This window comes from Oncorhynchus kisutch, unplaced genomic scaffold (genome assembly GCF_002021735.2).
Source record: "Oncorhynchus kisutch isolate 150728-3 unplaced genomic scaffold, Okis_V2 scaffold1342, whole genome shotgun sequence".
Lineage (NCBI taxonomy): Eukaryota > Metazoa > Chordata > Actinopteri > Salmoniformes > Salmonidae > Oncorhynchus > Oncorhynchus kisutch.
The window spans coordinates 4,527-66,403 of NW_022263287.1; the positions used below are offsets into that span (position 1 = coordinate 4,527).

A 61,877-nucleotide genomic window follows, 5' to 3' on the forward strand; every position below is an offset into this window, starting at 1 on the left:
CAAACTCTCTCCTGAGAGCTTTCTTTCCCTAACCAGCTCAAGCTGCTCTTGTTGCAGCTTGATTTTAGCACGCTCCATATCCTGTTTAAATTGCAATTCCTTGTCATACTTTAGCTGTAACAGAAGCAGTTATTTCTGCTGTTCAAAAAGAATACTAGGGCTAACAGATGGTGCCGCCATCGTAACGAAATGGGGAGATGGCGAGTCCTCGGCAGAAGCTGCCCCAGTGGTAACTTCAAGAATACCACTCCAGAGTGGCCTTCAATATCAACCTAAGAATTTGACATTTATCACCAATTTCACCCTTGTAGTGTTAAGCAATCTTCAACAGCTGTTCCTTAGGACATAATTCTAACAGTTCCTCTGATGTAAAGCGAATGAACGTGTCTACGTAAGATGCCATAGTCACAAGTAAATACAAAAAAAAGAATCTCACTCTTCCCCTCTGCTGAGAACACCAGACCACAAGAGAAATGAATCACACTGGGCACCACAGAAGAGAGATGATATATGGAGCTTCCCCAAAACCTAGTCTTCGTGCGGATTTGAGGTGGGTAATTACACACTGTAGCTTGCTGTCAAGGGAAAAAAGAAAAGACCCAGCACGCTGGCAGATTCCCTCAAGCCACAGATGTGCCCTGAGACAACTGCTCAGTCCACGGACACCAAACAAAATAATCATGCCCAACATATTACAAAATGAAACATGTCACTAAGCTTAATGGGGGGAAAAGAAAAGCTATAGCTCTGGGTAGCAAGTTTCACTACCCTACCCAAATCTCCCACTGAGGTACACAGCCAATTGTGCTCACCTCAGACCGATGTCCCAACAGCATGTAGGGCAAGAGTCTCCAGCCTGGGTAGGGGCCTGGAAACGAACCAATGTACTTTCTCCAACGCAGCTCACAGCTAACTATCCACTGCAGTGGTATGTTTACCAAACAAAAAAGGCAACCAACACTGGGCACCAAACATTACAACTCAAAAGCTGTAACAAAATATGCAAACAAAGTACCTACGGAGTTCTCAAACCTTAACGCTACTTTCTCCCAAACACAACACACATACTAGTAAGCCCAATGACACGAGTGTTAGTCCTTCATAATGCAGCAAAGTGCTATATGCCAAAATGTCTAGGAACCAACCTTCAGATCCCAGACGAGCCCCCACTTGTCACGAACCAGCTCGAAGTTAACAGAAAAGGGAGACAACATGGAGATAAGGAATAACAAAATATATTTATTAACAGACAGTTAACAATTGTGTGTGTAAGTGATTGATTGGACGCATAAATATGATGAGGGTTGTTGAAAGGTGCCAAATAAAACTGGCACAATCAAAATCTAACTGTGTCTGCATGGAGAGAGAGTCTCAATGAAAGGGGAAGAGATGTATTTATCCCGGGACACACCCGATCCCAGGTGTGTCCCATTTCGCTGACGACCCTCCCGGCTCCGCCCACCGACATCCTATTAAGGAAAACAAGAGCAAAAGAGAGAGAATTTGGCAGCCAGAGTGGGAGGGTCGTCACAATCAACTATTTATCTTTAAGTTGTCATTTGAAATGAACAGCATTACAAAAGTTTAACAGTGGTACATCTTTCAATCTAACAAAAGGTTGAGCAAACACTCGTTTCGATCGGTTTACCTCAGGCAATGCAGTTCCACCCAACATGTGGCATGCCCTGAGTGTTTGTTCATCCTTTTGTTGGATTTCTGTTCATTTCTTGGAAAGACTACGACAGTTAGTGTTTTGTTACAGTATATCAGTAGGGAAGGTCAGGGACAGCAGGAACACATTTTGAAGTTGTTTTAAACATCTTTCTTTAACACTGTTTGATATAAAGATTTCAGAATTTCACATGAACAACTTACAAAAAAAACGAGTTCTCTTTTAGGCTTGTCATATTGACCAGAAAATGAATAGCTGACTATATATAAAACTAAATTTAGTATTAGCGTTAAAAAAAAAAGATATATCGTTTTTTCATTTTTTTCAAAGGTTTTATCATAGTTGCATTGCCAAAGTTGTTGTAAAGAAGTGACATTTGATATAAATATGTTCATGTGTCTAAAAGCTATATCATTTTAGGTAAAGGGGTAAGTTGTAACAATGAGTTACAACAACTAACCCCAGTCATGGGAGTCTTGTGGAAAAATACAATTATTGTCATCAACTATACCAATCAAAAGGCCTCATCTTACTGATAAAACATGTGTCGATACATAGAGAATGTTCCAAAGGTCAATAATGAAAATAGAGAGGCAGCAAAAATATATTTTAAAACATGGCCTCAAAACAAATCTGTCAATGAAACCAAAGATAATTGATGGATACATTTGTTTTAAATTAAACTTCATAGTTATGTAAAGACTAACCAATCATTGGCACATGGAACAGCTTTCTAAGTAGGTTTTAATTTGATATATTTAGCCTGTTACAACTGACCCATGTTACAATGGACTTGTACTCTGCAGAGGAATTTGGATGGCCAGCAAGGAGGCAGTGTTCCCAGACAGATGTTCCAGCAGAGAGTTGGTGGCCAAGCTGTCCGCTCCCCACACCCTGCTCCTCCCCGTGTGGGCATTCGGCTCCCCAACCCCCCACCACCACCACCCACCTCCCAGGGTAGTAGCCCTGTCATCCGCCTCCAAAGCCCTGGGAGCCAGGGCATGAACCAGGGCCTTCTCAGGAGAGACAGGAACCCCAGCCCTCAGCAGGCAGCTCACCAGGAGGCTGGAGGGAGATGCGGGGGAGGGGGTGGTGGAGGTGGGGGTCTCCAGGAGCAGGTCCAGACCCTGGGCTCTGAGATCCACAGCCTGAGCCTGGCGGTGCGCATGCTGGTGGAGCAGCAGTACCGGCTGGAGAGGGAGCAGGTCCAGCAGACCCAGGTCCAGAAGCAGATTCTCAGCACCCTGCAGACCCTGGCCTCAAGACTGGAGGCACCCTGTACCAGCCTCCACCAGCAGCGACAGCATCCCAAAACTCCCCCACCCCCGGTCTTACCTGCCTTAGGCTCTGCCTCCTACAGCCAGGACACATTCCCCTTCAGCCAAGGAGGGTATGCTCAGTGCAGCCAGGCCCAGCCCAGCTACAACGGGATGGACAACTCCAGCCTGGAGACCATAGAGACCTTCAAACTGTCCGGACAGAGCCCCCATGGCATCAACGGCTTCCAGACGGGCAGCAGCAGTAGTACCACCGATAGCCTCTTGCTCACACACACCCCTACATACACGCTGGCGCACACACAGCCTTACTCGTCAGCCTACACACAGCAGCCACACACTCAAACACACATGCCCTCATGCACACAGTCTTACGCCACCACATACACGCAGTCACACACACAGTCCTATAGAGGAACAGAAAGTACAGACTGTCCCAGCACCAGAACAGAGGGAGCTCTCCAGGACTGCATGGCCCCCACCCAGGCCTCTGTTGACCTGGACTCAGACATCACAGTCTCCCCACAGGAAACTCAGCTCAACATCATTAAAGTGGAGGCACTCTAACATGCTGACCAGACTGTGCGTGTGCCATGGTGTCCACCCACACCAGACGCAATCAGGGCACGCAGGTTGAAATATCAAAACGAACTCTGAACCAACTATATTAATTTGGGGATGGGTCGAAAAGCATTAAACATTTATGTCAATTTAGTTAGCTAGCTTGCTATTGCTAGCTAATTTGTCCTGGGATATAAACGCAAGCGGTGTGGTCAGCATGTAAGGCTTTAGTTCACTCGTATCCAGACTTATAGGGACAGTTTTCTAGACACAGATTAAGCCTAGTCCGAGACTTAAAAGCATGTTCGATGTATAATGGAAATTCTGGAAAAGGTGCTTTAGTCCAGAACTATGCTTAAATTGGTGTCTGGGAAACCAACCACATATAGGGTTCAGTTCCATAGTTTCAATCCAAAGTTGCTTCTGCTCTGTTCACATCTGTACATTTAATTATCCACTACCTCTCCTTTAGCCAAATGTTTCAGTACATGTTATGTCTTGGGTTTTTAAGGGATTTCTTATGTTTTTGAAGTATGTGTCATTATTTTTAGAACCGTGAATATCCCCATAGAAATGAATAGCACTTCATTGTCCATTCTGAAAGGAACATTTGTCCTCGAGACGATCTACCATTTTTACATGAAACACTTATTATCAAATCACAAAGAGCAATACAGAAGAAGCATGTCTTATCGTTTTAATAATGCATTTGGATTATGTTGCCATCAATCTTTACAGAGCATAAAACTCTTCACCAATGCAAGGTCTCTGCTGCCTTCTGCTAGATCAGCCTTAAAGTGCAGAATGTCCTGTCTGTACATAACTAAATGTACTTGAATAAAGTGCTACATAATATCCAACAAATTAGGAAGTTATTAATATTTATGGCAGTGTTACAGTGGAACTGATAGCCTTTTAACTACTTCGCAAATATGAAACAAACGGACAATCATATCAGTCAAAAATATCAAATTCCCAGTCGTGCTTCATAACCAACTTTACAATACCTTTTAAAAATAGGTTATATTTGACTAAAAAATACATGACCTAAGGCATTGTTTGCAGAATATATGAATGCAGTTCAATGCATAATTAATATAATTCACCAATACATTTTTTGGTAGTCCAAAATATATTGCTATCAGGTTGTAAATGACAGCTGGTCTGGTACATTGTTTGCTGCCTCCATTCGGGATGCACCGTTTCAGTTTCAATTACTCAATATTTTTTAACAAAAATGGACGACTAACTAAGGCTGGGAATGTCAATACAAGGACAATGATCCCAATTCAGTCATAATGTGGCTAATAGCCTATCGTACATGTGGCAAACACAAGGCCCGCAGGCCAAATAGAACACACAAGCGAGTAAATGAGTCGAGCTGTCATTTACTTTATGAAATTATAGCCCGATGTGCTCACAGTGGTGTGTCCGGTTTACAGTGCGCAGCGTGGGGGGGAAGTGACAGACATGCCACAGTCCAGGCTAGGCTTCTCAAATGTTGCAGTCTGGCTTCGGGTTTTTAAAGCTTGACAATGATTAACTAAAAAACTAAACCTTCAACAAAACACAACATGAAAGAGTTACATGTAGGCCTATTACAGCAACATTTGAGCAGTAACCTGGCTACTCAACTACAATATACAGTATTTTGAGTGCTGCAGTCAACTGCACCGGTGATCCATGCAGTGCAAAAAAAGGAATAACATGTTTTAAGTTTAGATGTTACAACAATCCAAAGCTAAGTTGTCATTTGGAGTTAATACTTGTTGATATTGGTTGCAGCATATTGTGCACATCTCTGCAATCATAGTATCAAATCAAATTTTATTTGTCACATACACATGGTTAGCAGATGTTAATGCGAGTGTAGCGAAATGCTTGTGCTTCTAGTTCCGACAATGCAGTAATAACCAACAAGTAATCTAGCTAACAATTCCAAAACTACTACCTTATAGACACAAGTGTAAGTGGATAAAGAATATGTACATAAAGATATATGAATGAGTGATGGTACAGAGCGGCATAGGCAAGATACAGTAGATGGTATTGAGTGCAGTATATACATATGAGATGAGTATGTAAACAAAATGGCAAAGTTAAAGTGGCTAGTGATACATGTATTACATAAAGATGCAGTAGATGATATAGAGTACAGTATATACGTATACATATGAGATGAATAATGTAGGGTATGTAAACATTATATTAGGTAGCATTGTTTAAAGTGGCTAGTGATATATTTGACATCATTTCCCATCTGTTCCCATTATTAAAGTGGCTGGAGTTGAGTCAGTGTGTTGGCAGCAGCCACTCAATGTTAGTGGTGGCTGTTTCAGTCTCTCGGGCCCAGCTTTGATGCACCTGTACTGACCTCGACTTCTGGATGATAGCGGGGTGAACAGGCAGTGGCTCGGGTGGTTGTTGTCCTTGATGATCTTTATGGCCTTCCTGTGACATCGGGTGGTGTAGGTGTCCTGGAGGGCAGGTAGTTTGCCCCCAGTGATGCGTTGTGCAGACCTCACTACCCTCTGGAGAGCCTTACGGTTGTGGGCGGAGCAGTTGCCGTACCAGGCGGTGATACAGCCCGACAGGATGCTCTCGATTGTGCATCTGTAGAAGTTTGTGAGTGCTTTTGGTGACAAGCCGAATTTCTTCAGCCTCCTGAGGTTGAAGAGGCGCTGCTGCGCCTTCTTCACGATGCTGGCTGTGTTGGTGGACCAATTCAGTTTGTCTGTGATGTGTACGCCGAGGAACTTAAAACTTACTACCCTCTCCACTACTGTTCCATCAATGTGGATAGGGGGGTGTTCCCTCTGCTGTTTCCTGAAGTCCACAATCATCTCCTTAGTTTTGTTGACGTTGAGTGTGAGGTTAATTTCCTGACACCACACTTCGAGGGCCCTCACCTCCTCCCTGTAGGCCGTCTCGTCGTTGTTGGTAATCAAGCCTACCACTGTTGTGTCGTCCGCAAACTTGATGATTGAGTTGGAGGCGTGCGTGGCCACGCAGTCGTGGGTGAACAGGGAGTACAGGAGAGGGCTCAGAACGCACCCTTGTGGGGCCCTCACCACCTGGGGGCAGCCCGTCAGGAAGTCCAGTACCCAGTTGCACAGGGCGGGGTCGAGACCCAGGGTCTCGAGCTTGATGATGAGCTTGGAGGGCACTATGGTGTTAAATGCCGAGCTGTAGTCGATGAACAGCATTCTCACACAGGTATTCCTCTTGTCCAGATGGGTTAGGGCAGTGTGCAGTGTGGTTGAGATTGCATCGTCTGTGGACCTATTTGGGCGGTAAGCAAATTGGAGTGGGTCTAGGGTGTCAGGTAGGGTGGAGGTGATATGGTCCTTGACTAGTCTCTCAAAGCACTTCATGATGACGGAAGTGAGTGCTACGGGGCGATAGTCGTTTAGCTCAGTTACCTTAGCTTTCTTGGGAACAGGAACAATGGTGGCCCTCTTGAAGCATGTGGGAACAACAGACTGGGATAGGGATTGATTGAATATGTCTGTAAACACACCAGCCAGCTGGTCTGCGCATGCTCTGAGGGCGCGGCTGGGGATGCCGTCTGGGCCTGCGGCCTTGCGAGGGTTGACACGTTTAAATGTTTTCCTCACGTCGGCTGCAGTGAAGGAGAGTCCGCATGTTTTAGTTGCGGGCCGTGTCAGTGGCACTGTACTGTCCTCAAAGCGGGCAAAAAGTTATTTAGTCTGCCTGGGAGCAAGACATCCTGGTCCGTGACGGGGCTGGTTTTCTTTTTGTAATCCGTGATTGACTGTAGACCCTGCCACATACCTCTTGTGTCTGAGCTGTTGAATTGAGATTCTACTTTGTCTCTATACTGACGCTTAGCTTGTTTGATTGCCTTGCCCCCCGCCTTGCACCCCCCAGGGTGTGAACAAAAATTCAGCAATGAATCATAACAGTCACAGAGTTTAAAATACCTTCATGTCAAAAGAGAGCAGCTCATTCAAAAACAGACCCAAAAAAATGGTGTGAAATTTAAGTCCCCCTTTTTGACACCCACAAGGGTGTCACTTAGCAAAAACAGGATAAGACTTTATTGTTTATTGTCATGTAAGATACAGGATAAAACTTTGGTCATGGAAAACAGAGTAAAGCAAAGCAAAGCATTATTATAAACCATCTGGTCCTCTCAGCTACTCCTATCCTGCACCAGTTGGGCTTCATGCCACCCAGGGACTCGAAACCTTCACAACAGGGAGAACAAACATACTGGAAAGAAAACCCATCATAAAGATGTATAACAAGGAACTGTGGTGGTGTAAGATTTATTCTACTACCTCGCCCACAGCATACCATGGGTCATCCTCAGTCAGTCTCATCCTCCCCTGAAAGCATGCTTCAGTATCAGCATCTCCAACTGGAGCATCAAGCAAAGGCATCATCATGCCTGAAGCCTTCACCACATCTGTAACAGACTTCTTGAAACACGGTATGATGCAAGCAGCACACTACATCAAATAACAAAAATACAAAAATTAGGGTCAGAAATCCAGTAACCACCATTCTAGTGTACTTACCAAAATCAGGCTCCCACCCAAGAGAACAGGCCAGACTCCTCCACCCCCGCCATGGTCCTCATCTCAGCAGATAGTGCATCAAGCCCACTAAGGGCCTTAGATATACTACCATCTGGACTGGTGTTATTAGGAATATACGTGCAACATTGTTCACCGAACATCTTGCATACGCCCCCCTGACTGGCAAGAAGCATATCCAAAGCAAGTCTATTCTGTCTGGCAACCCTAGATGTGGCCTCAAACTGTTCAGACATACCAGTGAGTGCATCACGGGGGTAATTAACAAAACGCTGTTGATCATAGTAGATGTAATGAATCCATGCAGTCTGTCTTGCATCCACTATGGCTGGACCTATAATCCATCATTCCTGCCCAAGGCCTGAAGCTCATGAGGAACCCCCACTGGCACTCCCAACAGGTTAGTGTGTATGTCAACTACATCCTCTGTCCATGGAGCACTACTTCTATGTCTCCCATGGGATGGAATGTTTTCAGTTCCCCTGGATACAGAACCCAACAGCTGTTCAGCAGTAACATCAACAATGGTCAGTGGAATTATCAAACTGGTCAGAGCACACGTACCTTGCCAGTCTCCTCTAAGAATGGGTCTCAGCACTCTTTTGGGTCCACAGATCCACCACACATCAGCCAGACCACTAGTTTGGTTTAGGCCTGTAACTGGCCAAGTGGAATTAATGGTTGTGTTACTACTGCAATCAGCTTCAGGCAATCTCCCATAATCAATGCCATTACCTGTACCCGTGATGCAACTGTAATTGCCCCCATATGCCTCAACACCCCAAGGGGCCCGATGAGGAGGTACTGTAGGAAACACAAGGCTCAAAGAGGAACAGAGAGTTGAATTGGCCTCAACCAGGTAAAAACCTCTCAGAATACACAACCACCCCTCTCCTTCTCCTATAGCAAATGGGTGTGTAGCCAGAACAGGTCTATCATGACCAATGTTTCATGTAACTCATGCAGTCCTTTCTTTTCAGGGTCTTAACTGTATACCTCATATAAGAAAGCCACAAATTGTCCCTACCAATAACACCAGTCTCAGTGCCTAATTGATCAATAGCTGAATAGTCTCTAACATTAATTACCTGAATGGGATTTTTAACACAGTGGTGGCAGGTTCGGTCCAGGGGTGGTAGAGGAGTGTGTCTGGCCCTGGTTCATCTGGGACCTCTGGTTTTGGCAGCACCTTAATAGAAAACACACCCATCGTGTCTGTCCCGGTCCTTTGTAGTCCGAGGGTGTAAGTGCCTGCATCAGAGAGCTTAATAGTTTTGATGGTTAGCAAGATTTCATCACCTTTACAAAGTTCAACAGTGCTCCCAGGTTTTCCCATATCATGGAAAACCTATCCACCTTTGTGGGATCCCCTATGCTATAAGGATACCCTCTCTTCCAATCCCAGAACTGTCCCAAGTCGGTTATCCTGTAATCCCCATACGGACACCCTCCCAATTTAATATAATTTCATTTATAATTTTCGTCCACTTGTTCTGTAGACATACATTCAGCATTCCACGGGTCAGAACCTGGAATCCGCTGGTACATCACCATCTATTTCCATCGATTTCTCCAGAGTCCTGGAAATAAGGCCTCATACACAGGGAGTTAGACAACAGCCCCATAAAACTAAAACAGTCACACAGGTGAATGTAGCCCATAATACAGTGATCATAATATTTTCCCCATTTTCTGAACATACTTTCAAACCCAATTAATCAGAGAAGTATCCACCCCAGTGTTTTCTGTCATCCCGTGAGCCAGGGTGGTCAAACCAGCTGAGGCTTCGGGTACTGATTCGTCCGGAGCTGTGTTATTTGGGATGTCACCCACGATAAGACAGCTCAGACAAACAGCTTCCATGTGAAGCCCCACCCTTTCCCCGAGAACACATCACTTAGCAAGAGCCAGACACATCTTCACTTCTAATGAACAAAAACAGGGGTGACAGGACAGGGAGGATTTTCTTCATTCGAGAGATGGCCCCCGGAATTCTGTAAATTCCAGTTCTCCTCTCGAACACTGTTTATTGTTCGATAGTGTCAGTGTGTCTTACCCTCCCACCGTGCGATATGAATCCGGGTAGCTCTTTCAGCTAGCTGTCACCAGGAGACCTTGGTATGGTCCCCCCAACAAGCCTCTGGGACTGGATTGAGTGACTTCACCTGCAGTTCACCTATAATGCATAAAATGCTGGACATACAGGCTTGGTTAACAAACAGTTTCTAATCTTTTATCTGATTCTATCTTTAACTTCTATGCCCATTTGTTAGCTACATTTTTTAAAATATTAGTTTCTTATCCAATTGGCCCCATCCTATCCTAGACCACAATTTACCTATCCCCCTTTTGATACCTGGCTTTGCCCAGGTAACAACCTTACCTACTCTAAATAATGACTTAGGTAAGATTAGTATATTATCCTTCTGCTCTGACATTATCATGTAGGAGCGCCCCTTTAATTTTCCACTTGTCCAATTCTCCCTTTTGTCTCCACTCAGTGACTGTTATCTACACACTCCGTTATCTCTGCTCGTCCTGGTTCCCTTCTAAAACTTCTCCTCTCTGCTCTCCAACCGTCAAGGTCTCTGCAGTGCGGGGGAGGGCTCATCTGTCTGCCTTTTCCCATGTTTCCACATTTTAACTAAATGTCTCACTGTTTGGCTTTATCTAAATTTTTATTTTTTGAAAAACATGTCTATGGTGGCAATTTATATAGGTTAAGTAAACTCCACTATAATTAAGTTACCTTCAAAAATGTTTTTTAAACAGTATTACCCATGACCACAAATGTATTATTCAAATGGCACCCCCTTGTGGCTGATCAGACCACCCGAGAGAGCCATGAAATCCGGTCACGGGTTACACCATCCCCCCACATTCGTGTTCCATACCATATTAGACATATTAAAGAACCCTTTATCCTTAAAATAAAATAAAAATCACTTGTGTAATTAAAACTCATAAAATAAAAAACTCATAAAGGTTCCATATGTGAGCGTGCCTCTTTAAAATATCATGTCTCTGGGAACATGGAAATCCCCTTAACCCAAACATTTACTACAAAAACAAAACCTAATAATTATGATAATCCCCTCAAACTCAAATAATTTGTCTCGATGTTTCATGTCTTATTCGTGTTTCTCCAAATTGTCTCCCCAAAATACTTCTTAAATACCCAGCCATTAGACAGACACACACAACTGTGATAAATGTGCACTGTCCCTTTAACATAAAAACCTCAGCCTGCAATCCACTCTGCGGGCCTTTCATTGTTCTCCATAATGAAAACAGATTCTAATGTTAGTATACCTTGACCTCCTGTTTAATTTCAATGATGTTATCTGAACAATCAAACCAAAATCAATACCCGGGAAGTACTTGTGTAAATGAATTAAAATAACTAAATAAATCTACCTTATTTCTCAGCATTTGGTTAGAACACCACTCCCGTCTTACATCGACCACACCCTTCGCCCCGTACCTAGTGTACAGCTTATCTATTACTCAGTGGCTCAATTAATGTTTAACGTAAGTATGTTCAGATGTTGATTATGTAATTCTACAACATTAGTATAGTTCAAACCTCATAATATAAATCCGCAAAAAGAATTTTGCGTTAATAGAGTTTAACACTTTTTTCCAACAGTCATGCACCCCCCTCAATATTCTATGATATAACACTCATCAGCAAGCCTGCGACTTTTTCAACATTCTCACCGGTTCCAGCTCCAACTGAAATACCTAATGTACCACACTCACTTTGTCCCCGACCTCATTCATATCGATATTAGTCCCCGACTGAATATCAAGCGTGTTTCATGCACAGGATTTGATTTTCACAAATCTTCATTTACGCCAGTAAGCAGACCAGTGGGAGACGCAATGGCCCTGCCTTCTGTTCATTCTCTGTTTGGTCCCTTGGTTCTTAAATACATGGCTTTTATTTCTTTCAACTTCCTTGTCTCTGGCCTCCTGCTACGTCCCTCTCAACTCACATTCCATTGTTTTCAGCTGGGCCCCTGTTGGCGGCCACCCCCCTAGATAACCTGCTTGTGTCCATCTTAACTTCAATCCCTCCCAAACTTTCTTTATAGGCGTCCATCGTTCCTTTGCCCCTGATCTATATTCAATTTTTTGTTCTAGGAACTCATTAAACCTCAGCTTTGGAGTATTGGGGGTCGCCATTGTGAATTTGCTTTAAACGTAATTTAATTTAATTCAATCGGAATTTAATCGTAGTTTTAATCGAAATTCTCTCCTTCTATCTGAATATAGTTAGCATATACTTCGCCCGACGTTGATTAATACCCACGATGTATTCGAAGAGACACTATTGCTCGTACTCTGCCTTATCTCAGAGCTTCTCCTTCGTATATTCAGGTTGAGAAAAAACGCATGGGCTGGTATAGCATTTGTGGAGCGCACAACCAAGGGATCTATTCGACTATTTAGTCTCAATATTTAAATATTATATTCAGTTATTATTTCAATTATACATCAGTCATTTCGTTCCTGATTATACATTTATACATGTACCTATTAACATAGGTACATACAATATAGAAGTTTCGGATTTATCCAATATCCCTTATTATAATTCTATCTCTCTCCCTCTATCTAACCACCAACAATCTTAATGGAAACAATTACAACCACATTGCATTTTAACATAACATAAACAGTTACAAATAGACAAAACAAGACAAAACAACACGTTATATCTCTGACCCCTGAAAGCCGATCCTTATCAGTGAATTTATATCAGACTGAGCCGTACCGGGTCACGGGATAAAATTACAATTTATCCCCTCGGCGCCAGATTTGAAGAATAGTAATTAGCTATCCCCTACTGATCTCTATTCCTGATCCCTATCGAGCTGACCCCTATCAGAATTATTACACATGTCCGACCCCTATCGGTGAATCTCTATCAGACTGAGCCGTACCGGGTCACGGGATAAAATTACAATTTATCCCCTCGGCGCCAGATTTGAAGAATAGTAATTAGCTATCCCCTACTGATCTCTATTCCCGACCCCTATCGGAACTATCAAAGACAAAACAGTGATCACTCATCATTGAAAGCTAGCAGACTGTGCTGACCGGGTCACGGATCCCAAAATTACAATTTCTCTCCTCGGCGCCAGAGTTAATGAATAGTAATTAGCTATCCCCTTACTGATATCTCATCAATGATTTAAATCACACCGGCCGTCGCCGGTTCGTTACTACATATGTTCACATACACTGTTATTTCGACTCGTCAGCAAATTATAAATTTACACAAGAATTCATACTTACTCGGAAAAACTGATCAAAATTTGGACAGACTATACGACAATATGCAAAGTTTGATTTAACAGGCTTTTGCTTACCTTATTTTTTATGGTGCACCTTGTAATCAGTTTTCCGAGTTGAGCAGAATTGTTGCCCTCCCCCGAAAGTCTTCACCCGTCTTTTTTATTTATTTAATGAATCGTCCTTTCACCAACTCGCCTCCCCCACACCCAAATCAACTCACTTCGACTGGATCGTTAGTAAACTATCCTCAGCTACCATTTCTGTTAGAAATTGGATATGTAGAAGGGCGAGTCGGTCAAGGATCGATTCAGACAAGGTGGTAAATTGTATGACAAGCTACAGTTTATTCAGAGTGAAGATATCTAGAACAGCGTAATTACGGCTCTCCCGCTGGTTCGTACGGAAACGCAGACGAAGAAGAGGCCGATACAATCAGTACACCACTTATATATAGAACAGAAAGTAGGTTGATTCTGGAAGATCGGATCTTTGGATTGGTTCAGCTGGGGTGTAGTCTGTAGTCTTCCGCCATTGGCTCAGTTGTCTGTCCGTCATCGTAGAATCCTCTTCGGGCATACAACGTTCAGCTACAACGGAGATCATGTGTGTGCGCTGGTTTTGGCCATTAGTGTAATGCGGGAGCTATCCTGTAGGGGACCCCACAGGCTCTACTCTGAGTTGTAGCCCCCCATTAACAATAGTTTGGTCACCTACATAAGAAATAGCATTTCTCTACAGTAGGCATGGCCAATTTGCATAATTGGCCATGTGCATGTAATTGTGATGGACGCTGTAGGAGAGCGGAATAAGGTCATGGGAGAGACAAAAAGTGAGTAAAAACACCCTAAATATATTTAGAACTACAAATAAACTTTCTTCTGTTGATTCTTGTTTTGTTTTATGTCACAATTCCAACCCTCCTCCTTTATCCGGGCTTGGGACCGGCAAGTGACCCAAAAAAGACAGTTACTTATTTTATTTTATTTTTTTAAATCTTAATTTAATTTGGTTTGGTTTTGAACCTTATGGTCCACTTAGGAGCCTACAACAAGTCACAGTAAAACATGAACATTTTTAACCATAATTAAAAAAAAAATCTGGACCAAAAAGAGACAATAGAATAAAATGTCAATGTGAGAAAATGATGGTAACTAGTCTGGCCCTAATTCAGGTTAATTGTTTTTTTAATGTAAGCCAGGGTGGGATCAGCCAGCGGGGGCTTCCCGCACGCGCGATTCATTTGCAGTCTGGACGCAGAGGGGTGAGCATCTCCTGCTCTGACTGCAGCTGGGAGGGACTGCTGCGCGAGGACTGGACCGCCTGTTAGTGCTTTGGGACAGCACCCGCTGTTCGTTGAGAAGAGTAAGAATGAATCGTGCTTTCGCGTCAATCTCCAAAAGTCTCCAATAACACCATAAAAAGTCACTAGATTTGTCGCTAAACGCTTTTTGGAAAAGTCGCTAAGTTGGAAACACGGGCCTTGTGGCACCTGGCTTATTTGCATATAGGCCTACTGTAGCTCTGATTTGCTATGGAGCACCGGTCTGTGTAGAATCCGATCCTGGACAGGACAGACGTTTTTATTCAGTTTTATTTAATGCAGTGTCTATTCATTGTCCAAACGCACGGCCGCTTTCCGACTATTGCTATATTATTTTCACAAATGCCTTACTATACGTCATTCCCAAACATTGTATACATTTATGATAATGTAAAAATGACCATATCTAAGTACTCACTTGTCAGAATATTTAAAAAAGGTGTTACAAATATTTCATGTTGCTAAATGCTGTCAATTCCACTTTAAGCTTTTAACAGTTTTGATTAAATCTTCTAGTTGAATGTTTTACATAGTGATTGCTTCCCACTGAACGCAGACAGCAATTCAACATCTATTGCAAGTTGGTTCAATGTAATTTATCAATGGACAAGGAGAAGATTAAATTAGCCACCAGACAGCTAGAGAACCGTTAGTAAACAACTTTACTTCAAGCAAGACTTATTGGCTGCGTTTACACAGGCCGCCCAATTCTGGTCTTTTGCCAAATTGTTGGCAAAAGAGCTGATCTGATTGGTGAAAATAGTGGAAAAATATCAGAATTGGGCTGCCTGTGTAAATGCAGTCTTTGTTTCAAGTGTCCTTTCATAACTGGTACCGCTCACGGAGAGAAAGTAGGCAGCCATACTTCCACTCCTGCTGGTTCTAGCTAGTTAGTGTTAACCATATTTGCTACCTAGAACTAAGAAGTATGCTTGCTAGTTATATTTATATATATGCTAAAAAAAATAAAGGGAAAACTAAAATTGCTGACAACAAAATCACACAAATTATCAATGGAAATCAAATTTATCAACCCATGGAGTTCTGGATTTGGAGTCACACTCAAAATTAAAGTGGAAAACCACACTACAGGCTGATCCAACTTTGATGTAATGTCCTTAAAACAAGTCAAAATGAGGCTCAGTAGTGTGTGTGGCCTCCACGTGCCTATATGACCTCCCTACAACGCCTGGGCTTGCTCCTGATGAGGTGGCGGATGGTCTCCTGAGGGATCTCCTCCCAGACCTGGACTAAAGCATCCGCCAACTCCTGGACAGTCTGTGGTGCAACGTGGCGTTGGTGGATGGAGCGAGACATGATGTCCCAGATGTGCTCAATTGGATTCAGGTCTGGGGAACATGCCTTCCTCTTGCAGGAACTGCTGACACACTCCAGCCACATGAGGTCTAGCATTGTCTTGCATTAGGAGGAACCCAGGGCCAACCGCACCAGCATATGGTCTCACAAGGGGTCTGAGGATCTCATCTCGGTACCTAATGGCAGTCAGGCTACCTCTGGCGAGCACATGGAGGGCTGTGCGGCCCCCCAAATAAATACCACCCCACACCATGACTGACCCACCGCCAAACCGGTCATGCTGGAGGATGTTGCAGGCAGCAGAATGTTCTCCACGGCGTCTCCAGACTCTGTCACGTCTGTCACATGTGCTCAGTGTGAACCTGCTTTCATCTGTGAAGAGCACAGGGCGCCAGTGGCGAATTTGCCAATCTTGGTGTTCTCTGGCAAATGCCAAACGTCCTGCACGGTTTTGGGCTGTAAGCGCAAACCCCACCTGTAGACGTCGGGCCCTCGTACCACCCTCATGAAGTCTGTTTCTGACCATTTGAGCAGACACATGCACATTTGTGGCCTGCTGGAGGTCATTTTGCAGGGCTCTGGCAGTGCTCCTCCTGCTCCTCCTTGCACAAAGGCGGAGTTAGCGGTCCTGCTGCTGGTTTGTTGCCCTCCTACGGCCTCCTCCACGTCTCCTGATGTACTGGCCTGTCTCCTGGTAGCGCCTCCATGCTCTGGACACTACGCTGACAGACACAGCAAACCTTTTTGCCACAGCTCGCATTGATGTGCCATCAGGGATGAGCTGCACTACCTGAGCCACTTGTGTGGGTTGTAGACTCCGTCTCATGCTACCACTAGAGTGAAAGCACCGCCAGCATTCAAAAGGGACCAAAACATCAGCCAGGAAGCATAGGAACTGAGAAGTGGTCTGTGGTCACCACCTGCAAAACCACTCCTTTATTGGGAGTATCTTGCTAATTGCCTATCATTTCCACCTGTTGTCTATTCCATTTGCACAACAGCATGTGAAATTTATTGTCAATCAGTGTTGCTTCCTAAGTGGACAGTTTGATTTCACAGGAGTGTGATTGACTTGGAGTTACATTGTGTTGTTTAAGTGTTCCCTTTATTTTTTGAGCAGTGTATTTCAAGGCCTACCTTCAAACTCAGTGCCTCTTTGCTTGACATCATGGGCAAATTAAAAGAAATCAGCCAAGACCTCAGAAAAAAAATTGTAGACCTCCACAAGTCTGGTTCCTCCACAAGTCAGCAATTTCCATATGCCTGAAGGTACCACATTCATCTGTACAAACAATAGTACGCAAGTATAAACACCATGTGACCACGCAGCCATCATACCGCTCAGGAAGAAGATGTGTTCTGTCTCCTAGAGATGAACTTACTTTGGTGTGAAAAGTGCAAATAAATTTCAGAACAACAGTAAAGGACCTTGTGAAGATGCTAGAGGAAACGGGTACAAAAGTATCTCAATCCACAGTAAAACGAGTCCTATATCGACATAACCTGAAAGGCCACCCAGCAAGGAAGAAGCCACTGCTCCAAAACCGCCATAAAAAAAGCCAGACTACGGTTTGCAACTGCATATCGTACTTTTTGAAGAAATGTCCTCTGGTCTGATGAAACAAAAATAGAACTGTTTGCCCATAATGACCATTGTTATGTTTGGAGGAAAAAGGGGGAGACTTGCAAGCCGAAGAACACCATCCAAACCGTGAAGCAAGGAGGTGGCAGCATCATGTTGTGGAGGTGCTTTGCTGCAGGAGGGACTGGTGCACTTCACAAAATAGATGGCTGCATGAGGAAGGAAAATGATGTGGATATATTGAAGCAACATCTCATGACATCAGTCAGGAAGTTAAAGCTTGGTCGCAAATGGGTCTTCCAAATGGACAATGACCCCAAGCATACTTCCAAAGTCGTGGCAAAATTGCTTAAGGACAATAAAGTCAAGGTATTGGAGTGGCCATCACAAAGCCCTGACCTCAATCCTATGGAAATTTGGTTGGCAGAACTGAAAAAGCGTGGGTGAGCAAGGAGGCTAACAACCATGACTCAGTTACACCAGCTCTGTCAGGAGGAATGGGCCAAAATTCACCCAATTAATTGTGGGAAGCTTGTGGAAGGCTACCCGACACATTTGGCCCAAGTTAAACAATTTAAAGGCAATGCTACCAAATACTAATTGAGTGTATGTACACTTCTGACCCACTGGGAATGTGATGAAAGAAATAAAAACTGAAAGAAATAACTCTACTATTATTCTGACATTTCACATTCGTAAAATAAAGTTGTGATCCTAACTGACCTAAGACAGGGAATTTTTACTAGGATTAAATGTCAGGAATTGTGAAAAACTGAGTTCAAATGTATTTGACTAAGGTGTTTGTAAACTTCCGACATCAACTGTAAGTAGACCCCGCCTTCTATAGGGTTCAGGTTTAGCAGATGAGGAGTGGCTAGGTATCCAGAAATAACTTCTGACTCATTCTAGCAGGTTTAAACAGTATAGTTCCTACAGATCATTACCACATCTAATAATGATCTATTTAACAAAACAGAGGAGGAGCGCCTCTTTGGCAATCTATGTCAGATGATAGGTGCTCTTTGAAATGGTGATGAACAGTTAAACAAGCAACAAAGATTCTAGTAGCATAAGCATTAGCAAACCCTTTAAAAATATAAAGGCATATACTTTTATTGTAACTTGGCTAATGAATGGCAAGGAGGTAAAAACAAGTTGCCTACTATTAGCAACAAACATTTCCATTCCTCTCTCATTTAAACTATTTGGAGAATTTTGCAATGCTTCCGCATCATTTTTTTGTTTAAAGTATTTTTTATTAAAGGGTAAATAGTCAATTGCATTTTCAAATAATATAATTTATTTAGTGAAATCAGGTCAAATGGAAAACGTTTTGCAAGGAAAACAAGTGTTTCTTATTGGACAAATTCACGTTAGTTCTGCCCAGTTTTGGCCAGTTTACTTTTGTATGGTTCCTAGTAAATACAGCCCTGATAATCACACTGGGTTAAATTAAATATTAGTCTACATTTTCAATGTAGAGCAAACTCAGGGTCAGGAATACAGGAGACAGTGGTTTTATCAGAGTAGAACATGTTATGTAAAAACCCTTCAGCAGAAACATAAAAAAAAATAAAAAATCTTAATTAAACCATGATTCGTGTTTTGCCGTGTCATATCTCTAATACATCCTATAGGACAATTATCACTGAGATCATATGCAAATACTCCACCACACAAATATTTATGGGGGTTATTAGTAAGAATGAACTCAATCAATGAAGAGTTAACAGGGCCATGTGGGTTTTGAGATCAATTGAGTAAGATAAAAATCTATGCATATAAACTTAAATTGACCTGCAGCCAGGGATAGCTAATCCAGATTCTAATCCCCTAAAATGACCCACTCCGAGGACAGAACAGGTGTTAAACATTCAAAATATAGCACCAATAGCATCCGTCATGGCAGCAGGGGGGGAAGTACATACCAGCAACTAATACATTTGTATTTTGGTTTATCGACAACCAGGTCGTCAAATTTCTTGGGAACAAAAATATTTATTTAATAAGTCACTTTCTGAGCACTTTTACAATGGGCAAATATGAATGGAAGGTTTCATTCAAATCAAAAGGGGTGTTGTCAAAAAAGCATTTGAATTCTAATGATTTATCCTGTTTTAATGGGCACTGTTAAAACAGGATAAGACCCTGTTTTAATAGGCACTGTTAGAACAGGATAACACCCTGTTTTATTAGGCACTGTTAGAACAGGATAACACCCTGTTTTATTAGGCACTGTTAGAACAGGATAACACCCTGTTTTAATAGGCACTGTTAGAACAGGATAACACCCTGTTTTGATAGGCACTGTTAGAACAGGATAACACCCTGTTTTATTAGGCACTGTTAGAACAGGATAACACCCTGTTTTATTAGGCACTGTTAGAACAGGATAACACCCTGTTTTAATAGGCACTGTTAGAACAGGATAACACCCTGTTTTAATAGGCACTGTTAGAACAGGATAACACCCTGTTTTAATAGGCACTGTTAGAACAGGATAACACCCTGTTTTATTAGGCACTGTTAGAACAGGATAAGACCCTGATTTAATGACCCATGGAACTTACAATGCAATGATAGAAACGAAGGAGAAGCTTTATAAACTTTGTTGCTTTATTCTTAACAGGAATATCTTATTAACAGACAGGCGGATGCAACTACCCTCAGAACGTGTTGGACTGCGTCCCAATACTCTTAGCAATACTTGCAATTTAGCAATACTGCAGACCGATGATGAAAATGAAGTAAAATAAACTTCACTCTATAAAAATATGTTCCACAACCGTAGTCTTCAGTGTAATTAAATGTCAAAGATATTGGAAGTAGCCTATGAACCGATCATAAACAAAATATAATAATGTTTGTGTGTCGCGCAAGCTCATTTCTGGGATAATTTTTTACAATTGTACATTTAATGTGTAGTGATTTTGATGCATTTTAGCTTTTTTGATTGAGTTTTTGCCCCACCAATATTTTCATGTTCAAATCTCAGACCCGGCTCACAGCACACAGCTGGTGAGGTGAAGGGTGGAGGGTCAACCCCGGTAATGGTGTGAGATCCAGATCATCCTCTGTTACTCCAGGAGGAGGAGAGAAACGAAAGCGCTGCAGGAGGGAGGTGAAGAAGAGGAAGAGCTCCATCCTGGCCAGACCCTCCCCCAGACACACCCTACGACCTGCGAGAGAGACCAAATATACAGAAAATAGCATGAAGTCTGTCCAAAAGGCAACCTGAATTGATCTACTTCTTGCAATTAAACAATTTGTTATATAATGAAGTTAATCTACCTGCAGAAAAGGCCATGAAGGCGTCCCTCTTGACAAATCCTCCCTGCTCATCCAGAAAGTGTGAGGGGTTAAAGGTGTTGGGGCTCTCCCATTCGCTATCATCCTGTAGGACCGACGTCAGTAGAGGAATCACAGACGTCCCCTGCAGTAAGGGTGAAGCATAGGACCCCTTATTTTCAGAGTAAAAGTGATGAAACTTTGTTTAATAGGAATGGATTGCAACTTCAGGCAGAACAATATACTTATGGCATGCCCATACTCCAATATTTCACAATAATGTGCTCTGGATGCCGTCTTTTTGCATCCCCCAAATGTGTAATCCTTACCGATATCATGGACAGTTATGGTTTGAGAACCTTCCAAGATTTGAAAGATACATACAACTCCTTTTTTCTCTATTTACAAAGAAAGTCAGCTATGCTGGTCTACAGAGTCCCTTGGGAAACCCAACTACCAAACCTTCCAGTGATAGATTTATAAATACACTATCTGGGCTCCCAAATGGACTGATCTCTATAATACATAAACAACTTTTGGAAAGCTTATATTCTGAGCTAGCCATTTAAACAGTATGGTCCACAGATCTAATTCAGTCTGAACAATCATTTAACTGGAACAGAATATAGATGTCACGTCTACTCCCTCTCCGGCGCACTAGGTCACCAGGCTGCTCATTATTATATACACACACCTGTCACCATCATTACGCACACCAGCACCTCAGACTCACCTGGACGCCATCACCTGCCTGATTACCTTCCATATATTACTCCCTTTGGTTCCTTCCCAGGCGTTATTGTTTCTGTTTCTGTTTCATGTCTGTGTATTGTTTGTTCTCGTTTTGTATTATGTTTAGTTTATTGATTCACTCCCTGAACTTGCTTCACGACTCCCAGCTCACATGTTACAATAGAAAAATATGACCATCCTGTAATCCCAACCATACATTTATACAGGCGGGGTGGGAGACATGGTTTCCAGGTGGGGAAGGAGGATGCGGGGGTTGGATAGGGACTGAAGGGGGGAATGGATTGGGCTTCTCTTTATATGCATTTCTTTTATTGTTTTTGAACCTGTAACTTCCCTTCAGGAAATAAGACAATTTGAAGTTGGTCACAAAATAAACACAGAGATTTCTAATATCCAGGTATCTGACCTTTTTGATGAAATATCCCTGGAAGGTGACATCTCGGCTGGTGGTGTGAGGGACGGCCATGGGTACAATGCTGGCCAGTCTCTGGGTCTCATGGATCACTGCATCAGTGTAGGGCAGGTTCTTCCTGTCCTCTACCAAGGTTTGACGACTTCCTATGACCCTGCTGATCTCCTCCTGGACCTGATCTGAGACAGAAAGGAGGGAGGGTTGGAGTTAATACAGTGAAATGTACACTGAGTAGACAAAACATTAAGAACACCTGCTCTTCTTTCCATGACAGACTGACCAGGTGAAAGCTATGATCTCTTACTGTCTCTTGTTAAATCCACTTCAATCAGTGTAAATGAAGGGGAGGAGACAGGTTAACAATGGAGTTTTAAGCCTGAATACAATTTAGACTTTATTTAACCAGTTAAGAACAAATTCTTATATACAATGACGGCCTACCAAAAGGCCTCCTGAAGGGACAGGGATTAAAAAGAAGTTAAATATAAATAGGACAACACACACCACGACGAGAGAACACAACACTACATAAAGAGAGACCTAAGACAACACAGCATGGTAGCAGCACATAACATGGTACTAACATTATTGGGCAGACAACAGCACAAAGGGCAAGGTAGAGACAACAACACATCACGCAGAGCAGCCACTGTCAGTAAGACTGTCCATGATTGAGTCTTTGAATGAAGAGATTGAGATAAAACTGTCCAGTTTGAGTGTTTGTTGCAGCTCGTTCCAGTCGCAGCTCGTTCCAGTCGCAGCTCGTTCCAGTCGCAGCTCGTTCCAGTCGCAGCTCGTTCCAGTCGCAGCTCGTTCCAGTCGCAGCTCGTTCCAGTCGCAGCTCGTTCCAGTCGCAGCTCGTTCCAGTCGCAGCTCGTTCCAGTCGCAGCTCGTTCCAGTCGCAGCTCGTTCCAGTCGCAGCTCGTTCCAGTCGCAGCTCGTTCCAGTCGCAGCTCGTTCCAGTCGCAGCTCGTTCCAGTCGCTAGCTGCAGCGAACTGAAAAGATTATCGACCCAGGAATGTATGCGCTTGGGGACCTTTAACAGAATGTGACTGGCAGAATGGGTTTTGTATGTGGAGGATGACGGCTGCAGTAGTTATCTTAGATAGGGGGGAGTGAGGCTTAAGAGAGTTTTATAAATAAGCGTCAACCAGCGACATGGATTGTGTATGTGTGCCATTCAGAGGGTGAATGGGCAAGACAAAAGATTTAAGTGCCTTTGAACGGGGTATGGTGAAGGTGCCAAGCGCATCGATATGTGTCAAGAACTGCAACGCAGCTGGGGTTTTCACACTCAACAGTTTCCAGTTTGTATCAAGAATAGTCCACCGCCCAAAGGACATCCAGCCAACTTGACAACTGTCAAAAGCATTGGATTCAACATGGGCCAGCATCTCTGGAATGCTTTCGAAACCTTCTAGAGTCCATGCTCCAACGAATTGAGGCTGTTCTGAGGAAGATGTTCCTCAGTTAACGTTTAACCTTCATTAAAGCCATCCTTGTCTAGTTTCATAATATATTCTTCAATCTGGCTCTTTGCCAATGTTTATAACTTGTAACACCCTGAGTGCTTTACTGTTTAACTTCTTGCGTCGAGTCATCCCGGAACCGGGATCGTGAATACAGCCTCAAGCTCATTACCATAACGCAACGTTAACTATTCATGAAAATCGCAAATGAAATTAAATGAATATGCTAGCTCTCAAGCTTAGCCTTTTGTTAACAACACTGTCATCTCAGATTTTCAAAATATGCTTCTCAACCATTGCAAAATAAGCATTTGTGTAACAGCTAGCGCGGCTAGCGTAGCATTTAGCGTTAGCATCAGCAGACAACATTTTCACAAAAACCAGAAAATACTGTACTGCATCTTTTCGTGACAAAATATTGCGCTTAAAACGGGCACGTTTTTTATCCATAAATTAAAAGAGCGCCCCCTATATCCAAGAAGTTAATGTCTGTGTGTCACAGGTGGCACATTAATTGGGGAGGACGGGCTCATAATAATGGCTGGAATGGAATCGAACACATGGTTTCCATATTTTTGATACCACTCCACTCCACAGCAGCCTCCTGTGGTGTGTGTGCGTTCATGTGTTTGTGTTTATATCAATCCTTACCCTGTATATGGGGGTACTTGGCCATTAGCAGCAGACCCCAGCGCAGGGTTGTCCCGGTGGTGTCGGTACCAGCACCAAACAGGTTACCAACACTAAATACCAGGTTGTCGTCATGGTAGAAAGAATCCATATTGCCAGATTCCTAACAGAAACAAACCCTCAGATGACATGAGTTATGTACAGTCCGTCTTTCCTCAACTCTTAGCAAAGAGAAACTGGCATGCATAGTATTGATATTAGCCCTCTGATTACAATGAAGAGATAAATGTGTCATGCTGTTCTGGGCAGATTAAGTTGGCCCTTCTTTTGACTGGACAATAATTGAGATAAGATCAAACTAGAGCTTGCTTTGTGGAGAGTGGTGCTTCTACACCTGCATTGCTTGCTGTTTTATGCTGGGTTTCTTTACAGCACTTTGACATCAGCTGATGTAAGAAGGGCTTTATAAATACATTTGATTGAAAAAAAGCAGAGCATCTATTTATCACGGACAATCCTCTTCAAATCTTTACAATCATTGAATCAATATGTTCTGACCATGAGGGTATACAATCTAAAGTAACACCAAGTAATTTAATATCCTCAGCCACACCATTGATTACCAGATTCAGCTGAGGTCCAGAACTTAGGGAATGATTTGTATCAATACAATGCTTCATTTTGAATATGTTTAGGACCAGTTTATTACTGGCCACCCATGATTTCACTAGCTGTGATTGCTGACGGGTTGATTCATCAGCATACATGGGCACACAGGCTCTGTTTAATGCCAGTGGCAGGTCATTGGTAAAAATAGAAAAGAGTAGAGGGCCAAGAGAGCTGCCATGCAGTACACCACACTTTACATGTCTAACATTAGAGAAGCTTCCATTAAAGAAACCCCCCTTGGGTTCTATTAGATAGATTGCCATATTGTGGATTCAGAGCTGAGGTTGAAAAGCCATAACACATAGGATTATTCAACACGTTATGGTCACTAATATTAAAGGCTGCACTGAAATCTTTTTATTATACATTTCTTTAAACCAATCATCAGTCATCTGTGCCAGTGCATGTTCAGTGGCCTTCTCTATAAGCATTCTGAAAGTCTTAATTTGTTTACAGAGAAATAGCATTGTATTTGGTCAAACACCATTTTTTCCAACAGTTTACTAAAAGCTGGCAGTAAGATGATAGGTTGGCTGTTAGAACCAGGCCTGAGGACAAACACTTATCTAGGCTCAGATTAAAGGCATGACAGTTGTCAATGCAAGGAGGTTTGTCATTATTGATCGACAATCATTTCTTCACCTCACCTTCAGCCAGTCAGATGTGCAGCCAGACTTATTAGCCACTTCTTTTGCCCCATCTCTATCAACTATACAGTTATTCAATTCCTCATCAATCCATGGAGCCAGTTTCTTAAAAGGTACATGCTTATCAATAACTAGAAGAAGCAATTTCATAAATGCATCAAGTGCAGCGTCTGGATGCTCCTTATTAATCACATCAGACCAACAAATATTTTTTAACATCATCCACATAAGAGTCACAGCAAAATGTGACTTCTTCTTTTTTTTTTCTTAAAACTGCATAATTGATTAAGGGCTTGTAAGTGCATTTCACTGTAAGGTCTACACCGGTTGTATTCGGCATGTGACAAATACAATTTCATTTGAATTGAAAATCGTTTTGTATGATCTCATACACTATTTTAGTCCCATCTTTGATTATTATTAACCATGACGGCGTACCCCGGCCCACCCCTAACAATGCTGGCCCAATTGTACGTCGCCCTATGGGACTCCAATCAAGGCCAGTTGTGAAACAGCCTGGAATCGAACCAGGGTCGGTAGTGATGCCTCTAGCACTGAGATGCAGTGCCTTAGACCTCTGCGCCACTCAGGAGCCCCCATCAAGAATTTCACACACATTATCTGGATACTGACAGTTAGAACTCGGTGGCCTATAGGAGCTACACTAAAATAAGCTTTAGAGGAGGCAGGTGAACCTGCAACCACAACACTTTAATAACACGAGATCCTCTATAAGCATTACAGGGATATGGCTCTGAATATGTACAGCAACAACTCCCCCATATGCATTCCTGTGTCTTCTGTAGATGTTATATCATTGTATTGCTAATGATGTATCAAATGAATTATCGATGTGAGTCTCATAAATGGCTAATATATGAATATATATCTGATGTTAGCAAGTTATTAATTGTATTAACCTTATTTCTAAGGCTACATATATTAAAACGTCTTATGGGCAGGTGGGACGGTAGTTACATCACAAATGGTCCTTTTGTTCGATAATGTCCTTTATATCAATAAAAGCTCAGTTTAGCTGGCACGCTTCAGTCAATAATCCACCCAGTTTCCCTCCATCAAAATGCATACAAAATGAATCACAAACATTACTAATAAACTTTTCCAAACAAGTCAAACAACGTTTATAATCAAACCTTAGGTACCCTAATACGTAAATAAACAATAACATTTAAGACGGAGAATCGTTATTGTCTTTACCGGAGAAAAATACCAAAGAACGCGCTCTCTTCCACACGCTTGGAAACACTATAGCGAAATGGGAGCCACCTAGAAAAAATACAATTTCTGGCTAATTTTTCCAAAAACCCAGCATGAAACTCTTTCTAAAGACTTGACATCTAGTGGAAGCCCTAGGAACTGCAATCTGGGAGGATTTATAATAAAAGTGATAGCCATTGAAAATAGTGGTAGGCTGAATTTATTTTTTGGGGGATGGTTTGTCCTCGGGGTGTCGCCTGCCATATCAGTTCTGTTATACACAGACATAATTTGAACAGTTTTAGAAACTTTAGAGTGTTTTCTATTCAAATGTACCAATAGAATTATATGGTTAATATAATATGGGCTATTTTTTGCCATTTCCTGTGTAGCTTATCAGAGATAGAAATAATATTTAAAAAAGCAAACAAAACAGATAATCAACACATTATTTTAAATCAGCCTGAGGAACTGTTTCAGTGTTTGAGTCTGACTTTACATGTGATTCTACTGATACAGAGAACTAGTTAGATCCTCGCTCAGTTGGCATTCAGTCAAACTGGTTGAATCAACATTTTCCACATAATTTTAATTAAATTATGTTGAATCGACGTCGAATAGATGTTGAATTGACTTCTGTGCCCAGTGGGATGTTAGTGTTGGACAACTGAAGTTAGTTGTGATTTTCAGCAGTAAAGTGAACCACAAGGTGGTGTAATAAGTCATATAAACCCGGCAGTTTGGTTCCTGGATACTGATTATCCGAATGTCTTGGTAACTTAGACAATATACCACTAGTGTGGCGCAAAATTACTTATTTACTGTTCTAATTATGTTGGTATCAAGTTTATAACACCAGCAAGGCACCTCTGGGTTTTGTGGAATATGGCCAATATACAAGGACTGTATACAGGCACTGCACTTCACGTCATATAGTGCCTCAGCTGTGGTAAATTAACCAGATACCACACCCCCTCTGACCTTATTGATTAATTCTATTCTGTATAGTCATACTGAGCAATATTAATGCAACACTTTGTTATGAATGACTGAGATGCAGATTCCGCATGAAGTCTTCATACCTCCAGGGTCTGCTTTCGGACGAGGAACGAGTCCACAAAGCCTCTACACATGTGACGGTTCAGAGTCTCCTTCAGGCCCCTCGCCAGCTCTGTCACCTCCATCTTCATATCAGCAACATTCTTTTTCAGATGTGTCAGGTTGTTTATCCACGGACCCAACCAGGGAAACATGTTGTACATCTACACAGAGATTCAGGTAGAATACGCATAAAACCATATTATATTAATTATAACACACCACAACTATGATTAGATCATTAAATACAAATGTGATGCACATAAATATGTAATTATTAGTTGTGAGCACCAATAGTGATATTCAATATTATTTGATATCGATATGAGCAAGGCATATTGTAATGTCAGTTTATTATTTTTACTATTCTGTAAAAAGAACACATTACTTTTCCTGCATACACAAAACCCTCAAATTAAATTTAGCATATTTAATTAATTGCCTGTTGATGGTCCTATAATATAGGCCTCCCTAACTAACCAGTATGAATACAATATTATAATACCAGAATATTCACGCCTGGCCCAACGGACAATCTGCTAACAGTTGTCTGAACTTCAAAGAGCCATGGAAGTGAACAGAAAAGTGAACATACACAGGTGCAATATATTTTATGCAAACTGATACGATATGGAATCACAAAAATGGTACTGATATTGATATAATTTGTATATCGGTGCCCATCACTAGTTATTATGTAACCATATTATATTTAATAATTACAATGATATAATTAATTGTACAAAATATTTTAGCAATTTAGCAGACGCTCTTATCCAGAGCGATTCACAGTTAGTGCGTTCATCTTAAGATAGCTTGGTGGGACAATCACATGTCACAGACATAGTAAGTGCACTTTTCTCAAAGTAGTTTTGAGGAAAAAGTCAGCAAAGTCAGAGCTAGAAACCTGTTGTTCAGGAACTTTTTTGAGGGGGTGGGGGGCGAGGAGGGGTTTATTTAAGATACTTTTTGAGGAGATGGAGTTTCAGGTGTTTTCGGAAGTTGGGCAGGGACTCTGCTGTCCTAGCTTCAGGGGGAAGCTGGTTCCACCATTGGTGTGCCAGGACAAAGAGCTTGGACTGGGCTATGAGGATTTTATTTGATATGTTATACGTATACATCATGAATATTGTATATAATTTATATAATAAAACATTTTAATTTGCAAGAATTCATAACAGGTGTTCTGTTTCCTTGTTTTATTGATTGCACTGAGACAGACATTAATTACTCAGAAAAAACAGTAAAAACAAAATGGTCTGAATAAGCAGACTACCTGAATTGATGCAGAACCTATAAGGTGAACATTCTCATTGGTCCTGTTCACCATGCCTGTGAATAGTGGGTCAGTGTATTCAAACCTGCTGCCGTAGACAATGGCCGAGATTATGTTGGAGGCGGCATAAAGCACAGGCTGTGCTGTGTCAAATGCCTTACCTGTAATAGACAAAACATCTAATTAATTACAAAATAAGCTTTCCAGAACCCACACGATCACTTAGCTATTTACTAATAAAGTGGTTAAAAATAGCCAGATTTTTAACCAGGCAATTAAGCCTAGGCATCCCCTATAAATACATCATACTACTTCTACAACTAGTGAAAAGATACTGATTCTCTTACCCTCATGTTTTTCCAACACTTCAATCAGGTAGGGGATTTCCTCTAAGATTTTCTCCTCACTCCCTTTCTTGCCCATCCCAAAGTTTCTAAGGTTTGTCAGGGCAAAGCGCCTCATCTCTTTCCATGAGTCTCCATTGGCAAACAGAATCCCTGTAGAGAACGTAGTTTGTTTCCATGACAATTCAAAGTGTAATATTAATAAATAATATTTACTATAATATGCCATTTAATAATGATCATGTACACACACACATATATATATATATATATATATATAGGATGCAGAGATACTTTGGCAGATTATATATATATACATAATCTGCCAAAGTATCTCTGCATCCTATATATATATATATATATATATATGTATGTGTGTGTGTACATGATCATTATCATGTACACACATGGTGAATGCAGAGATCAGGCTGTCATCCTCTGCAAATAATATAAATGTCTAAAATAGTTACAGATGATCATGACCAGAAAGGATGCAGAGATACTTTGGCAGATATATATATACATAATCTGCCAAAGTATCTCTGCATCCTTTCTGGTCATGATCATCTGTAACTATTTTAGACATTTATATTATTTGCAGAGGATGACAGCCTGATCTCTGCATTCACCATTCTAGCCTGATCTCTGCATTCACCATTCTAGTCTGATATCTGCATTCACCATTCTAGTCTGATCTCTGCATTCACCATTCTAGCCTGATCTCTGCATTCACACTTCTAGCCTGATCGTTACATTCACCATTCTAGCCTGATCTCTGCATTCACCATTCTAGCCTGATCTCTGCATTCACCATTCTAGCCTGACCTCTGCATTCACCATTCTAGCCTGACCTCTGCATTCACCATTCTAGCCTGACCTCTGCATTCACCATTCTAGCCTGACCTCTGCATTCACCATTCTAGCCTGACCTCTGCATTCACCATTCTAGCCTGACCTCTGCATTCACCATTCTAGCCTGACCTCTGCATTCACCATTCTAGCCTGACCTCTGCATTCACCATTCTAGTCTGATCTTTACATTCACCATTCTAGTCTCAAATGTCAGAAATTAGTGGTATTATTAAAAATTAACTTGTCAGCTATTGGATCACTTTCAACCAATCAGAGGACAGCCTAATTCAAACACAGTATTTGGCAACATTGTTTGTAAACCCAACCACTGTTTCTGCGAGGGCATTGATTGGACCAGACATTTTCTGGCTTATTCCAAAAGCCAATCTATTGGATAAAGGGCAGGCTGATATACATGCAGTAAAACAGAATGGTGAATGCAGCAATCAGACTTGTTCCACCAGGCTAGAATAAGACTTTCAACAGATTGTAATGCATTTAATTTCCAACTCATCTCAAAGTGTCTGAAATTGATTGTGTATCTCAATAAAGTGTATTTAAAGTAACTGTTAGGTGAAAATCTCTCTTTAAAAGTTCATAATTTGTTAACTCGTACCCACAATGTTGTTGACTCATCCTATACTCATATTTGTGGCCAACACATACATTGGAGAACAAACTGTTTTAGCTTATTCATAGACTGCTTCAGATTAAGGAAATCAATAAGACAGGTGAACTATCCCTTTAAGAATAGGACATAGCCAGCAGAAGAGTAAAATGTCATTACCATGTCCTTGGTTGAAATCATAGAACACAGGAGTGATGTCCCTGTCCCCAAAGTCCTCTGCCTGGTTGACCAGCGCCTGCTTGACCGTCTTGTATCCTGCCAGAACAATCACTTTCTTGGGTCCAAAATGAACCGTGAAGATGGAACCATATTTTTTGGAGAGCTGGACAGAAAGTATACATAAAGTACACCATAGACTCAGTTATGTCTCGTAATGATCTCTGACTAAGCACATAACTGGACATATCATACAGCTTGTTTAACATGTTTCAGTCAAGAAATAGCGTGAAGACAGTGGTTTACAGTTGATGTCAGACCTACGTTCAAATACCAGTCAATGTAATTGAAGTACTTACAAACAATTAGTATTTAGACAAAGTTTTTTATTGGAAATACATTTGGAAAGTATTGGTGTCGAGCTCCCACTCCCAATGTCACCGGTCTACTAATCACTGGTCCTGGCAACCCATCTTTATGCACACCTGGCAACCCATCTTTATTCACACCTGGCAACCCATCTTTATGCACACCTGGCAACCCATCTTTATGCACACCTGGCAACCCATCTTTATGCACACCTGGCAACCCATCTTTATTCACACCTGGCAACCCATCTTTATGCACACCTGGCAACCCATCTTTATTCACACCTGGCAACCCATCTTTATGCACACCTGGCAACCCATCTTTATTCACACCTGGCAACCCATCTTTATGCACACCTGGCAACCCATCATTATGTACACATGGCAACCCATCATTATGCACACCTGGCAACCATCATTATGCACACATGGCAACCATCATTATGTACACCTGGCAACCATCTTTATGCACACCTGGCAACCATCATTGTGCACAACTGGCAACCATCATTATGCACACCTGGCAACCCATCATTATGCACACCTGGCAACCCATCATTATGCACACCTGGCAACCATCATTATGCACACCTGGCAACCATCATTATGCACACCTGGCAACCATCATTACGCAGACATGGCAACCCATCTTTATGCACACATGGCAACCATCATTACGCACACCTGCGACTCAGTCACACCTGGACTTCATTACTCCCTTGATTACCTACCCTTTAAAAAGCATTATTTTATAATCCGTCATCAGATAGTATTGTTTGTCTGGTCATGTCATTAACTGCACCGGTCATTAACTGCACCTATGTTACAAGTGGCATGTATTTACAACTACTTGTTATTTTTATTTGATGTAGTTGTTTTTGGCTGTGTATTAGAAAATACTCAAACACAAAATGTCAAATAATTAAGTACACTATGTATTTGAACCCAGGTCTGTTATAACAAGATCCCTGAAGGGATATTCCAGGGTGCATCTCGGCGCCGAAGACGTGGATGTCGATTATGGCAGCCCCCCGCACCTCTCTGATTCAGAGGGGTTGTGTTAAATGCGGAAGACACATTTCAGTTGAATGAGTTCAGTTGTACAAATGACCAGGTATCCCCTTTACTTTCAATATTCTAAAGTGGCCTCCTCTCTTTCCTTGCAACACATTGGTCACTGTCACAAAGTATTTTGTCCATAGCCTGGTTCCCAACAAAAAACATCTGGGACCAGGCTACTTGGGCAGGACATATATATCTATTGAAATACACTACAGAATAGAACACTAAACAACATTAACCAGCTAAAAGCATGTACAATGTGCCAGAGTTCATTCATCAGTTTGCTTACTGAACTTTTCAAACCTGGTGAAACAGCAAAAAAACTATATAAGTGAGATAAAACAGATCAAATCAACATGTTTTGTTCTGAAAGCAAAGGATGACTTCATCTTACCTCGCAGAGAGTGCAGTAGGGCTTCTTGAGGTCCAGCTGGAGCATGTTACCAAGCAGGGGCAGCGGCCTCGGTCCTGGAGGCTCCTTCCCCTGTTCCTCAGAGCTGGAACCAGAGGAGCGGAGGTAGAGGACCAGTAGAAACAGCACAGTACCCAGCAGTGTCACTGTGCTTGATGTCTGTAGAAGACCTTCTATAAGAGACATCTTCAGACTGAGCTCATACACCTTATACTGGGCAAAAAATACAACACATCAATGCTCCGTTATGGAACAAGTGTGTGTGCTCAGAGAACTTCCACGACAACAGAACTCCAATGAATGCTATTTGTATAACCTCCCCACACCACCCTATTGGAGCAAGATGAGAAGAGGGAGGGTACAACCTCAGAGGAGGAGCTAAACAATGCAACTCCAGCAGGTCTGTCTTTATATAATTGTGAAACTCACATGATCTCACCTGCAGGTCATTGACAAACTCTCCATATGATTTGTGTCCTGGTCTTTCCAAAAAAGGTAATACATCGAAAGGCATTTATACGCCCGGCGAAATGGAATTAGGCTGATAGACCAGATGAACACATGTAAACTTGATTGCATCACCAAAGGGATGGTGAGGGTTACATAGATAGAATGAGGTTAAATCTAATCATATTTGGGATTTGATTGTGTTACTAAAGATCTTCAGAAATCCCCCTCCGTTGTCTATATACTTTGAAAACTCTATAAATATCATATAAAAACGATAATAAATTACTGATTGACACATATTTACATCTCCAATCATATATAATAACTTTTTAGACACTTGAAGGTGTTCCACATTTGATGTTTTATTTGTTTAGTGTGAGTCAATGATGATCAGGTAAATGGTCTGGTAAAACTATCTTCAGTGCAGATGCCATTAATAAGTACAAATTCACAGCGCCGACTCGTCCAAGTAGGAGATGAAAGGCTGCCAGATTTGATCAAATGTTGATAATTTATTGTTCAGAATATATCTAATTCTTTCTAAGTGTACAGTGTTTGCCAATTCACTGAGCCATAATTTGGTAGAGGGCACTTCCCTCCTTTTCCAAAACAACAAGATTAGTTTTTTTTGCCGAAATGAGACCGTAAGAGATGAGTTGTTTTGGGGGGTTGGTTAATCCGTTTAGGGACTCAGACACTCCCAGGATTATCAGAAGAGGGTCTGGGTCTATTGAAGTCTCCAAAAATTCAGAGAGGATCCCAAAAATTCCACACCAATAACCATGCAAGCTAGAGCATAGGGCAAAGCAGTGGAGTAGTGTACCCTGCGTAGCCTATCATTTATCACACAAAGGGGATGTATCAGGAAATATCCTATGCAGTTTAGTTTTGGAATAGTGTAATTGGTGTAATACCTTGAATTGTATGAGACAATGTCTGGAGTTAATGGAGCATGTGTGGATATACTCCAAGCTCTCTTCCCAGTCTGCCACCGAAATGTCAGTCCCTAGTTCTTCCTCCCATTTTGCCTTAACGCACTCTCAATTGTAATATATTAATCTACCTTTGATGTGCTGGCCCTGCCACGTGAGCAGTTGGGAGGGGGGGGGGGGATAGGGGGGACTAAAGGGGGGGGGTGACATCTACCCTCTTTCTTTCTACATGTCCTTGTTCTGTATGTCGTGTTTTGTATTATTTGTTTTGTACCTTGAACTCTGTACCTTGAACTCTGGGTCTTGTTGTTTCTGTCTGCTCTTTTATGTTTAGATGAGAATTGTATACCTGTCTTGTATACCTATACACCATTCTTGTGTGTGTTCAATAAAAAATATTTGAAACGTAAAACTATCTTCAGTGCAGACAGTGGGAGGAAGAACAGGTCAGGCTGGATCCCAATAATCCCTCTGCCACGAGGTTACAAAGGTCAGTTTACACATTCCAAAGACAGAATACATTTCCAATCTCTGTAAAAGTCTGAAAACCTCTTCTTGAATAGAGGGAAGCATAACTAACAGAAGTCACCTTAGCCCTGCATATACAGATACTTCATTAAAATACAACATTCATCATAGTCCTATATTTGTATATCATGTGTCGTCTAAGCCAGAAGTCGACCCACGATTTAATTTGCTCTCCAAAAGTTTTGTCATTTCTTTTTTAAGATTTGAGTGGAGATCTGCTTCCCCAACCTCCCACTCTCAATGGGTTAGTATGTCTCATCTCTCCTTTAAATGGATCAAATGAGGTTCACTACCCATGGTGCTACTGACAAATCTACAAAGGTATGGCAGCTTTTCATTTCATTTGTAATCAGATCCACATCTCTGGCTTTTGAGTGACTAGAGATTATTCTTCCCGAGAACTTCATGACTCAAGCATTGCATTTGTTAATAAATGTTGAAGTGGCAAATACATAGAGTTCCATTTGCTACAGTTTAAAAATTAATGTTTGTTGACAGAAGAGACCTCTGACACATTGTATCCACAAAACATAACTTGTGTTCTTTAACCTCAAAAGTAAACTGACTTCAAGTTGTCTTTATCAGTATCTATAGAACGTGTCAAGTAGTTTCTGTGGACACTCCCCTCAAGGTCTGAATACCCATACTTGCATCCTAAATACACTGAACAAAAATATAAACACAACATGTAAAGTGTTGGTCCCATGTTTCATGAGCTGAAATAAAAGATCCCAGAAATGTTCCATATGCAGAAAAAGCAAAATCTGAGCACAAATGTGTTTACATCCCTGTTGGTGAGCACCACAAATGTGTTTACATCCCTGTTGGTGAGCACCACAAATGTGTTTACATCCCTGTTGGTGAGCACCACAAATGTGTTTACATCCCTGTTGGTGAGCAACACAAATGTGTTTACATCCCTGTTGGTGAGCACCACAAATGTGTTTACATCCCTGTTGGTGAGCACCACAAATGTGTTTACATCCCTGTTGGTGAGCACCACAAATGTGTTTACATCCCTGTTGGTGAGCACCACAAATGTGTTTACATCCCTGTTGGTGAGCACCAAAAATGTGTTTACATCCCTGTTGGTGAGCACCACAAATGTGTTTACATCCCTGTTGGTGAGCACCACAAATGTGTTTACATCCCTGTTGGTGAGCACCACAAATGTGTTTACATCCCTGTTGGTGAGCACCACAAATGTGTTTACATCCCTGTTGGTGAGCACCACAAATGTGTTTACATCCCTGTTGGTGAGCACCACAAATGTGTTTACATCCCTGTTGGTGAGCACCAAAAATGTGTTTACATCCCTGTTGGTGAGCACCACAAATGTGTTTACATCCCTAATGGTGAGCACCACAAATGTGTTTACATCCCTGTTGGTGAGCACCACAAATGTGTTTACATCCCTGTTGGTGAGCACCACAAATGTGTTTACATCCCTCTTGGTGAGCACCACAAATGCCTGAAGCTTCCGCGGTTGTGTTCAAATGTAGGCCTTAGCACTCATTCTGATCTCATTCCTGATGATCAGTGCTTTAGTTTATTATCTTGCTGTCCAATGGTACTGAATTTGAGATGCACCCAACTGTCCACATTGTTCTGTGCATTAGCCTTTTGATTTGAAAAGTTTTAGTGTTTGTACTAGGCTATTTGATTTAATGTCTATACACTATATATACTAAAATGTGTGGACACGCCTTCAAATTTGTGGATTTGGCTATTTCAGCCACACCCGTTGCTTACAGGGAAGTAAAATTGAGAACACAGCCATACAATCTCCATAAACAAACATTGACAGTAGAATGGTTCTTACTGAAGAGCTCAGTGACTGTAAACGTGGTACCGTCATAGGATGCCACCTTTCCAACAAGTCAGTTTGTGAAATGTCTGCCCTGCCAGAGCTGCCCCGGTCAACTGTAAGTGCTGTTATTGTGAAGTGGAAAGGCCTAGGAGCAACAACGTCTCAGCTGCGAAGTGATAGGCCACACAAGCTCACAGAGCGGGACCGCTGAATGCTGAAGCGCATAGCGTGTAAAATCCGCTGTCCTCGGTTGCAACACTCACTACCAAGTTCCACACTGCCTCTGGAAGCAACGTCAGCACAATAACTGTCCATCAGGAGCTTCATGAAATGGGTTTCCATGGCCGAGTACCCGCACACAAGCCTAAGATCACCATGCGCAATGCCAAGGCTAGAGTGGTGTAAAGCTCACCGCCATTGGACCGGAGCAGTGGAAACGTGTTATCTGTATTGATGAATCACGTTTCACCCCCTGGCAGTCCGACTGATGAATCTGGGTTTGGCGGATGCCAGGTAAATGCTACCTGTCCAATGCATAGTGCCAACCGTAAAGTTTGGTGGAAGTGGAATAATGGTCTGGGGCTGTTTTTGATGGTTCAGGCTTGGCTCCTTAGTTCCAGTGAAGGAAAATCTTAACGCTACATCATTCTGCATTCAGATAATTCTGTGCTTCCAACTTTGTGGCACAAGTTTGGGGAAGGCTCTGTCCTGTTTCAGCATTACAATGCCCCCATGCATAAAGTGAGGTCCATACAGAAACGGTTTGTCGAGATCGGTGTGGAAGAACTTGACTGACGTGCACAGAGCCCTGACATCAACCCCATCGAACACCTTTGGGATGAATTGGAATGCCGACTGTGAGCTAGTCCTAATCGCCCAACATCAGTGCCCGACCTCACTAATGCTCTTCTGGCTGAATGGAAGCAAGTCCCTGCAGCAATGTTCCAACATCTAGTGGAAAGCCTTCCCAGAAGAGTGGAGGCTATTATAGCAGGAAAGGGGGGACTGTTAAGGGATTTTTTAAAATCAATAATGACTAATTATGTATACATTTCAATCAGTACTGACTAATCAGAATACTATTATGTCACTGTATAGATGTATGAATTTTATTTTAATCCTAGTACTGAATATAATGTGGGTAAATATAATCAAGAATTAGAACAATGACTGTCTGTTCCTTGGTAGAAATGAATGAACTTATCATCAGACTGGCTAGAATGCTTATCTACACAGGGAGACCTTGTCTCGGTCATAAATTATATTAAATTGGTCGGATACGATGTGGGAAGGCTTGAGATACTGCCTTTGTACCAGGGTGGGAGAAGAGACGGGACAGTTCGAAAAACTAAGGACGTCATTTTCAGTTTATAACCTGTGGTAAACTGTATCGTGTTCAATACTCTCGAGAATAAACGCTACAGATTGGTTTTGAGACTGGTCTCTGTCCATTTTATGCAAATAATAGTCTTACAAATTCTTAGGAGTGGACAGAGTGTTTAATTTAATTGGGTATTAAAACATATCGGAATTTAATTCCCGTAACAATTGGTTCTTCGAACCGGGATCTAAAATACCCGTCTCTGTCATATGAAAGTCGTATGCCGAAAATCGTGCACGAGCGGGTCTGGTCCCGTTATTTAAGACCTGGCCTCTGAATTGAGGTTAAAGACCAGGCCGGTGTACACCCCAGACCGACAGGGACGGTGACTAGATCCAACGAACATTGCTTTTCCCAGTCGGCGACAAGGTCAGTAGCCTATATTCTCGATTCTTGGGGGAATGATTTAAGTTATCTTTGATTTGATGTTCAATTCAATTTCTAGAATTGATCAATAATGGGAGCTTTACTATTCCCACAGGGTTTTGTATAACCGATATACACTGGGTTATGTATGACCGATATACACTGGGCAGGTTCGCAAAAACCTGCGGCAACGTGCACTACCGTAAATAAACTAAACTTAATCATGAGAGGCATGTTCGCCCGAGATTAATTAAATGAGGCCTCACCTCATGGTTACACTAGTGACCATATCCCCCGCGCATCCTGCAAAGGCGGAGGTGTTGCTAACATTTATGATAGCTAGTTTCAATTTACCCAAAAAAAGACTGGGTTTTCGAATTTTGAGCTTCTAGTCATGAAATCTATGCAGCCTACTCAATCACTTTTTATAGCTACTGTTTACAGGCCTCCTGGGCCATATACAGCTTTCCTCACTGAGTTCCCTGAATTCCTATCGGACCTTATAGTCATGGCAGATAATATTCACATTTTTTGTGACTTTAATATTCACATGGAAAAGTCCACAGACCCACTCCAAAAGGCTTTCTGAGCCATCATCGACTCAGTGGGTTTTGTCCAACATGTCTCCCGACCTACTCACTGCCATAGTCCTACTCTGGACCTAGTTTTGTCCCGTAAGAATAAATGTTGTGGATCTGAAGCTAACTTAAAAGCAGCATTCCCCAAGAGAGGATGGCTTTCACTTCAGCATTGATAAATTCATGAACTTCTTTGACGAAAAGATCATGATCATTAGAAAGCAAATTACGGACTACTTAAATCTGTGTATTCCTCCAAAGCTCAGTTGTCCTGAGTCTGCACAACTCTACCAGGACCTAGGATCAAGAGAGACACTCAACTTTTTTAATACTGTATCTCTTGACACGTTGAAGAAAATAATCATGGCCTCTAAACCTTCAAGCTGCATACTGGACCCTATTCCAACTAAACTACTGAAAGAGCTGCTTCCTGTACTTGGCCCTGCTATGTTGAACATAAAAAACGGCTCTCTATCCACCAGATGTGTACCAAACTCACTAAAAGTGGCAGTAATAAAGCCTCTTTTGAAAAAGCCAAACTTTTACCCAGAAAATATAAAAAACAAATCAAATCAAAGTGTATTTGTCACGTGCGCCGAATACAACAGGTGAAACCTTACAGTGAAATGCTTACTTACAGGCTCTAACCAATAGTGAAAGAAAGGTGTTAGGTGAACAATAGGTAAGTGGTAAAGAAATAAAACAACAGTAAAAAGACAGGCTACATACAGTAGCGAGGCTACATACAGACACCGGTGAGTCAGGCTGATTGAGGTAGAATGTACATGTAGATATGATTACGCAAATATGATGAACAGAGAGTAGCAGTAGCATAAAAGAGGGGTTGGCGGGTGGTGGGTGGAGGGACACAATGCAGATAGCCCGGTTAGCCAATGTGCGGGAGCACAGGTTGGTCGGCCCAATTGAGGTAGTAAGTAAGTGAATGTATAGTTAAAGAGAATATTCATATATGATAAACAGAGAATAGCAGCAGCGTAAAAAGAGGGGTTGGGGGAGGGGGTGGGGGGCACATAATGCACATTTTTAGGGCCTTCCTCTGACACCGCCTGGTGTAGAGGTCCTGGATGGCAGGCAGCTTAGCCCCAGTGATGTACTGGGCTGTACGCACTACCCTCTGTAATTCCTTGCGGTCAGAGGCCAAGCAATGGATGAACCAGGCAGTGATGCTCTCGATGTTGCAGCTGTAGAACCTTTTGAGGATCTCAGGACCCATGTCAAATCTTTTCAGTTTCCTGAGGGGGAATAGGCTTTGTCGTGCCCTCTTCACGACTGTCTTGGTGTGTTTGGCCCATTCTAGTTTGTTGTTGATGTGGACACTTGAAGCTCTCAACCTGCTCCACTACAGCAGCGTCGATGAGAATGGGGGCGTGCTTGGTCCTCCTTTTCCTGTAGTCCACAATCATCTCCTTAGTATTGGTTACATTGAGGCATAGGTTGTTATTCGAGCACCACATGGCCAGGTCTCTGACCTCCTCCCTATAGGCTGTCTCGTCGTTGTCGGTGATCAGGCCTACCACTGTTGCGTCGTCTGCAAACTTAATGATGGTGTTGGAGTCGTGCCTGGCCATGCAGTCGTGGGTGACCAGGGAGTACAGGAGGGCATAGAAGTTATTTTGCTCGTCTGGTAGGCCTGCGTCACTGGGCAGCTCGCAGCTGTGCTTCCCTTTGTAGTCTGTAATAGTTTGCAAGCCCTGCCACATGAGACGAGTGTCGAAGACGGTGTAGTATGATTCAATCTTAGCCCTCTATTGATGCTTTGCCTGTTTGATGGTTCGTCGCAGGGCATAGCAGGATTTCTTGTAAGCTTCCGGGTTTAGAGTCTGGCACCTTGAAAGCGGCATCTCTACCCTTTAGCTCAGTGCGAATGTTGCCTGTAATCCATGGCTTCTGGTTGGGGTATGTACATACAGTCACTGTGGGGACGACGTCCTCAATGCACTTATTGATAAAGCCAGTGACTGATGTGGTGTACTCCTCAATGCCATCGGAGGAATCCCGGAACATGTTCCAGTCTGTGCTAACAAAACAGTCCTGTAGTTTAGCCTCTGCTTCATCTGACCACTTATTTTATAGACCAAGTCGCTGGTGCTTCCTGCTTTAATTTTTGCTTGTAAGCAGGAATCAGGAGGATAGACTTTTGGTCGGATTTATCAAATGGAGGGCGAGGGAGAGCTTTGTACGCGCGTCTGTGTGTTGAGTACAGGTGATCTAAAATGTGTTTCCCTCTGGTTGCACATTTAGCATGTTGATAGAAATTTGATAGAACTGATTTTAGTTTCCCTGCATTAATTTCTCCAGCCACTAGGAGCGCCACCTCTGGGTGAGTGGTTTCTTGTTTGCTTATTTCCTTATACAGCTGACTGAGTGCGGTCTTACTGCCAGCATCTGTCTGTGGTGGTAAATAAACAGCCACGAAAAATATAGCTGAAAACTCTCTAGGCAAGTAGTGTGGCCTGCAATTTATCACAATATACTCTACTTCAGGCGAGCAAAATCTAGAGACTTCCTTAGATTTTGTGCACCAGCTGTTGTTTACAAATATGCACAGACTGTTTTCTGTGAGTCTGATACTAATTACTGACAGCATACTAATTACTGACTTTTGTCAAAAGGTCACTGTCCTTTCCGGGAAGTATGGCATCAAGAAATGGGTGGCCTGTGATGCACAATCCAGCTACCCTTGGAAGATGCAAGTCTACAGTACATAGGGAAGCCGACCAGTGGAGGCCAGGAGAAGAACCAGGGTATCCTGGTATCCATGTGACAGATGGACTGAGGGGGCACAATGTCACGTGTGACAATTTCTTCACCTTTTATGAACTCAGCCAGCAGCTCCTGAAGAGGAAGATCACCATGGTTGGCACAGTTAGAAAGAACAAGCCTGAGCTCCCTCTACACTTCTCACAACAAGGGGAAGAGAGGCCTTCTCATCAAAGTTTGTGTCCAACCCCACCACCACTCTAGTTTCTCACCTCCCAAAGAGGAACAATAATGTGGTCTTCCGGAGCACAGCCATCATCCTGGAGTACAACCACAACAAAGGAGGCATGGACAACCTGGGCAAGGTGTTTAGTTAAGTTTAGTTTATTAATTAAAAAACAAGCACACATAAAACTTAAAAGCCATACTTGCACATGAATCAAATCATCGAGGATAACACACAATGAAGTCTGGGACTTATTTCCATTGTGGTCCTCGAGACAAGACGGCTAGACAAGATCCAACACAGTATGGCAGTAAAATAATAACACAACAACATAGAAGAAGAACATTATCTCATCATTCCAGGTACATCATAGGGGTTATTCATATATGCACAGAAGACATTTGTTTTCCATTATTGTTAAAGCTGCCCAGAGAGGACGTTGTTTTTATAGTCAGAGGCAACTCATTCCATTCTGAGGCTCCAGTATACAAGAAAGTACCTTCCCCAGCATTACTACTACCTGTATTATTACTACCTGTATAAGCACACATCAGCAACACCTGATCTGGTGCTGTGATTGTGTGCATCCCTAACATGAGGAAAGTAATCCCTTAGATATCTGGGCGCAGGACCATAAATACTCTTGTACACCAAACCTAGTCTAATCTGGGACACCATAGCCTCAACAGGCAGCCAGTTTAGTTTCTGAAAGCAGCTCCTGCCTATGTGAGTACATGGACTCACCTTCAAAACTACCCTGATCAGCTTATTCTGGGCTATCTGGAGCTTCCCCTTTTTTGCCCGCTTTGAGGACAATACAGTGCCACTGACACGGCCCGCAACCAAAACATGCGGACTCTCCTTCACTGCAGCCGAAGTGAGTAAAGCATTTAAACGTGTTAACCCTCGCAAGGCTGCAGGCCCAGACGGCATCCCCAGCCGCGCCCTCAGAGCATGCGCAGACCAGCTGGCTGGTGTGTTTACGGACATATTCAATCAATCCCTATCCCAGTCTGCTGTTCCCACATGCTTCAAGAGGGCCACCATTGTACCTGTTCCCAAGAAAGCTAAGGTAACTGAGCTAAACGACTACCGCCCCGTAGCACTCACTTCCGTCATCATGAAGTGCTTTGAGAGACTAGTCAAGGACCATATCACCTCCACCCTACCTGACACCCTAGACCCACTCCAATTTGCTTACCGCCCAAATAGGTCCACAGACGATGCAATCTCAACCACACTGCACACTGCCCTAACCCATCTGGACAAGAGGAATACCTATGTCAGAATGCTGTTCATCGACTACAGCTCAGCATTTAATACCATGGTACCCTCCAAACTCATCATCAAGCTCGAGACCCTGGGTCTCGACCCCGCAACTGGGTACTGGACTTCCTGACGGGCTGCCCCCAGGTGGTGAGGGTAGGTAACAACATCTCCACCCCACTGATCCTCAACACTGGGGCCCCACAAGGGTGCGTTCTGAGCCCTCTCCTGTACTCCCTGTTCACCCACGACTGCGTGGCCATGCACGCCTCCAACTCAATCATCAAGTTTGCGGACGACACAACAGTGGTAGGCTTGATTACCAACAACGACAAGACGGCCAACAGGGAGGAGGTGAGGGCCCTCGGAGTGTGGTGTCAGGAAAATAACCTCACAATCAACGTCAACAAAACTAAGGAGATGATTGTGGACTTCAGGAAACAGCAGAGGGAACACCCCCCTATCCACATCGACGGGACAGTAGTTGAGGGTAGCAAGTTTTTTTTTTTACATTTATTTTTATTTTTACCCCTTTTTCTCCCCAATTTCGTGGTATCCAATTGTTGTAGTAGCAATTGGCAACCTTGGTTAGCACCTGGCAACCTTGGTTAGCGCACACTGCGCCCGGCCCGCCACAGGAGTCGCTGGTGCGCGATGAGACAAGGACATCCCTATCGACCAAGCCCGCCCTTAGCCGGACGACGCTAGGCCAATTGTGCGTCACCCCACGGACCTCCCGGTCGCGGCTGGTTACGACAGAGCCTGGGCGCGAACCCAGGGACTCTGATGGCACAGCGCCCTTAACCACTGCACCACCAGGGAGGACCCGGGTAGTAAGTTTTAAGTTCCTCGGCATACACATCACAGACAAACTGAATTGGTCCACCCACACAGACAGCATCGTGAAGAAGGCGCAGCAGCGCCTCTTCAACCTCAGGAGGCTTGTCACCAAAAGCACTCACAAACTTCTACAGATGCACAATCGAGAGCATCTTGTCGGGCTTTATCACCGCCTGGTACGGCAACTGCTCCGCCCACAACCGTAAGGCTCTCCAGAGGGTAGTGAGGTCTGCACAACGCATCACCGGGGGCAAACTACCTGCCCTCCAGGACACCTAAACCACCCGATGTCACAGGAAGGCCATAAAGATCATTAAGGACAACAACCACCCGAGCCACTGCCTGTTCACCCCGCTATCATCCAGAAGGTGAGGTCAGTATAGGTGCATCAAAGCTGGGACCGAGAGACTGAAAAACAGCTTCTATCTCAAGGCCATCAGACTGTTAAACAGCCACCACTAACATTGAGTGGCTGCTGCCAACACACTGACTCAACTCCAACCACTTTAATAATGGGAATTGATGTAAAATATATCACTAGCCACTTTAAACAATGCTACTTAATATAATGTTTACATACCCTACATTATTTATCTCATATGTATACGTATATACTGTACTCTATATCATCTACTGCATCTTTATGTAATACATGTATCACTAGCCACTTTAAACTATGCCACTTTGTTTCCATACTCATCTCATATGTATTTACTGTACTCGATACCATCTACTGCATCTTGCCTATGCCGCTCTAAACCATCACTCATTCATATATCTTTATGTACATATTCTTTATCCCTTTACACTTGTGTGTATACAGTGGGGCAAAAAAGTATTTAGTCAGCCACCAATTGTGCAAGTTCTCCCACTTAAAAAGATGAGAGAGGCCTGTAATTTTCATCATAGGTACACTTCAACGATGACAGACAAACTGAGAAAAAAAGTCCAGAAAAATCACATGGTAGGAATTTTAATGAATTTATTTGAAAATTATGGTGGAAAATAAGTATTTGGTCAATAACAAAAGTTTATCTCAATACTTTGTTATATACCCTTTGTTGGCAATGACAGTGGTCAAACGTTTTCTGTAAGTCTTCACAAGATTTTCACACACTGTTGCTGGTATTGTTGCTGGTATTTTGGCCCATTCCTCCATGCAGATCTCCTCTAGAGCAGTGATGTTTTGGGGCTGTTGCTGGGAAACACGGACTTTCAACTCCCTCCAAAGATTTTCTATGGGGTTGAGATCTGGAGACTGGCTAGGCCACTCCAGGACCTTGAAATGCTTCTTACGAAGCCACTCCTTCGTTGCCCGGGCGGTGTGTTTGGGATCATTGTCATGCTGAAAGACCCAGCCACGTTTCATCTTCAATGCCCTTGCTGATGGAAGGAGGTTTTCACTCAAAATCTCACAATACATGGCCCCATTCGTTCTTTCCTTTACATGGACCAGTCGTCCTGGTCCCTTTGCAGAAAAACAACCCCAAAGCATGATGTTTCCACCCCCATGCTTCACAGTAGGTATGGTGTTCTTTGGATGCAACTCAGCATTCTTTGTCCTCCATACACGACGAGTTGAGTTTTTACCAAAAAGTTATATTTTGGTTTCATCTGACCATATGACATTCTCCCAATCTTCTTCTGGATCATCCAAATGCTCTCTAGCAAACTTCAGACGGGCCTGGACATGTACTGGCTTAAGCAGGGGGACACATCTGGCACTGCAGGATTTGAGTCCCTGGCGGCGTAGTGTGTTACTGATGGTAGGCTTTGTTACTTTGGTCCCAGCTCTCTGCAGGTCATTCACTAGGTCCCCCCGTGTGGTTCTGGGATGTTTGCTCACCGTTCTTGTGATCATTTTGAGCCAACGGTGTGAGATCTTGCGTGGAGCCCCAGATCGAGGGAGATTATCAGTGGTCTTGTATGTCTTCCATTTCCTAATAATTGCTCCCACAGTTGATTTCTTCAAACCAAGCTGCTTACCTATTGCAGATTCAGTCTTCCCAGCCTGGTGCAGGTCTACAATTTTGTTTCTGGTGTCCTTTGACAGCTCTTTGGTCTTGGCCATAGTGGAGTTTGGAGTGTGACTGTTTGAGGTTATGGACAGGTGTCTTTTATACTGATAACAAGTTCAAACAGGTGCCATTAATACAGGTAACGAGTGGAGGACAGAGGAGCCTCTTAAAGAAGAAGTTACAGGTCTGTCAGAGCCAGACATCTTGCTTGTTTGTAGGTGACCAAATACTTATTTTCCACCATAATTTGCAAATAAATTCATAAAAAATCCTACAATGTGATTTTCTGGATTTGTTTTCTCATTTTGTCTGTCATAGTTGAAGTGTACCTATGATGAAAATTACAGGCCTCTCTCATCTTTTTAAGTGGGAGAACTTGCACAATTGGTAGCTGACTAAATACTTTTTTGCCTCACTGTAAGGTAGTAGTTTTGAAATTGTTAGTTAGATTACTCGTTGGTTATTACTGCATTGTCGGAACTAGAAGCACAAGCATTTCGCTACACTCGCATTAACATCTGCTGACCATGTGTATGTGACTAATAAAATTTGATTTGATAAGTTTAGATAAGCCCCAAACCAGGAAGTACTAGCATAATCAAAATGTTATTGAATGAGGGCAGTAGCTAGCACTTTCATGGAGTCCTTATCAAGCAGCTTGGACTTTCTAGCCAAAAACTTAGTCCTGGCATTAACCTTCCCTAGCACCTTATTGGCCATGCTCACACCTCCCAAGCTTCCATCAAGGATACATCCCAGGTAGCTAACAGAGGTTTTAGTTGTCAGCACCTCACCCCCTAACTCCACTCTGATTTCAGACAACCTACACACTTTAGGTCTGGATCCAAAAATAATTGCTAAGTGCAGAGAGTGCTTATTATCTTGAAGCCATTTGCTAATGTTAGTAAGCTCTGTGCTAAGTATGCTCTCCAACAGAGTTTTACTTTTGTGAGACACCAGAAGTGTACAGTCATCCACATAAAGAAAAAGACGGCAAGAACGAGCATCTTTCATATGGTTAATATACAATAAAAACAGCAGAGGCCCAAGCACGCTCCACTGCGGAACGCCACAACTCATTGGTTTTGCCTGAGATGGTGAACCATTAACCTCTACTGATAAATAGGACTTTACCCAGCCTAGAGGGACACTGCCTCCAGTTTGGAGATTAGGAGACAGTGGTTAACTGTATCAAAGGCCTTCTGTAGGTCAAGCAGTACCATTCCACACAGATTTCCCTCATCAATCTCTTTCCTGATGAAGTCAGTCAAGTAAAGTAGACATGAATCAGTGGAGTATGTTTTTCTAAAAACCTGACTGAAAATCATACATTAGACCCTGTCTGTTAACATATTCATATATTTTCTCATGTACAATTCTCTCCGAGATCTTTGATGTTACACAGAGGATAGATACAGGCCTATAATTCCCAGGGTCAGACTTCATCCCCTTCTTATATAGAGGTATAACTTTAGCTTGTTTCATGTCCCTGGGAAAGGTACCTTGTTCAAGAGTGAGATTAATGAAATGTGTAATACAAGGGCCAATTTGCTCAGCAGAATCTATTAGAAACCTTGCAGGAATATTATCCAGGCCTGTGACTTTGGAGCATTTAAGCTCTGCCAGCATACTGACTATTTTGGCTGTTACTACCTTTGCAAAAGAAAAAGAGTTTGGCTGAACCCCTAACTCTACATAATAGGTATTGAGTTGGTTGCTTCCATACAAACCAGAACTGGTGGGCAGCTTGCTAACCAGCTTGCTGGCAACAGAAGTTTAAAAAAAAGAGTTTAATTCATTGGAAACCTTTGCTTTTTCATATACCATCTCCCCTTTGATGTTCAGTCCAATACTGTTTAGTATGTTTTTGGTAGTACTACTACAGCCTAGTTCCTTAAATGATTTCCAAAGCTTTTTAGGGTCGTTTTTGTTTTCAATGATTTTCTCAGCAAAGTAACCCCTCTTAGCTTCATCCATCCTGCTCTGTGCTTCATCCATCCTCCTCTGTGCTTCATCCATCCTCCTCTGTGCTTCATCCATCCTCCTCTGTGCTTCATCCATCCTCCTCTGTGCTTCATTTCTGTGACGTTTATATAGGACAAAATCATGCTGCTCTTGTACATTTTTGAAAGGCCTTATTCCTTGCTTGGATAGATTCTAGAATCTCATGATTAAACCAAGGGCTAGATCTCTGCTTTACCCTGACCCGTCTAAATGGGAGCCATCACATTCACCACATCAAGGAATCTACATTTAAAGGCTTCCCAGGCACTGTCTTTCCCTACACTATCGAGCACAGATGACCAGTCAATTTTACCCACTTCCTCACTAAACTTTTCTACACATTATTCTTTGAGTCCTCAGATTATAACAGTTTTGTGACACTTAAATATATAATTACAAATTCTCCTTGTGCAAAATGTAATAAAATGATCACTGATTCCATAGACTATTACTCCACTCTGCGATACTTTAGATTGATCAGACACCAATATTAAGTCATTTGTACTTTGCCCTGTTTCACATATCCTGGTGGGATCTTTTATCATTTGGGTCAGAGAAAGTGATCTACAGAAGTGCATAAATACATTGTGGGTTGGGCTTTTCTTTCTGCAGACATCAGTATTGAAATCCCCCAACAAAATTATTTCCTTCAACAGGGAATCATTACAGTTTGACAACACAATTTCAAGACCTTCATAGAATGCATTCTGCTTGGGCAGCCTATAACACACCCCCAACAAAATTGGCTTGGTTTTGGGAAGGCAGATATCCAGCCAGACAATCTCCAGATCAGCTGTTTTTAAATTTGTATTTCACCTTTATTTAACCAGGTAGGCTAGTTGAGAACAAGTTCTCATTTACAACTGCGACCTGGCCAAGATAAAGCATAGCAGTGTGACACAGACAACACAGAGTTACACATGGAGTAAACAATAAACAAGCCAATAGCACAATAAACAAGTCAATGACACAGTAGAAAAAAGAAGGTCTATATACAGTGTGTGCAAATGGCATGAGGAGGTAGGCAATAAATAGGCCACAGGAGCGAATAATTACAATTTAGCAGATTAACACTGGAGTGATAAATGAGCAGATGATGATGTGCAAGTAGAGATACTGGTGTGCAAAAGAGCATAAAAGTAAATAAAAACAGTATGGGGATGAGGTAGGTAGATTGGGTGGGCTATTTACAGATGGACTATGTACAGCTGCAGCGATCGGTTAGCTGCTCAGATAGTTGATGTTTAAAGTTGGTGAGGGAAATAAAAGTCTCAAACTTCAGCAATTTTTGCAATTCCTTCCAGTCACTGGCAGCAGAGAACTGGAAGGAAAGGCGGCCAAATGAGGTGTTGGCTTTGGGGGTGATCAGTGAGATATACCTGCTGGAACGTGTGCTACGGGTGGGTGTTGTTATCGTGACCAGTGAACTGAGATAAGGTGGAGTTTACCTACCATAGACTTTTTGATGACCTGGAGCCAGTGGGCCTGGCGACGAATATGTAGCGAGGGCCAGCCGACTAGAGCATACAGGTCGCAGTGGTGGGTGGTATAAGGTGATTTGGTAACAAAACGGATGGCACTGTGATAGACTACATCCAGTTTGCTGAGTAGAGTATTGGAATCTGGTTAAATCCGATCTGACATTATAAGCAATGTCTGATATTACAAACGCACATATTCCCTCACCATTCCAATTCTGAACCTTCCTGACAGAGTAATTACCTATCTCAATTTCTGATTCACAAACAGATGAATCCAACCATGTCTCAATAAAACATAAGACACCTACCTCTGATTTGCAAACCAACAGGCGTATCTCATCAATCTTCGGTAGTAGACTTCGGATGTTTAAGTACACAAAATGTAAGCCCTTCTTCCCAAAGGCCCCATTGATTTCCCGATCCACTTGTAATTCGCCTCCCACTGCCCTGCCATCTTCCCACTGCCCTGCCTCCGGTGGCCTCTCTGTCGCCATGGAACACCCCTCCCCAGGTGCCACTCCATCATACTCACCACCATGTCCCCCGTCATTCGCCTCTGGTTGCTTCCACTCTGCTGTGGACCCCCCCTCCTCCGGTGGCCTCTCTGTCGCCATGGAGCACCCCTCCCCAGGTGCCACTCCATCGTCCTCACCACCATGTCCCCCGTCACTCGCCTCTGGTTGCTTCCACTCTGCTGTGGACCCCCTCCTCCTCCGGTGCACTCTCCACCCTCGGTAAGTCCTCTGGTCCCACTCCACCTTCAATGCTCACACACCCCGTGGGTACAGCACACCCACAGCAACGGTAGGCTTCATTGACCCCTTGCCCAAAGCTAGAATCGCTGCATTTAAAATGAATCCACTGCGCGCATTCCAAACATACCAAAGCTTTGCTGTTACTCTTTATCCACCACATGGGTGCATAGTCCGTTTGATGGGGTTCGTGATAAAGTGAGGTCCAGGGCATTGATGGATATCAACCGATAAGAGAAGGCATAGAGTTATAAGATCTCCACCATTAATTTGCGATTTCAGACTGGATTTTGATGATCATTTTGGTTTGTGCCAAGGTGCTATGAAAGTTTGGTATATAACATTCTTTCCAAATCCAAAGTGCTGGATGCCATTAAAAGTGTTTGCATGACTGAGAAGTTGCTGAGAATGTACTATTCTTTCATCTAAATAGCAGATGCAATTATTTCCAGTAACATTTAAAATAATTGGAGATTGGATTGGAACTGCAGGAGGATGACTGCCCACTGGCCCCTGGTCATCTTCCATAACGTCATTGATGTGTCATACAATGCCTTCTCAATATGGAACAAGATCAACCCTACCTGGATGCTTGATAAGCTGTTCAGGGGCTGAATATTATAATATCCACCTGAGGCTGCAGCAGACAAGAGGAGGAGATGCCAATTCTGCCCCTCAAAGAAGGACTTTATAAACCAATACTATGCGCTGCACGTGAGATATACATCTAGAAAGTCTGTGCAAACACACGTGCATACTGTCCTACATGTACTAATTACAGTTGATTTATTAATGTTCTTTACGTTTTTGTATCTATTGTATCTGTGGGTGGGGGTAATGGTTTAAAAAAATGGGAGTAGACTAGTATTTTGTATTTTTCATTGTACAGTATATAAGAATATATCACTATGTTGCCAAAAAAAGACTTATTGTTTCCCTTCAATAAAATGCATTCAAAACTACTTTCTGCACATTTCTGCTACACCAGAGCACTGGAGCCCTCCAGGCTCCTCCAGGCTGAATGCCTACTTTAGCCCGGCCCCTCCAGAATGCAGGCACAGGTCGAACCGGGCTGTGGGGGAGCACTGGAGATCTGGTGCTTACCACTCGCACCTCTCCATTAGGCTCAATGCCCACTTACGCCTGGCACGGGCGGAGCGCAGGCATAGGACGAACAGCACCCTCTCAGCTCCCTGGAGACACGGTACGCCGAGCCGGCGCAGGATACCCTGGGCCGAAACGGCGCACCGGAGACCAAACATGCTGGGCTGGCACAACCCGCCCTGGCTGGATGCCTACTCTCGCATGGCACTTGCGGGGGGCTGGCCTATAGCGCTCCGGGCTATGAGCGCGCACTGGCGACACCGTGCGCTTCATCGCATAACACGGTGCCTGACCAGTACTACGCTGCTTCCGGTAAGCACGGTGAGTTGGCTCAGAACTATCGCCTGACTCCGCCAATCTCCCCTTGTCCCCCCCCCCCCCCCCCCAAAGAAAATATTTGGGAGCTGCCTCTCGTGCTGCGGCTGCCTTAGCTCATATCTCCGCCTCTTCGCTTTCACCGCCTCCAGTTCAGCTTTCGGGCAGCGATATTCCCCAGCCTGACTCCAGGGTTCCTTACCGTCCAATATCACCTCCCAAGTCCAGGAGTCCCGAACCCTCTGCTCGGGTCTGTTGGTGGTGGGTAGTTCTGTAACGATCTTCTTCATCTGAGGAACAGGAAAGATCGGACCAAAACGCAGCGTGGTAAGTGTCCATGTTAATTGAATATCACTGAACACGAAATACAAAGTGAAACAACGAAAATCGAAACAGTCCTGAAAGGTGACACAACACAAAACAGCTACCCACAAACATCAGGTGGGAACAGGCTATCTAAGTATGGTTCTCAATCAGAGACAACGATAGACAGCTGCTTCTGATTGGGAACAATACCAGGCCACACACATAGAAAACATAGAAAAACATCATAAAGTGCCCACCCCAACTCACGCCCTGACCAAACCAAAATAGAGACATAAAAAGGAACTAAGGTCAGGGCGTGACACTATCTCTTGCTAAAGAATTTGTTTACACCTATGCAGTACCTTTAGCAATAATAACAATAATAATAAACCTCTGCTTTAGTAAAGAAAACAATTATGACAGGTGTGTTGTAATAAAAACGAGGGTCCACTGATTTAATTCAGTTATACTGCATTGTGAAGAGGGAAAACTCAGATATTCAGGAAGTTTGTGATGAATGACAGGTTGTTTCCTCATGAAAAATAGATTAGGGGTTTAAAATTAAATTAAGCTGCTTTATTTTAGGGGTTTATTGAAGGTGGGTCATTTTTACCCTTAGGACAAGGGGAATACACCGAATGTTAAGACTACACAATGGTTAGCTGTTCATTACCATTTCAAAGAGCACCTCTGTCTGATATAGATTACCAAAGAAACACTCCTCTATTTCATTGAATAGAGCATTATTGGGTTTGGTAAGGGTCTGTGGGCAGCTGTGGGCTACTGTTTAAACCTGCTAGAATGAGTCAGATTGTTTTTCTGTACACCTAACCCCTCCTCTTCGGCAAAACCTGAGCCCTATAGAGGGCGTGGTCTACTTATGTCAAGCCAGTCGTTGTGTTGGGCACACACTTTTCCCAATACCACATCACTGTCTGATCTTTCAGCACTGCTTGTGGAGATCCATGGCTCTTATGGGAGGTCTTCTCCTTCAGGCTCCCAGCACGGTGACACTGCTGGGGCTGTGCTGTTTCTACTGGTCCTCTACCTCTGCTCCTCTGGTTCCAGCTCTGAGGAACAGGGGAAGGAGCCTCCAGGACCGAGGCCGCTGCCCCTGCTTGGTAACATGCTCCAGCTGGACCTCAAGAAGCCCTACTGCACTCTCTGCGAGGTAAGATGAAGTCATCCTTTGCTTTCAGAACAAAACATGTTGATGTTGATTTGATCTGTGAGATTTGATCTGTTTTATCTCACTTACTGTATGTATTTTTTTTGCTATTTCACCAGGTTTGAAAAGTTCAGTAAGCAAACTGATGAATGAACTCTGGTACATTGTATATGCTTTTACCTGGTTAATGTTGTTTTAATGTTTTATTCTGTAGTGTATTTCAATAGATATGTCCCGCCCAAGTAGCCTGGTCCCAGATGTTTTTTGTTGGGAACCAGGATATGGACAAAATACTTTGTGACAGTGACCAATGTGTTGCAAGGAAAGAGATGAGGTCACTTTAGAATATTGAAAGTAAAGGGGATACCTGGTCATTTGTACAACTGAACTCATTCAACTGAAATGTGTCTTCCGCATTTAACACAACCCCTCTGAATCAGAGAGGTGCGGGGGGCTGCCATAATCGACATCCACGTCTTCTGCGCCCGAGATGCACCCTGGAATATCCCTTCAGGGATCTTGTTATAACAGACCTGGGTTCAAATACATACAGTGCCTTGCGAAAGTATTCGGCCCCCTTGAACTTTGCGACCTTTTGCCACATTTCAGGCTTCAAACATAAAGATTTAAACTGTATTTTTTGGTGAAGAATCAACAACAAGTGGGACACAATCATGAAGTGGAACGACATTTATTGGATATTTCAGACTTTTTTAACAAATCAAAAACTGAAAAATTGGGCGTGCAAAATTATTCAGCCCCTTTACTTTCAGTGCAGCAAACTCTCTCCAGAAGTTCAGTGAGGATCTCTGAATGATCCAATGTTGACATAAATGACTAATGATGATAAATACAATCCACCTGTGTGTAATCAAGTTTCCGTATAAATGCACCTGCACTGTGATAGTCTCAGAGGTCCGTTAAAAGCGCAGAGAGCATCATGAAGAACAAGGAACACACCAGGCAGGTCCGAGATACTGTTGTGAAAGCCGGATTTGGATACAAAAAGATTTCCCAAGCTTTAAACATCCCAAGGAGCACTGTGCAAGCGATAATATTGAAATGGAAGGAGTATCAGACCACTGCAAATCTACCAAGACCTGGCCGTCCCTCTAAACTTTCAGCTCATACAAGGAGAAGACTGATCAGAGATACAGCCAAGAGGCCCATGATCACTCTGGATGAACTGCAGAGATCTACAGCTGAGGTGGGAGACTCTGTCCATAGGACAACAATCAGTCGTATATGGCACAAATCTGGCGTTTATGGAAGAGTGGCAAGAAGAAAGCCATTTCTTAAAGATATCCATAAAAAGTGTCATTTAAAGTTTGCCACAAGCCACCTGGGAGACACACCAAACATGTGGAAGAAGGTGCTCTGGTCAGATGAAACCAAAATTGAACTTTTTGGCAACAATGCAAAACGTTATGTTTGGCGTAAAAGCAACACAGCTCATCACCTCTGAACACACCATCCCCACTGTCAAACATGGTGGTGGCAGCATCATGGTTTGGGCCTGCTTTTCTTCAGCAGGGACAGGGAAGATGGTTAAAATTGATGGGAAAATGGATGGAGCCAAATGCAGGCTCCCCCAAAAAACCTTGGGTCAAACGTTTCGGGTAGCCTTCTACAAGCTTCCCACAATAAGTTGGGTGAATTTTGGCCCATTCCTCCTGACAGAGCAGGTGTAACTGAGTCAGGTTTGTAGGCCTCCTTGCTCGCACACGTTTTTTCTGTTCTGCCCACAAATTTTCTATAGGATTGAGGTCAGGGCTTTGTGATGGCCACTCCAATACCTTGACTTTGTTGTCCTTAAGCCATTTCGCCCCAACTTCGGAAGTATGCTTGGGGTCATTGTCCATTTGGAAGACCTATTTGCGACCAAGCTTTAACTTCCTGACTGATGTCTTGAGATGTTGCGTCAATAAATCTACATAATTTTCCGGCCTCATGATGCCATCTATTTTGTGAAGTGCACCAGAACCTCCTGCAGAATTGCACCCCCACAACATGATGCTGCCACCCCCGTGCTTCACGGTTGGGATGGTGTTCTTCGGCTTGCAAGCCTCTCCCTTTTTCCTTGAAACATAACAATGGTCATTATGGCCAAACAGTTACATTTTTCTTTAATCAGACCAGAGGACATTTCTCCAATAAGTACAATCTTTGTCCCCATTTGCAGTTGCAAACCGTATTATGGCTTTTTTATGACTGTTTTGGAGCAGTAGCTTCTTCCTTGCTGAGCAGCCTTTCAGGTTATGTCGATATAGGACTCGTTTTACTGTGGATTGAGATACTTTTGTACCTGTTTCTTCCAGCATCTTCACAAGGTCCTTTGCTGTTGTTCTGGGATTGATTTGCACTTTTCGCAAAGTACGTTCATCTCTAGAAGACAGAACGCGTCTCCTACCTGAGTGGTATGATGGCTGCGTGGTCCCATGGTGTTTATACTTGCGTACTATTATTTGTACAGATGAACGTGGTACCTTCAGGCGTTTGCAAATTGCTCCCAAGGATGAACCAAACTTGTGGAGGTCTATTATTTTTTCTGAGGTCTTGGCTGATTTCTTTAGATTTTCCCATGATGTTAAGCAAAGAGGCACTGAGTTTGAAGGTAGGCCTTGAAATACGTCCACAAGTACACCTCCAAATGGCTAAAATATTGTCAATTAGCCTATCAGAAGCTTCTAAAGCCATGACATCATTTTCTGGAATTTTCACAGCTGTGCACACTTAAAGGCACAGTCAACTTAGTGTATGTAAACCTCTGACCCACTGGAATTGTGATACAGTGAGTTATAAGTTAAATAATCTGTCTGTAAACCATTTTTGGAGAAATGACTTGTGTCATGCACAAAGTATATGTCTAAACCGAATTGCCTATACTATAGTTTGTTAACAAGAAATTTGTGGAGTGATTTAAAACTAGTTTTAATGACTCCAACCTAAGTGTATGTCAACTTCCGACTTCAACTCTATCCTTGACTCTGAATATTTTGAAAGTGGCGTGTTTATCTGCCAGAGGAATTAATATGGAGGAGACATTTTCTGGAGCCAACTCAGGGTCAGGAATACAGGAGACAGTGACTAAATCAAACATGGTAGAATTAGTATATTGCTGTTTCGTATTCCCAATACAAACTATGGGACAATGATCACTGAGATCGTTATGCAAATACTCCACGACACATATTATTTGGGGTTATTAGTAAGAATTAAATTAATCAAAGAACAGTTCAGTTTTTTTCATATTTAGCAGTGTGGGTTTTGAGATCAATTGAGTCAGAGTAAAATCAGTACATATCTTAAATTGATCTGAGGCTGTGAATGGCCAATCCAGATTCAAATCCCCTAAAATGACCCACTCCGAGGACAGAACAGGTGTTAAACATTCAAAATATAGCACCAATAGCATCCGTCATGGCAGCAGGGGGGGCAGTACATACCAGCAACTAATACATTTGTATTTTGGTTTATCGACAACCAGGTCGTCAAATTTCTTGGGAACAAAAATATTTATTTAATAAGTCACTTTCTGAGCACTTTTACAATGGGCAAATATGAATGGAAGATTTCATTCAAATCAAAAGGGGTGTTGTCAAAAAAGCATTTGAATTCTAATGATTTATTCTGTTTTAATGGGCACTGTTAAAACAGGATAAGACCCTGTTTTAATAGGCACTGTTAGAACAGGATAAGACCCTGTTTTAATAGGCACTGTTAGAACAGGATAACACCCTGTTTTATTAGGCACTGTTAGAACAGGATAAGACCCTGTTTTAATAGGCATTGTTAGAACAGGATAACACCCTGTTTTAATAGGCCCTGTTAGAACAGGATAACACCCTGTTTAATAGGCACTGTTAGAACAGGATAACACCCTGTTTTAATAGGCACTGTTAGAACAGGATAACACCCTGTTTTATTAGGCACTGTTAGAACAGGATAAGACCCTGTTTTAATAGGCCCTGTTAGAACAGGATAAGACCCTGTTTTAATAGGCCCTGTTAGAACAGGATAACACCCTGTTTTAATAGGCCCTGTTAGAACAGGATAAGACCCTGTTTTAATAGGCACTGTTAGAACAGGATAACACCCTGTTTTAATAGGCACTGTTAGAACAGGATAACACCCTGTTTTAATAGGCACTGTTAGAACAGGATAAGACCCTGTTTTAATAGGCACTGTTAGAACAGGATAACACCCTGTTTTAATAGGCCCTGTTAGAACAGGATAAGACCCTGTTTTAATAGGCACTGTTAGAACAGGATAAGACCCTGATTTAATAGGCACTGTTAGAACAGGATAAGACCCTGATTTAATGACCCATGGAACTTACAATGCAATGATTGAAACGAAGGAGAAGCTTTATAAACTTTGTTGCTTTATTCTTAACAGGAATATCTTATTAACAGACAGGCGGATGCAACTACCCTCAGAACGTGTTGGACTGCGTCCCAATACTCTTAGCAATACTTGCAATTTAGCAATACTGCAGACCGATGATGAAAATGAAGTAAAATAGACCTCACTCTATAAAAATATGTTCCACTACCGTAGTCTTCAGTGTAATTAAATGTAAAAGATATTGGAAGTAGCCTATGAACCGATCATAAACTAAATATAATAATGTTTGTGTGTCGCGCAAGCTCATTTCTAGGATAATGTTTTATAATTGTACATTTAATGTGTAGTGATTTTGATGCATTTTAGCTTTTTTGATTGAGTTTTTGCCCCACCAATATTTTCATGTTCAAATCTCAGACCCGGCTCACAGCACACAGCTGGTGAGGTGAAGGGTGGAGGGTGAACCCCGGTAATGGTGTGAGATCCAGATCATCCTCTGTTACTCCAGGAGGAGGAGAGAAACGAAAGCGCTGCAGGAGGGAGGTGAAGAAGAAGAAGAGCTCCATCCTGGCCAGACCCTCCCCCAGACACACCCTACGACCTGCGAGAGAGACCAAATATACAGAAAATAGCATGAAGTCTGTCCAAAAGGCAACCTGAATTGATCTACTTCTTGCAATTAAACAATTTGTTATATAATGAAGTTAATCTACCTGCAGAGAAGGCCATGAAGGCGTCCCTCTTGACAAATCCTCCCTGCTCATCCAGAAAGTGTGAGGGGTTAAAGGTGTGGGGGCTCTCCCATTCGCTATCATCCTGTAGGACCGACGTCAGTAGAGGAATCACAGACGTCCCCTGCAGTAAGGGTGGAGCATAGGACCCCTTATTTTCAGAGTAAAAGTGATGAAACGTTGTTTAATAGGAATGGATTGAAACTTCAGGCAGAAATATATACTTATGGCATGCCCATACTCCAATATTTCACAATAATGTGTTGTGCTCTGGATGCCGTCTTTTTGCATTTTGCATGGACAGAAATGGTTTGAGAACATTCCAAGATTTGAAAGATGCATACAACTCCTTTTTTCTATATTTACTACTAAAGTCAGCTATGCTGCTACAGAGTCCCCTGGGAAACCCAACTACCAAACCTTCCAGTGATAGATTTATAAATACACTATCTGGGCTCCCAAATGAACTGATCTCTATAATATATAAACAACTTTTGGAAAGCTGATATTCTGAGCTAGCCATTTAAACAGTATGGTCCACAGATCTAATTCAATCTGAACAATCATTTAACTGGAACAGTTATGGTATGGTGAAGATCCGGACTGTGCCCTCTGTTCCATGCCAGCCAACCTCAGGCACATTCTCACGGGGTGTAAAACAAGCCTCACCCAAGGACGCTACACTTGGCGTCACAACCAAGTCCTTAAAAACCTTGCGTCCGCCCTGGAGGACAAGCGAGCTGCCACCAACTCCCTACCATCCCAGCAGCATCACACCCCTTACGGACAAACTTTGTCCGCGAAGGGGCTAAACCACCGAAGCGCGGCTCGACACCATTAGAGCGAGACCAGCTGCGCTTGGCCCGCGACTGGAAAATGCTAGCTGACATTGGCCGGCAACTTGTGTTTCCTCCGGAGATCGCAACCACCACCCTAAGACCTGACATGGTGCTCTGGTCCCGTTCGCTCAAGATGGTCTTCATCATTGAGCTCACAGTACCCTGGGAGGACTCAGTAGATGAGGCTTATGAGCGAAAGCATCTGCGCTATGCCGATCTAGCTGCCGAAGCACGGCATCATGGCTGGAACACAGAAGTCCAACCAGTGGAGGTGGGCTGCAGAGGTTTTGTGGCAACATCTACAACCAGACTGCTTAGAGACCTTGGAATTAAGGGCCAGAGCCAGCGTTCGGCAATCAAAGCTGTATCGGAGGCGGCAGAAGGCAGCAGTCAGTGGCTCTGGATGAAGAGGAAAGACCCCAGCTGGGCCCCGAAGTGAGAGGGCCAGGAGGTATGCGGTCAACAATGCTTGACTCAGGGAGGAGGACGCCCCTGCCATGCATAGTCCCATGGGATGTTGGCTATCATCAACAAGGCAACTCCTATGACTAATTGGGAATGGGACGCAAGCGTAGGATTGATCACCCTGTCGCTGGCCGCCTTTGGGGAGGGTGTATAGTGTGAAAGGCCGAAACACCCTAGGAACCAAAGGTACACTACTGACGATGTGCTCCCCAAATTTCACCAGGCTCACTGTTCATTAACTCTTGGAAGTGGATAGTAACATCTCATCCTGTGTTCTTGGAATCTAGATGTCAAGTATACTCCCTCTCCGGCGCACTAGGTCACTAGGCAGCTCATTATTATACACACACACCTGTCACCATCATTACGTGCACCAGCACCTCAGACTCACCTGGACGCCATCACCTGCCCTGATTACCTTCCATATATTACTCCCTTTGGTTCCTTCCCAGGCGTTATTGTTTCTGTTTCTGTTTCATGTCTGTGTATTGTTTGTTCTTGTTTTGTATTATGTTTAGTTTATTGATTAAATTATTCACTCCCTGATCTTGCTTCCTGACTCCCAGCTCACATGTTACAATAGAAAAATATGACCTTGGCATCCTGTAATCCCAACCATACATTTATACAGGTGGGTGGGAGGCATGGTTTCCAGGTGGAGAAGGAGGATGCGGGGTTGGATAGGGACTGAAGGGGGGAATGGATTGGGCTTCTATTTGAATGCATTTCTTTTATTGTTTTTGAACCTGTAACTTCCCTTCAGGAAAAAATACAATTTGAAGTTGGTCACAAAATAAACACAGAGATTTGGATATCCAGGTATCTGACCTTTTTGATGAAATATCCCTGGAAGGTGACATCTCGGCTGGTGGTGTGAGGGACGGCCATGGGTGTAATGCTGGCCAGTCTCTGGGTCTCATGGATCACTGCATCAGTGTAGGGCAGGTTCTTCCTGTCCTCTACCAAGGTTTGACGACTTCCTATAACCCTGCTGATCTCCTCCTGGACCTGATCTGAGACAGAAAGGAGGGAGGGTTGGAGTTAATACAGTGAAATGTACACTGAGTAGACAAAACATTAAGAACACCTGCTCTTCTTTCCATGACAGACTGACCAGGTGAAAGCTATGATCTCTTACTGTCTCTTGTTAAATCCACTTCAATCAGTGTAAATGAAGGGGAGGAGACAGGTTAACAATGGAGTTTTAAGCCTGAATACAATTTAGACTTTATTTAACCAGTTAAGAACAAATTCTTATATACAATGACGGCCTACCAAAAGGCCTCCTGAAGGGACAAGACTGGGATTAAAAATAAGTTAAATATAAATAGGACAACACACACCACGACGAGAGAACACAACACTACATAAAGAGAGACCTAAGACAACACAGCATGGTAGCAGCACATAACATGGTACTAACATTATTGGGCAGACAACAGCACAAAGGGCAAGGTAGAGACAACAACACATCACACAGAGCAGCCACTGTCAGTAAGACTGTCCATGATTGAGTCTTTGAATGAAGAGATTGAGATAAAACTGTCCAGTTTGAGTGTTTGTTGCAGCTCGTTCCAGTCGCAGCTCGTTCCAGTCGCAGCTAGCTGCAGCGAACTGATAAGATTATCGACCCAGGAATGTATGCGCTTTGGGGACCTTCAACAGAATGTGACTGGCAGAATGGGTGTTGTATGTGGAGGATGGGGGCTTCTGTAGGTATCTCAGATAGGGGGGAGTGAGGCTTAAGAGGGTTTTATAAATAAGCGTCAACCAGTGGGTCTTGCGACATGGATTGTGTATGTGTGCCATTCAGAGGGTGAATGGGCAAGACAAAAGATTTAAGTGCCTTTGAACGGGGTATGGTGAAGGTGCCAAGCGCATCGGTATGTGTCAAGAACTGCAACGCAGCTGGGTTTTTCACACTCAACAGTTCCAGTTTGTATCAAGAATAGTCCACCGCCCAAAGGACATCCAGCCAACTTGACAACTGTCAAAAGCATTGGATTCAACATGGGCCAGCATCTCTGGAATGCTTTCGAAACCTTCTACAGTCCATGCTCCAACGAATTGAGGCTGTTCTGAGGAAGATGTTCCTCAGTTAACGTTTAACCTTCATTAACCAAGCCATCCTTATCTAGTTTCATAATATATTCTTCAATCTGGCTCTTTGCCAATGTTTATAACACCCTGAGTGCTTACTGTTTAATGTCTGTGTGTCACAGGTGGCACATTAATTGGGGAGGACAGGCTCATAATAATGGCTGGAATGGAATCGAACACATGGTTTCCATATTTTTGATACCACTCCATTCCAGCCATTATTATGAGCCGTCCTCCCCTTAGCAGCCTCCTGTGGTGTGTGTGCGTTCA

General features: G+C 42.9%; 3 protein-coding genes and 1 long non-coding RNA gene across 4 annotated transcripts in view; 1 reads left to right on the forward strand and 3 right to left on the reverse strand.

Moving 5' to 3' along the window:
* LOC116366035 (uncharacterized) overlaps positions 1 to 4,269 on the forward strand; it is a 5,051-nt gene extending 782 nt beyond the window's left edge. Inside the window, exon 2 of the mRNA XM_031818339.1 lies at positions 2,479 to 4,269. Coding sequence (XP_031674199.1) covers positions 2,521 to 3,516 — 996 coding nt within the window. The 5' untranslated portion in view covers positions 2,479 to 2,520 and the 3' untranslated portion in view covers positions 3,517 to 4,269. The remainder of the gene's footprint in view (positions 1 to 2,478) is intronic.
* A 15,920-nt stretch (positions 4,270 to 20,189) lies between these two features.
* Positions 20,190 to 33,179, reverse strand: LOC116366033 (cytochrome P450 2K1-like). Its single transcript, XM_031818338.1, has 9 exons — positions 32,862 to 33,179; positions 31,041 to 31,203; positions 29,405 to 29,554; positions 29,058 to 29,218; positions 27,766 to 27,945; positions 24,171 to 24,312; positions 22,044 to 22,228; positions 20,888 to 21,029; positions 20,190 to 20,775 (listed from the first exon to the last, which is right to left on the reverse strand). Exons 1-9 carry the CDS (start codon positions 33,063 to 33,065, stop codon positions 20,588 to 20,590), a joined length of 1,515 nt encoding a protein of 504 aa, XP_031674198.1. The 5' UTR covers positions 33,066 to 33,179; the 3' UTR covers positions 20,190 to 20,587.
* Positions 28,111 to 29,051, reverse strand: LOC116366034 (uncharacterized). Its single transcript, XR_004208236.1, has 2 exons — positions 28,748 to 29,051; positions 28,111 to 28,336 (listed from the first exon to the last, which is right to left on the reverse strand). It is a non-coding gene; the product is annotated as an uncharacterized LOC116366034 (long non-coding RNA).
* A 24,308-nt stretch (positions 33,180 to 57,487) lies between the features above and the next one.
* Positions 57,488 to 60,548, reverse strand: LOC116366032 (cytochrome P450 2K4-like; the record flags this gene model as incomplete). Its single annotated transcript, XM_031818337.1, has 3 exons — positions 57,488 to 58,073; positions 58,186 to 58,327; positions 60,336 to 60,548. Coding segments are annotated over 3 exons (543 nt in total), but the record flags the coding sequence as incomplete, so codon positions are not given.
* Between the last annotated feature and the right edge of the window lie 1,329 nt (positions 60,549 to 61,877).

Coding starts and splice junctions, on each gene's coding strand:
- LOC116366033 (XM_031818338.1), bottom strand. CDS start 33,065: ATGTCTCTTATAGAAGGTCTTCTACAGACATCAAGCACAGTGACACTG. Junction 27,946..29,057: donor TAGGTTCTGCATCAATTCAG/GTAGTCTGCTTA, acceptor ATCTCTGTGTAG/ATGTACAACATGTTTCCCTG. Junction 22,229..24,170: donor CAAGTACCCCCATATACAGG/GTAAGGATTGAT, acceptor TTTCTGTCTCAG/ATCAGGTCCAGGAGGAGATC.